Raw genomic sequence first — 60948 nt, 5'->3', positions numbered from 1 at the left:
AAGCTGAGACTCACCTGTGGTAGAAGCAGCCTTCATTCACTGGCTTGGGGCTTGCAGGTAAACTGGACAGGACGGCAAGCGCTGGCCTGGGGAGGAGACCAGAACTCACAGGGGGCTGAGACACAGAGTGGCTCAGAGGGGGTGATGGCAGCAGAAAGCAGCATAAGGGAAAGAGCTGCTTCCAGAAGGATGCAAACACGATACCCTGTGTATGAAGTCTAAAAAACATGCAAAATGATCACCACGTATTGACTGCAGATACAGATGTCTGGGGTAAAAACTTGCGCAGGAGAGATGCATACAAATGCAGAGTGTGTGACAGCATGCGCGGGGAAAGGTAAATAACTCAGTCAGGATGGGGGCTACTTCTTGGGGAAACAAAGGGAGGGGAATCCCACCGGGGAGGGCTCCGCAGTGGCTTCAGCTGTATTTGTAATGTTACGTTTCTTAAGCTGGGTGGTGGGTACACAGACTTTGATAGAGTATTCTATCCTGTGGAGATCTGAAATATTTCACGATAATGAAAATAAAAGAAGAAAGGGAGAGAATGTACTAAAGTTCTGGAATCTGTTTCAGGAAAAAGAAAAGATAAGGTCATACTTGACCCGAACAGAGGATCAGAGAAGGGGAAGGGCCCAGGGGTTTGAGACAAGAGGGCGTCATTTCTGCATTTCGTTAAGGTTTCCTGGGTGCCCCCTTGGTGGCATGAGACACCTTCTCTCACGTCCTGTGCTAACACAGCTCCGTTTCTCACACATATAGTCTACCATACGTGTACCCCCTACTCCACCACCACCGATCCCCGGGCTGACCTTGAAGGGTTTTATCTTTCTTTCCCAAAGCCCTAATTAGGTGTAATTCATGTCTGCTAAAATGAAGTACACGTCACACTCCCACAACTCCGTGTTTGGTCACCAACCAGTGTTGACATTTTAAAATGTATTATCACGTAATATTCCTTATGGCTAGAAGCACATGGTGAAATAGAAGGCAGAGGGCTCTTTGTCACCATTATTTAAACTGAAAGAGCAGGCCGAGGTAGTGTGATTTGAGGGCCTTCGAACTGGTTCCGGTTAATGTTTACGCCGTGGGAGCTGTTGTAGACTTATTGCTTTAAGACCCAAGCCTGGGTGGCTCAGTTGGTTAAGCGACTGCCTTCGGCTCAGGTCATGATCCTGGAGTCCCGGGATCGAGTCCCACATCGGGCTTCCTGCTCAGCGGGGAGTCTGCTTCTCCCTCTGACCCTCTTCCCTCTCGTGCTATCTCTCATTCTCTCTCTCTCTCAAATAAATAAATAAAATCTTTAAAAAAAAAAAAAAAAAAAAGACCCAAGCCAGAGGGACCGGTGTCCTGAGCGCCTGCTGTCGAGGCCCCACTTTGGTCCTCCTCTGGCCACGCCTCTCCCTACAGGACCGGGAGTCCCGTCCACGGGAACGAGGAGTGTGCCCCTGCTTGCCCACCCTCCAGGTCCCTGGCCCCCCCGGAACCGTCCCAAGCCCGTTGCCAGGGCCTGCGTGCTCCTCTTAGAGCTGACCTCGCGAGGGCTGACACGGCACTGCCGGTGTGCGTGCCCCCAGGCCTCAGGGGGAGGGGGTCGTGTGCCTGAAACAGGGGTGGGGCCTGGTCTAGGAGACGGGTTGGGGGGCAGCTCTTCCTACATCATCGGAGCAGGACTTAGAGGAGTCTGAGAATTCTAAATCCTTTCAGGTCATTATGAAGGTACATGTGTTGTGGAAGGAGATAAATCATTCAATAAAACAGGCTGATTTAAACATTTCAAGTATACAGCTAGATGGTATGTGGATCCCCAACTGAACACTTTTTCTGACCCCTGCAAATGTTACAAATGTTACAGGAAGTCCAGGTTCAATACCTGGTCTATCACCCCTTTCCCCTCTTTGCCCCACGTTACACTTTGTTACCTGTGCATAGTGGGGCCCCTTGCTTCTGAAAGTACTTGTTCTAATAGCCCACTTGCTGGAAGACTTGGATCTAGTCCCTAGCCCAGGCTGGAGTACAACCACCAACCACCTCACCCTCCCTCTACTCACCCCCCAACTGCAGTACCCTCCCCTCCCACTGGCCCCTTCCTTTGCTCTCCAAGTGTTTATACACAACACTTCTCTTTAATACCGCTTCTTCCCCATACAAATACCCACCTGCAGGCCGTCAGCTCGGTCAGGCGCACCTGTGTGTAGGCCCTTTGTCTTCTGCACAATCTCTTTTTTTTTTAAATTATCTTTTTTATTATTATGTTCAGTTAGCCAGCATATAGTACATCACTAGTTTTTGATGTAGTGTTCAGTGATTCATTAGTTGCGTATGACACCCAGTGCTCATCACCACACGTGCCCTCCTTAATACCCATCCCCCGGTCACCCCATCCCCCCACCCCCTCCCCTCTGAAACCGTCAGTTTGGTTCCCCGAGTCCAGAGTCTCTCAGGGTTTGTCTCCCTCACTGATTTCTTCCCCTCCAGTTTTCCCTCCCTTCCCCTGTGGTCCTCCGCACTATTATTTATGTTCCACGTATGAGTGAAACCATATGATAACTGTCTTTCTCGGCTTGACTTATTTCACTCAGCATAATCCCCCCCAGTTCCAACCATGTCGATGCGAATGGTGGGTATTCATCTCTTAACGTCTTGCTTCTCTGACAACCCTCAGGTCTGAGTTATCAATATCTTATTAGACTTCCCTCCCCATGTGACAAAGACAGACTGCAGAACAAGCTTTATTGAATTTATTTGCGTTGCATACATATAGTAAAAATCGAGAATGCCAAAAGAAGCCGAAAACTTGTCAGAATGCGCATCTAGGCATTAAAAAAACTTAACCTCTTTACTTAAAAACAGAGTTTTGTTAACTGTGGAAAAGAAATTATTAATGGAGAGCTCTCAGAATGAGAAAAAACTAATAGTGGTCCACCCTAAAGAAACGGGGGTAGGGACTAATTACCAGGGTCACCTGGGTCAAGGGCATCTACCTAAATAAACTGTTCACTATGGAAATACAAAGGAATTCAAACTCAATCAGTCAAGAACCTAGCATTATCGGAATGGTAAGGAATACAGTATCAGGAAAAATAGATGTTTTATAAAGAAAATGCAAAATCCAGCGTATGATTGTAGAATGTCACGTTATACCATCATCATCAAAACCAAGCACCAAGGACTTAAATTAGCTCTGGCACCTCACTGCCTCTATGAATTTTTTTTTGCATGAGGCAGCACCCCACTCAGAATCTAAAGGCACGGTTAGATGTTGAGGCTTACATTTCTGTGTTAACAAAGCCGCTCCGTGGTGACAGAGGCAGACACAGTGAGAGGGATAGTGAGGAGATACTTCTGGGTCTCCTAAGAAAATGAGCTAGGTACTGTCTTGACATCCAAGGGGAGCTCTCCCTTAGTGTTTGGTGTGTTTGGGAGACGGCACAGAAGGAAAGGACTTGGGGGAGTGGCTCACTGGGGACCGGGTGTGCGAGGAGCTATCCAGTCTAGTGACTTTTGAGGTGTGTGCCTCCAGGAATGAGGGCAGGGAGAAGCTGCGCTGATTTGATCGCCTAAGGCTTCCGGTTTGCAGAAAGTTAATTGTTCTATGGCTTTGGGGTTACGGTCTTGCTTTGGGCTAAAATCGTGGGAAACAGAGGCTGCTGAGGGAAAGAGACTAGAAACTGGCCTACAGGGAGGTTTCTGCCTTAAAGCTAGAGCCAGGGAAAAGCGCTCTTCAGGAGCCCAGCGTCTTAAGTGCTTAAAAAACAGGATATATATGGCATTCAGTACATGTCTCGGCAGCTAGAGAGTCACAGTGCCATTGGGACAAGAGGTCAAACACTGATGAACTAACCATCTAGGGGAGCACGATAATCCCCAAGGAATGTTCTGCCTCCTAGGGAGGTGCGCACTGATGCCAGACTGGCAATGTGGGGCATGCGCAAAGAGGGAGCTTTATATGTTGCAGGCATGGGGTGGGGGGCAGGGATACAAGGGCGGTGTCTCAAAGGGCAATGGCTAATTGGGGGACTGGCTGTGTGAAACTTTTCTTGGAGACCCAGAATTTTCACTTCCATCACCTCTTCTCAGGGCCTTTGTGAAACTGGGAGCAGCAACCAAAGAACTGAAGCATTTAACCAGGCTCATGAAACCTGAAAGCCAATCCCTGGGCCAAGTCACCGGGCCATTTCCATCCGAATGAATTTATTTGAACAAGGGAAATGACCACGACCTCTTAGTCAGTTAAGGATTCCCCAGTTCTATAGCAGTGCAAACATTCCACATTGTTTTTAGAGAGGAGATGCTGGGTTTTCAGATGTTGGTAGTGACTGTACTGAAGTTAGGCATTCGTGGCGCTTGTTACATTCAAATAATGATTAGCTTTAATTCCGCTTTTAAGGCACTTTTGCTTAATAAAAAGTGGTTACAGTAAATAAATCACTACATGGCATTAATGCAGCTATTGGCAATGATCACTTGCCATGCTGATGCCCCACCCAGGAGCTATTTATTGCATGATTTTGGCTATATGGCTCCAAGCTTCGGCTTTCTTCTTGGCCAGGGAGAACCAAACTGGCTCTTCCGGTTCTACTGGCTCACGGAGCACAGCTGGTAGAGTTGAAGACTGCCTGGTTTCTTTGGCCACGGTGGGCACTTGAGCTGTCTTCTGATCTTCAAATCCTACGAGAACCACAGCAAATAACACGCAAGCAGTAAGAAGCCCCAGAGACACTCAGGGATGTTTATGGGATACAGTAAAATTTCTCCTCCTTTCAGGTTTCCTCGGGCTTTCAAAAGTCCCAAGCACGGGCCTGCTACGGGTGGTCTCTCGAAGGGATAAAATCTACAGAGCTATGGCCACGGGGGCCTGGGCATGGGAAGGCCCAAGAGAAGATACCGGCCAAGTTTGGGTGGTTATTATCAGACTGTCTCACACTTTTGACTTGAGACCAGGGAGGAAACCGTACGATATGTTATCTATCCAGTTTCTTTACATTTCAAATCAGGTAATGTTATTTCTGTTCTGCCCATCTGTGTCACGTGAAATGACTAATAAGGATTCAGTAGATCCACCCAGTACAAGTCTGTGCTAAAGAACACTGTACACACTATTCTGACCAAGCAGACAACCTCCTCATCCCTTAGTTCTACTCCTTCCTTCATCCTGCTTTATGGCTGACGGACTCGGTGACTTTGCCTCAACCAGTGTGCGGGGTATGCTTTAGAATCACCTAGGGCTCTCTCTCTCTCTCTTTTTATTTAAGCAATCAGACATTTATTTGGTCAATTAGAATTGCAATTCAGGAGACACAGATTTGGGGTAGAGGCCTGCCTGCTGGTATACAGCTAGAGCTTTTTTCTTTTACTTTTTAAAGATTTGATTTATTTATTTGACAGAAAGAGCACAAGCAGGGGTGCAGGAGGCAGAGGGAGAAGCAGGGAGCCCGAAGTGGGGCTCGATCCCAGGACCCTGGGACCATGACCCGAGCCGAAGGCAGACGCCCAACCAACTGAGCCACCCAACCACCCAGCTAGAACTCTTTTTAAAAATACCAGTGCCCGGGGGCACCTGCGTGGCTCAGTTGGTGAAGCATCTGACTCTTGACTTCAGCTCAGGTCCTGATCTCAGGGTCGTGCGATCGAGCCCCATATCAGGCTCCATGCTCAGAGCCTGCTTAAGATTCTCTCTCCCTCCCTCTGCCCCTCCCCTCCATCTCCAAATAAATAAATCTTTAAATAAAAACACCAATGCCCGCACCATTTCCTGAACTAACAGAATTAGAATCTTTAGCAATGGAGCAGGGCCATCTGTACTTTCGTAAATGTTTCCAAAGCTCGCCAGGTAATTCTAATGTACAGAGCTGAGAACCATCTGACAGGAGTAGAATGCCCGTGAGATTATTAATAGCTATCAGCAGGTCAGGTGCCACGATTTCGTGGCCAGACCATGGCTTCCTAAGTTCCTAGTCTAATTTCTTCATGAAGAGGACAAAGGGAGAGGACAAAGAAGATTCAGTGCAAACCCAACCTCCCCCCCCACCCGCTCCTGCTGACAAGAAAATCCCTCTGGCACACACCTCTACTGTTGAGACCACATTCTATTCTATCACAGCCCGGTGTTTGCTTGGCTTTCAACACCTCCCCACCTCCCACGCCCTGCTCAGAAGGTGGAGAAGCAAGCCTTTGAAATAGTGAAAAGAAACAATTTGACACCCCTGGGCCTGTACATTGGATTTTTTAAAGTGTCCCTGGGGCTGTAGAAGGTGAGAAAGTACTGCTTTGCTATGAGCTGGAAAGGAGCCCGGTGCTCTCCTCTGGACTCGCAGCCGCGGGGACATTTTAGTGAGTGATCACAACTCTGTACCTATACCAGCTTCCTGGACAAGGTCGAAGACTGGGAGGCCCTTGGAAAGTCACCCACTGGGCTCAGAGTGGTCCTCACAATTGGATTTTCCTGAAACAAGCTAATATCTGTACCTAATGGAAGAGCCATGTGAAGCACCAGGCTGATGTGGGGTGGAGGAGGGGGTGGGGAAAGACATGTGTTGTCTGAGATGGAAATTGCAGAAGTTTCCCAACATGCTGCCAGGACTTTTTTTTTTGGGGGGGGGGCTGTTTTTACCTGCTTTGGTCCACTTAGGTAGCTTCTGTGCCATCTTCTCTGGTTTATTGACATCGGAAGTAAAAGTCTTTCTGGGTTGGTTTTCACTTGCAAGGCCAGCTCCCTTTAATACAAAAATGAAAACAAAAAGCTTGTTAAGTCCTGACATGGAGAAGAGTGAATTACTTATTCAGAAAACCAAGGGGCAAGCCCTGTCCTGGCTATTAGAGTTCCACATTAGTCAAAAGGAAAGAGAGAGAGAGAGAGAGAGAGAGAGAGAGAGAGAGAGGGAAGGAAATAGCACTGAGAGGAACTTGGCTCAGAATTTAGGTTCACAAAACCTCAGCTGGTTCAAGTCTACCACCTTTGAGATCTGGAAGAAAAGGCCATCAAATCATACAAATAGTGTAAACAGGTTAACACAATTATTTAACCTGAGAACAACCTTTTCCCTAACACACTACCAACACTTAAAAACAAGCTACCAGAATGTGGGGGTTACGAACAAATCTTATCAAGGAATTGAAGTGAGTTCCACAGGATCTCACTTACCAAAACTGTTGACCTCTGACTTGCACTCCTTCCACCAGAAAGAGACGTAGCTACAGGTCTTTCCAGAATTGTACAGTTTAAGCTTTTCAAATGCACCTCGCCACAACTGGTCTAAATTACTGAGTTTATATACCCTGGTGCATTTTCCCCTGACGAAAGCTTTAACCAAGGTGCACTTTGCCCCTGTATCTCCTGCTCCCATAAAAATACTAATGATGAAAATGAAAAAAATCTTTCAAGTAGAGTTAAGCAGATCCTAATGTTGATCCCTCGACAGTTACAGTAAGCAGCCAACAATACAGGAACTTAGACATATCTCTTGGTATGTAAATGTGATATGTTTCCTTAGGTCAGTGTTCTGCGGTTTTGACAAGAGGGGCTCTCATTCCAGCACCTCCAAAGACATCGCAAATGGGATGTTGGAAGCAAGACACCATCCCGTCAACCCTGATCCACAGGTGGGACCGTTAGTCTAGTTCATCACGTAACCTTGCTTCTCACCTGTAGGCAGGTGCCACACCAAAGCCAACCAATATGCAAAGCCCCAAATATCAAGCATTACCTTTATAAGGTCAATCGTTATGGATGGTATGAACAGGTGCCCAGAGATGAGATATCAAATGAAAAATAGTATGTATAGTTTGACTCCCCCCCCTTTTTTTAATAAAGATTTTATTTATTTATTTGACAGAGACAGAGAGAGCGAGAGCAGGAACACAAGCAGGGCAGCAGGAGTGGGAGAGGGAGAAGCAGGCTTCCCGCCGAGCAGGGAGCCCGATGTGGGGCTCGATCTCAGGACCTCGGGATCATGACCTGAGCTGAAGGCAGACGCTTAACGACTGAGCCACCCAGGCGCCCTCTAGTTTGATTCCCTTTATATCTTCTTCAATACATACGTATAGTCATAGGCATAAAATGCCTGTAAGGATAGTTACTCAATTCTCATCCCAGTGGTTACCTTTGGGGGTTTTTTCTATAACTTATTCCTCACTGCTCAACTGATATCATGGAATCCTGCTCTAGAATATTCAGGACAGGGTTTGCTTTATGGAACCTTCTCCTACTCATTACTTTCCACAAACCCTTTCAGAGCATAAAGCCGGGCACGTTATTTTCTGAGTACCAGGCACAACTCTTCCCCGGGGAAGAGTCCCCCTGCCTTGATTAGTGCACCCAAAGAGGTGGGGAGCTGCAGGCTTGGCAGAGTTCCCGACGCAAGCTTAGTCAACCAACTCTAGTGACCTTCTGGAGTGTTTTGTGGGCTGCCACAGGTTCTCCCCCATGTCTAGGCTCTTTGGCCTCAGGCTTGGCTCCAGCTTTGTTCTTGGTTTTTGCCTCTTTCTTAGGAATGTAGGCCTGGGAGCTCTTCTGCCTCTGCTTTACCATGGTTATCCAAGCTGGCTCTGAGGCGGCATAATCTGACTGTCGACCAAGAACCTTTCCTGAGAAAGGAAGGAGAGTGGTTAGAACCGAAGTGAGGCAGGCAGGGTCTCGAGCCGGGCCGGGGCCTACCCACACTAATGTACCAGATGGCATCCTTGTTAATTGCCAGATGAAAATGAACAGAGATCCCATCGAAAAGGGCCCCCTTCTTTGGTGCCATCCCCACAACCTAGCAAGGCAGGAGCTCCTTGCGTAGATCCGCGTTTGCGTACTGTCCTCTAACTGGTCCCTCGCCCTCCCTCGTCCATCCCTCTTCGTATCCCCAAATCACGGTAGGACCAGGGTGGCCAGGTGGGCTGGGAAAACTCCCACGAGGCCAGAGGCTCAGGCTACTGATGGCATTCCTCGAAGTCCAAAGAGTATCTTATAGCATTTGACGCTACACATTCCCTCGTGCAAGTGCGTGGTTTCACGGGTGTGGTTCTAGGCATGAAGACCAGGGTTGGTCAGTGTGAAGGTACAAAGGTTTTGAGAGAGATCAGTGCTCGAAAGATCACCTAGCTCTGGATTCTTAGACATTTCAGGCGTGGGAAGCAGCTTTGGAAGTATAAGCATTTACAGCAAATTAAGATTTCAAGCTGCGAGTCTGAATGTAGTGCTCTACTAATGAGCTGGCTTTTAAAAACCACGTGGCGTCGTGGGAGGGGGGGTGGGGAGCATAATACCTGTCCAAGTATTTTGAGAAAGGTATAAAATTCCATCCAAAGGGAAGGTGCACAGAAGGAATAGGCAGATGGTCGTGTGTCCATCACAGAATGTGGATGGATGGATGTCCCTGGGACAGGGAAGACTCAAAATTAACCATCTCCAGATCCACTAAGCCAGAATGGGGCACCATCCTGCTCCTAAAATCCACAAGCTGGCCCCTATCAAAGCAAATACTCAGCAGGCGAGGCTAGAGCAGACTTCCTCCATTCAAGACTTTGATCTCTAGTTCTTCCCTCCACTTGGTACCTCCTTGCTGTCTGGAAAGAGGAAGTCTCACCTGGGACCTTGTAGATGGGTTGCTTCTTGGCCATGCTTTCGGATTTGGGCCTGCTCTGTTGCTTCTCCAGCATGTCAGATGCTGTGGCGGGGTTCTCTGCAGTGCCCAGGAGCCCCTGGGAAACGCTTCTTCCGATTCGCTGTTCTTTACATGTGGAAGATGAAACCGGACCCAAGGAGAGCGAAGAAAGCTTGGTAAGGTCATCTTGTTTCTCACTCTTGTGCTTCTTCAAGGAAGGGACTTTTCTCAGGCGAACTCCAAAAAGGGTTTCAACACCAGACCCACCGGTAGATACGTTTGCATGGCTGTTACTTTGATCGCCGCTCTCGAGACCTTCCCCCTTGGAGTAAGTGCCCCCAGCAGTGGATGCCTGCCTGGTAGGAGCCGTGCTGAGCTTCACGGGTTTGGTAGAGGGAGGCAGGCTATTCTTAATGAGGTCTTCAGGGCCTTGGCGATGTTTCTTGGTCTTGCTCGGAGAAGCCAGGCCTCTTGGTGGGGCCCAGCTGCCGGGGCGGCTCTCAGACAGGGCGCCCTCAGCGGCAGCCCTCGCGGAACCTGGCCGGACCTGGGGCGGACGTTCGGGCTTGGCCGGTGCCTGGGGAGTGCGTCCAGGCTGCTGAGGCCGGCACTCCTCAGACCTGCTCCAACCTGCAGGGGCACTCACGGGGCCTGGGGAGAAAAGCTGGGGCTGCAATTCGGCCCCCTCCTTGGCCTGGGGAAGGCCTCTGGAAGGCAGCCGCTCTTTGGAGCGCTTCTGTATTTCAGGAGAGCCCTGAGAGAGCAGGGAGGAGACTTGCCGGGACGCGAGCTTCACCGGTGCCGGGGACAGGTGTCCGGGCGGCAGCAGCTCCTTGTAACTGCTCTGCTTGGGCTTCGCGGGGGCACTCTCTGAATGTGGGAGAACCGCTCTGGGGCCTTCAGGCCCCCCCGGGGGCTGTAAAGGGCGTGCTGTAGGCAGCAGCTTCGACGAGATGCCTCCCCCGGTACTGGCATTCCCTGGGCCCGAGGAAGCTGGGTACTGGACTTTAGACCTCAACAGAGCTTTGGAAAGTTGATTCGCAGATGGAGGATGGGCAGGGCCCTCAGAAAAAACTTGTTCTGCCATAAACTTCACAAACGACCGGGAAGGATGCCTGGGCACCGGCGGTTTCTCAGCCGAATCTCCTTCCGCAGCGGTATTCTCTAGACGGAAGGACATCTCCTGAACCTTGGACCTGGATGAGACCTGGGTAGGATACTTGGAAGGCACTGGCTTCCCAGACACGGCCGCCTCGGCGCGAGCACTCTCACAACTGGACGACATTTGCTGCCCTTTGCATCTCCCAGGGGACTGGGAAGGCTGCCTGGAAGGCAGCGGCTCTGCAGAAGCATCTTCCTCGGTGGCAGCCCTTTCTGGAGCTGCGGAGGCCGGAGGCTTGACCACTGCTGCGGTCAGGGCCTGAGAAGACCTTCGGAGAGAGTGCCGCTGCTCCATAGCCATGATCCTCAGGGCCTCGGCGCGCTCTAGAGCCTCGGAGACGGGCTGCTTGACTTTTGTGTTCCCCCGGGACTGGAAAGCGCATCTGGGAGGCTTCCGCGCGGCGGCGGCCGCGGGAGCGCCGGGTGCTGGAGGAGCGTCCCGTTCTGGAGGAGCGCTCGCCGACCGCCAGGAGGCTGCTCGCTCCCCTCCCTGCCTCCTGGGGTTCTGAGAAGGCTTTCTGGGAGGCAGCGGGGGCGGCGGGGGCGGCGGGGGCAGCGGCTCCAGAGAAATGCCCCACTCCAGAGCAGCGCTCTGGGCACTCACGGAGCCCTCGTGCTCGCCTGAGGAGCTCAGCCAGGACTGGTAGACGCTTCTGGGGGACGCCGGGCCCGGCGCCGGGGCGGGGCCGAGGGCGGGACTCAGGGCGGGACCCAGGGCGGGCTCGGCGGTGGCAGCCGAAGCTCCCACTGCGGCCAGCGGGCAGGGCTGCGGCTGGACTTTCGGCCTCACCGAGGGCTGGGCGGGGCCTCTGGGCGGCGGCTCCACGGACGGGCCCTCCCCGACAGCCGTCTCGGATGCTTGCGGGGCCTTGGGATTTGTCAAGGACGCAGCAGAATCTGGGGGGAGCGGCGGCTCCCCTGAAATGCCCTTCTCCGCGGCGGCGCCCTCCGGACCCGAGGACACATTCGGTTCCACTCCGGCCCTCAACGAGGCCTGGGCAAGCACTTTGAGAGGCAGAGGCTCCGCAGAAGCTGCCGGGCTTTCGGGACTGGCAGAGGCCCGTGGCGGGACCAGAGGGCGCGTCGGGGTCTGAGCATCATATCCGGGCAGCGGCGGCGGCTGCCCAGGGGCGTTCTTTTCGACCACAGCGCCTTCGGCACCCAGGCACCCCTGCTGCTCAATGACGGGTCTCACGACCGCCTGGCAGGGACGGTGGGGTGGCGGCAGCTCCGCCGAAATGCTCCCCTCCACAGCCGGGGACTCGGGGTCCTCCCGGGTCGCCTGCTCGGCGATGGGGTCCAGCGGCGGCTGAGAATGCGGTCTCCGGGGCGGCGGGGGCGGCGGCAGGTCCACGGAAGTCACCCCGACGGCGGCAGCCATTTCTGGACCTTTGCAGACGGCATGCTCAGGCCAAGGCCTGAGCAGGCGCTTAGACGAGATTCTGGGCGGCGGCGGCGGCGGCGGCGGCTCCAGAGCAATGGCCCACTGCACGGCGGCGCCCACGGGGCCCGCGGGCGCCTGCTGCTCAGCCTGAGGGCTCCGCCAGGACTGGACGGGCTGCCGGGCGGGCGCCGGCTCCGCGGGGCTGCTCCGGGGAGGGTCCGCGGGCCTCGCCGACCCTGAGGCCGCTTGCTGCTGAAGGATCGGCCTCGAAAAGGTCAGAGCGAGCCGCCCCACGGACACCCCCCACTCCTCGGGGAGGTGCTTCGCACCCGAGGCGCCGTGCTGGTGGTCTGCGGGCTGCCCCGAGGCCTGGGAAGGGGGCCTGGGAGGCACGTCCTCCTCGGAGCCGCTCCAGGCGCCAGCACTGTTGTGCTTCTTCTCCACGTGACCGTGGGGGTCTGTGCGGCCTTTGTCCTCGGGCCCCTGCAAGGCCTGCGCGGCACAGGTGGGCGTCAGCCGCTCGTCAGAACTGCCCGAGTCCCCAGAACTTTTTGAGTCTGTGGTCTCCTGGTCACCGTCAGGCTTCCCCAAGGACTGGGAGGGGTGTGTGGGAGCCGGCTGCCGCGGCGCCCCGCTCTCCTCCTCCAAAGGACTCGCTGGATCCGCGGACGCCGCTTCCGCCGCCCGCTTCCCGAAGGCCGGGGGAGAGTAGCCCGCAGCCAGCTGCAGCTCAGGGCCGCTCGCTCGCGCGGCCGAGCTTTCCGACTCGGTGAAGACTTGTCGGTCATCGGCAGGCTTCCCCAGGGCCTGGGAAGAAGGCCTGGGAAGCAGCTGCTGCCCCGAACCGCTCTCCTCCTCGGAAGCACCCTCTGGATCCGAGGACGCTTCTTCAGCCGCCCAGGCGAGGCTTCTGGAAGGCAGCCTCTCCGCAGACCTGCCTCCCTCCGCCACAGCACTTGCCGGACCTGAAATGCTCGCGGCGAAGGCCGGGAGGACGTTTCCGGGAGACTTCTCTCTGCAGACAGCGGGGATATCTTGAACTGACGCCATTTTCAAATGGCTCGCTTGCACATCAAAGCTGAAAGCTTCTTCCCCTTCAGACTGCATCTGAGAAGGATCCATGAACACTTGACCCTCAATGGCCCCTGAGAAGAGGACATCGTCCGGGGTTGGAGAAAGGCTTTCCGCCGCCGATGAACGAGCAGCTCTGGCTTCTGGCTGCTCGCCTCCGGAGGCCCCATCTTCGTGGCACGGCGACGGGCCACCGACCACGGACTCTGCCGTGTCTTCCGGTACAGCTTGGGACACCGGGCCTTTTCCGGCGTCCAAATCTGCCCCAGCCTTTCTCTTTCCGTTGTCATCTTGATCTGGAAGCAGCTCCTGAGGGGTAGCGCGTTCTGCCTGCGGAGTGGTGGGCGGCTCCCTGACTTGGCGCTCCAGAGACAGGTTCCAGAGAAGACACTCTCCGGCAGGCTTCTCGGCAGGCGGGGACCCAGCCCTCTCAGCTAGGCCAAGCCCTCGAATGGACTGCTTAAGGCTGCTTCCACTGGGCGCACACTCACTCGATCCCGAAGCACTTGATCCTTTTGGGGGGCGACGTCTTCCGTGCGCTCCTGACAATGGGGAGCTCTGACTCCCCGCAGCGTCCGCTCCTGCAGCCTGGTCTGCTGTCTCCTTATAAGAAATTTCAGTTCCCTTGCTCTGCTTCAGGCTTGAGACACCTGTACCCAACAGAAATAAGGAAAAGAAAAAAATATGCATGCTTCGGACTTCCTAAAATAAGAGGATTCTGCCCCCCGGCCCTGTGGGTACCTATTCACCACTGACTTCCTCCGTATAACGAAGCAGCTATTCAGAAGAGAGTTGGCGACTTGGTCACTATTAGCCTCTGCAGTTGGAAATGTTTAAATCCAAGTGAAATCCCAATTTTACGAACCGATTACAAGGTCGGCTCATCGACAGCAAATCGATAGTCTGGTCCACCGTTAGGCGGGAGACATGTTAAAAGGCCGTTTTGGGGGGCGCCTGGGTGGCTCAGTCGTTAAGTGTCTGCCTTCGGCTCAGGTCATGATCCCAGGGTCTTGGGATCGAGCCCCGCATCGGGCTCCCTGCTCGGCGGGAAGCCTGCTTCTCCCTCTCCCACTCCCCCTGCTTGTGTTCCCTCTCTCGCTGTGTCTCTGTGTCAAATAAATAAATAAAAAGCTTTAAAAAAAAAAAAAAGGCCATTTTTTAACCTGTAACAATATCACCCTTTAGGAAACTGACTGGGGCCGGACAGAGGGGAATTTTACTTTCTAATTAATATTTATATTTTTTACTTGATTCTATTTAATTTTCACATCGTGTGCGGGCATTGCTTTACTTTTTAGAAAGGTGTCAACGGGGGGGGGGAGGTTATCTGGGAGGTAAGATTGTGACCCCCTTTTCTTTTGCTTTTTACTCTCTTGTCTTAAATGAATCTGATGTAATATACAGGCAAAGCAATTCTTGGAAAGCCTTAACAATGACATCAGTCCATACAGCCTTCAGGTCAAATGCAAGGCAGCGGTGACACAGAGTGCCCCTCTCCTCTCTAGTACTTTTGCTGAGGGACTCAGTTTGATCACACCCCCCCTACCCTCCCCACCCCCCCATCCCCGGGAAGGATCGCTGCCTCCTCTGCCTCATCATTCAGTGCATCCCCGACCTCCATCTAGTGGTTTCCTATCCAGCGGTAGGGCACTGGGCGTAGCTGGCTGCACTCCAAACCACTCCCATTTATGGAAAACCCAAGTATCTGCCCCCACGGACACCGGATCTCTTCTATCCTCTGTGTGTAAAAGGGACAACTATTAAAAACAATAAGAGGAAACGTTTAAAAAGAAAGTAAATTTAAATTTCATTTTGTTTTCTTCTGTGTGTGTGTATGTTTCGGGACAGTTTTGTGGTTTTGTGAGTTTCCATGGAAAAATGTGTTTAGGGATATCCTTTTTTTGAACCCACATGTGAAATCCTTTGTGGCAAAAAAATATGAAATAACTGCTCAACTTAACTGTGGAACAGGAATTTTGTTTTATCAAGTATTGCTTGAAATTAGGTGGCCATCAGCTGGAACCAACATCTCCATGCACACACACACACACACACATACACACGCCCAGATTTTCATCCCAGTGGTATTTGTGGTTTGGGGGATTTGGTAGGTGTTGGTTGCCAAGGACATGTGTCCACAGCTGCCTGAGCCCACTTCGCCTATGGATATGGGAACTGGTCTCACTGTTATCACAAGACCTTTTTCTCTCTACTGGAAGAGAAGAGCGACCTTAAAAAACTAGTTTTGAGCTAATTCTGTTATTATTGTCTGGTTCTGGTGTTCAGGGGACACTGAAGGGGGACTCATTGGCCACCCTCAGATACACCTTAGCCTTAGAGAGGATTAGACAAGCTTACAAACAAGCAAGAGCTACACACCTCTCTGGTTGGAAATTCATTTCGACAAAATAGCGATCCAGGCATAATCTTTTACCTTGATCCCACACATGGGGCAATGGTATGAGTCGGGCAGTTTAGATGGAGGAAGCTGGACCCCTTTGATACACATCTTAAACTGAAAGCTCTCAGAGGGTACCAGGGACAGGCAGCAGCCTAAGTAAATCATATTCTATAGCTCCTCTCACACAGCGATTAAGCCCATCATACACGTTTCTGAATGAGGGTGGGGATGTGCCAACCTGCGCTGTCTTTTTTCAGCATCTTTTTGTCAGCTTCTTTTGGTATGGTTGTACTCTTCTCTTCTCCAGAAACCACTAGAAGGGTGGGCTCCTCTTGCTTTGCTTTCCCCTGAAAGACGGAAAAAAGAGCTTCAGAAGGAAAGTGTTTCCCACCCACCCCTGAGTGGTTGCCAAAGGAGATGACATCAGGAAAAAAAAAAAAAAAGTCCTCGATCTCCAAAGGGCTCTGCTGGGAACATAACAATATCATTAACCACAGAAATGATTTCCAATGGCATTCATCCCCTTGCTGATCATTTTACTCACTGGAAGTGATCATTATTTTACCTGTTGGGAGTGATTCACCTAGATTGGAAGCTTCTGATCTCTGGCTGGTTTGCTGCAACTCCCCGAAAACCGCAGAACCACACTACAAGGCCGTCAGTCTGAAAGTGGGCCTGTGGGGCCTGACGGCAATCCTATTTGGAACTCCCAAATTTGTTTTGCCAGATCTGGGAGCCAAACTCAAATCCCATTCGGCTTCTTTTCAGGGAATTCAGTGGAAGCATGAATTAGGTCTTTCCGGCTCCAGAGAAGAAAGAAGATTGGGGTTTTGCTGGGCAAGAAGAGAGAAGATGATGAAGGGTTCAGCCTTTACGCTGAAAGGGTTGAAGTTGGTTTACTATAAACAAGGTATACGGATGATTACGGGGCAGCTTTGGAAACGTTTGAGGGACACTGCACCGAACAGCGGCGGGAAGCTGCTCTGTGTGAGCCTCTGTGACACGCGTCTGAAGACAAATGTCCTACTCATTCCGCTCCCACTCAATGTGCCCGTGCAAACACATTCAGCACAAAGGAATTTATTTTTGAGTGAATGAGGTGAGACCGGCCTGGGTTCAAATCTGCTCCAGCATTTACTCACCGTGTGAGCTTGACCGGGTTGTTCTCTACATCTCTATGCCCACATCGATCTCTACATCTCTAGGCCCACACCTCTAAATCAGGGGTGAGGGGGGACCTAAGAAACTCCAAAGCAAGGAGCAAGTGCCAGCAGCCTTTGTGTCAGACATGGTCCTGGACCCTTTCATATTCACCCATGTGTCGGAGAGAGTCACATGGAAGAAAATGTCCTGACCTTCTGAGAGAGTGATGCCCAGGCCTCTTCTTCTTCTTCTTCTTCTTTTTTAAGATTGTTATTTATTCATTTGAGACAGAGAGCTACAGAGAGATAGCATGAGCCAGGGGAGGGACAGAGGGAGAGGGAGAAGCAGGTTACCTGCGGAGCAGGGAGTCCGATGTGGGGCTCGATCCCAGGACCCTGAGATCATGACCTGAGCCGAAGGCAGACGCTTTGCCGACTGAGCCACCCAGGCGCCCTGCCCAGGCCTTTTCTTAATTAGGCTATGCAGAAGGAAGAGAGTCAGAGGCTCATACTACTTTTCCCTTAGCCAACATTCCCCATCTCCCAGGTTTGTGGTGAGGCGTCCAGGTGATTGCATATATAAGGTTTAGTGCATACTAACGGGTCACCTTCTGCTTGACAACGGACCAAGGCGATCCTCTCAGGGCCACCAGAGGGCCCCCTCCTGGACGTGTTGTCCTGCTGACTGTTCTTTTCAACTCGTATTTTGTTCTTTCTTTTTTGTTTTTTTTAGAGAGAGAGAAAGAAAGCACAGAGTAGGGGAGGGGCAGGGGGAGAGGGAGAGAACCCCAAGCAAACGTCCTGCTGAGTGCAGAGCCCGATGCGAGGCTCGATTTCACGACACTGAGATCTGAACGTGAGCCAAAATCAAGAGTCGGACGCCTAACCGACTGAGGCACCAAGGCGCCCCTCGTTGTCTTTTCAAAGCTAAACTGAGGTGTCTGAGCTCGATGCAACATGGTGGGGTGAAAAGAGTGGGGGGTTGGAAGTCAAGACTGGATTCTGGCCCCAGCTCTGCTACCATCAGGGTGTGTGACCTTAGGCAACTATTTGTACTTTAATGTCCTTCCCTATAAAATGGTTGTAAGTCCTTCAAGAGGCCTGGGAATAAACTCCCATGTAATAAAATCTTTTAGTGTCTTCCAGTTCTGACTACAACCCTTACTTATAGCCCAGAGGCACTGAGGGATTGGCTGTTTGACCAAAGTGAGATCTTCCAGCTAACTGACACATCTTTTTAAACACCAACATCTTTTAGTAAATCAAAATTAAACACCAACGTCTTTTACTTTTTAGTAAAAATCTTTCCCAAAGGCTTTACTTCCCTATCTTCTTAAGCGGATATCAGGAAACACAGGTAAACTTTTCTTGATGGCTTGGATAAATAATAAACACGATCTATTATACTGGACCGTGATAAGGTGTGGCCCTGAGGGATTTACTGAGGTGGGCAAGGTTCTGTATCCCTCTACTAAATGGTCTCAGATCATTTCTGCCATCTTTCTCTGCTATCAATGGTCACGTCTCTTTGTTGCCAGATCTCCCAGTCTGGTGGCCATGTTTTTAACATAACTGGCCTGCCTCAATGTAGCTCTGCTAGAAAATCACATGACACAACCTTGGGATATCTATGAGACACTGAGAGATCTCTGGGGGTATTAATAGCTGAGTTCTGAATGCTTGGAGTTGCTGGAAGCCTGGCCTCCAAAGGAGGTGAACAGTGCTACAATTTGTAGCTCACGGGTCTTACCTCATTAATAATTAAAAGAAACCTGATCTGGGCCACAGTTGAATGTGCTCTACAAAGAGTGCTGAGTGAATTCCCAGATGCCAAGCCAAGAAGCAGTTCCTGGGGTTTAGGTCACTGTTTCTGCTCTCTTCAGTCCCTTTTGTGTAAATTCCAGGTGGATAGGATATCCCACCCACTAGATGCAAGTTTGCTCACCTCTCTGGGGGGGGTGGTGGTGGTGGTGGTTGGTGTCAAGCTTGGGACAGTGCCCTTGACTTTACCATCCTTACTTAGGGCATAGATCCCTCAAACCATACCACTCCCCTAGGAGCAGTTTGTGAAGGTTGGAACTCATCTCTTATTACATGGGAGTTTATTCCCAGGCCTCTTGAAGGACTTACAGTGGTTTGAGGGTTCTTTTTCTTCTTTTGTTTCTGGGGGTTTAAAGCCATCTTGTGTCGAGCAGCTGAGGAATCCAAACAGTCCTTAGTGGTGGCTGGGGTGTTGAAACTCATGGGCAGCTGAGTGCTGCCGGGAGAGGCAATCATGGCAAAAGGGGTCAAGGACTGTGAGTGGATGGGTCCAGGTGAGGGCTCAAAGGAGCTCTGGAGAGAGGGGGAGAAAAGGAATGGGTCAACCCCTTATGCTGTCACTGGTCCTAAAAGCTGGAAGCTTCTCTGGCTGAAGCACTCCTAAAAAAGCAATCCTTGGGACCCCTGGGTGGCTCAGTCAGTTAAGCATCTGCCTTCGGCTCAGGTCATGATTCCGGGGTCCTGGGATCGAGCCCCGCATCGGGCTCCTCGCTCAGCGGGGAGTCTGCTTCTCCCTCTGCCTGCCGCTCTCCCTGCTTGTGCTCTCTCGCTCTCTGGCAAATGAACAAATAAGAATGTTTTAAAAAATTAAATGAAGAAGAGATCCTTCATGAACTCCTGTCCCTTGTCCTCCAGCAATATTGACCCTTCTGGTCAATAGGCTCCTTAGAGGCAAGGTGCACACTTCCACTGGGTTCCTTGTAGGTGAAAATGAGAAAGAGGAAATCCAGGTTGCTCCCCTGCTTAGAAAAGATTCAGGGGCTCCCCTTTGCCCTCAGGACAGGAACCCAACCATTTAATGGAGTTTACAAGGACAGAGGATTTGCATTTTCTCTTGTCCCTTACCCCCTTTTAATTAACATGAGGGGTCCACTGGGGTGAGAGGCACAGTCTCGGTCAGAAAAGCCCGTCAGGGCTGTGGGGTTTCTCCACAGGAGGGCCGGGTGGAGGGGAGAAAATCAGGCTGGAAGAGGGCTTGTCTGTAAGCTGCATTTGCATGTGACGAGCCCTGGGTGTGATATTGAACTCTACACCTGCAACTAATGATGTACCATATGTTGGCTAATTGAATTAAAAAAAAAAAAAAAGCTGCGTTTGCATAAACGGCACACTAACTTTATTTCCATTTACTGTTCAAGGACACCAAGCTGATGGGAGGACCCTGGGGAACTGGGTGCCCCCACCCCCAAGGAGGTGGGGATGGAGCCTGTCACCTTGTCCTCATTATGGCTGGCCTTCACCTCTCCAAACTATCTGGTCCTGGGGCTCCCAGTTCAGTTCCTCTGTGGGAGCTTCAAACTGGTTTCCTCTGGGCATCTTAACATAGCATTCTCTACACCTCAAAGACACACGCCAGAGCACCCCCCTTTCCTGAGAAGCTCCCAATATTTGTGTCAGGAGAGCCCCTCTGAAGGCCAGGTGATGAGCCACCTCTCTCCTGGACACCAATGGCGAAGGATACAGTTTAGCAGGTGGACACAATCTCCCTCTCTGTTCACTCACTAGCTCTTTCCAAACTAGCTTTCCACAGCACCAGGTATCTGTGATTCCAATGCCTGGTGCTAATGCGTCAGGCCAATGAGAGATCCAGGTGACTGTTCTGTCTGTGATTCTAGGAAAAAGGGGAAGGAAGGCTAGTTATCTTTGGTGGGGTCAGTCATGCAAAATTAGGAGTGGCCCCCAGAAGTTCTAACTTCTTGATGCAACTCTCATCCGTGAATTTATAGAACACCTTTTCCGGGCACTGTATATTTGCTTGGGTTATCTGTAGGAATGGTTCATTTAATACTCAGTGTACAGAGTAAGGTCTCTTGTTTTGTTCTTCTGAAACGTGCTCAGGCTGCAGGGCGGTCTTACGGTTCTGGTATCTGGGGACTAGGTGACAACGTCTATACTCCCGCCAACCTCACATGATCTGTCTCCCCGCGTCGCCTCTGTGACTGGCTCCTATCACTTTCTGCTCCAGGCACACTGCTGGTTTGCTGTACCTCAAACATTGCATGCGTGCCCTTCCCTTGGAGCATCTGCACTTGCTGTTCCTTCCGCCGGGCATGCTCTTCCCCCATGTTCATCTGACTGCCTCTCTCACTTCCTTCAGGTCTCCATACACAAGCCCCCTTCTCGCTGACACCTTCCCTGGCTGACCCAGTCACAATTTCATCCCTCCACCCGGGCACATCATCATCCCCTTCCGTGTGTTGTTTTCTTTCTCCTTGGCACTTTTTACCACTAATATCTTGTGTATTTTGCTTATTGATCTTGCTTATTGTCCATATCCCCCATGGCAACTATAAACTCCATGAAGAAGTGTTTTCATTTGTTTTATTTACTAGAGCATCCCTAACACCTAGAACCGAGCTGGTACATAGTGGTTGCTCAATAAATGTTTGCAGAACCGGTGAATTGATTATGTTAAAAGTTTCCACCAGATGTTGCCTTTCTGAGAAATTGCCAGCGAAAGCTCCTCGGTTCTCTGTATCATCTTAGTTACTCTTTCTGAAACCTCACTAGCTCCACCAAAAGGTAAACGGAAAGAGTCAAGGAGGCGATCCAGAAACCCTAAAGGGGCCCCATACAACTGGCTTTCTACGAAAACAAACTCGTGATGCCTAGACAACAAGCAAAGGCACAATGAATTTAAAATTTTTTTTTCACTTTGATTGGCATCCTAAACCTTGTAGTGTAAACGCTATAGGCAAAAGTGCTGTTCGGTGAAATTCACTCTATAGCAAAACAAAGAAATCAGGCTCAGCAAAATTCTGGCAAATGGCAGACTGAGTGTGGGCAGGAGAGAGCTTAGCTGCTCCCAGCCACAGCCTAAGCCAAGAGTCCATCAAACTTAACAATAGCCACTAGTCTCCCCGTGCTTGATGGACTCTCGGTAAGGAATCTCTGGGCATTAGATCTCAACACAGACCCACAGCTATCTTTGAAAGGGGGCTAAAAATAAGAGAGCAAAGCCATCAAGCATTATCGCCACACGAAACAGCCCTAAGGGGATCTCTGTTGTTGAGGTTAGAGTATGTCGTACGGGTATAGAGTGTGTGTATATTTTACAATTTCCCTTAAACTCAGAAGTGAATTAAATAAACAGTTCATTAAATAAATGATTCAAATAAACCCTCTGGAACTCTGGGCAGTGTTTCTGAAAGTATGGTCTGGGATTCCCCCACGCCTCCGAATCACCTGGAGTGTTGAAAAAAAATATATTTTAAAGGACACACCAAGACCTGATGAATAAGACTATCGGGGGAGGGGCCTGACGATAGGCTCAACAGGCTCTCCAAGTGAGTCTTCCTGGTTGTGAATCACTCCTAACTCTCTGGTGTGACAAGAAAGGCTCTCATTTTCAAGCAGAAGCACAGCAAAACCCGAAATAACCCCACCGGTTGCCTCAGAGCAGGAACCAGTAATATCTGGATTCCCTCTGGGAGGTGGGGCCCCATCTTTAGGCCCTACCTTTTCTTTCAGCCATATTGGTTAAGAGAAACCTAGAAAAGTTACCGCAGGAGCCAACCAGAGGATTTTATGAGCTACCTAGGAAAAGCAAGCCTAATCCCTTCCTGGCAGGTTTCTGAAAGAAAATCAAGTGAAGGAAATGGGGCTCCTTTCTCTACTTTTCCTTCCCCTCATGCAACCCCTTCCCTCCCTTCCTGCACTCTGAGAGCCAACACACCTCTCTCTACCCAGTGTGCATATTATTAAGGAAGGACAAGATGTTTTCATTCGTTCTCTTGTGTTTTAGAGGGGAGTTAGCACAGACAGCTTTTGATTAACAGCTAGAGTTAAATGAGCTCCTTTTGCCTCAACATCCGGGAGAGGTGCCAGGCCTGGCACCTACTAACCCAGAATCTTCCTGGGGAAGGAACCTGGCCAGAGGAAGGGATCCTTCAGCACTGGTTGGTAGTGGTGCTGGATACCCTTTTGTGTTAGTTCAGATAAGGGCTGCTCTTTGGAAAATTAAAACGCATTTTAGCTCCCCTCTTTCCCTTCTGTCAAGTTTCTAGACCCAGTGCAAAATAGTTCAGTCAATAATCCACCCTTTTGGTCATCTTTTTGATGGTTTCTTTGTTGTATGATGCTAGGGTCTCTCCCTTTTCTTTTAAGTCTTGATAAGAAACACTTGAGGGAGGCTAGAGAGCACTTTCGGTGATTCTTGGAACAAAGGAGAACCCCCACTGTTATGTCTTAAATAAGGGCATGACCTGGTGGCTATTTCAGCCCAGGTTTCATCACGCATTGGGCCCCAAAAGCTGTCCCATAGAAAGCTCTCCAGAAGGAGGAGCAGCTCTTGATGGGAACAGTGTTCCTCAGCGGACGCTTCTCTACCAAGACGTACGCACACAGGGTAGGAGACCCGATATTGGCCATTAGGATTTTCATTTCCCGGGTGTGTCATTGGGCTTCTGTGCCCATTCCTGAGAATTCCCGTACAACTGCTGCTTCACTCGGAATCTCCGTTTCATAAGAGCTGTTGTGGCCACCATTTTGCCAATCAGAAAGTTCTGGGAGGTGGACTTTCACATATTCCCTGCAGCCCGCCCCCCTTCCTCTGGCCATCTCTTCAAGTTCTTAACTAGTATGGAGAAGGAAGGACATGAACTTTGGAATTGAATAGGCCCGAATTTGAGGTCCTAGTCATGCCATTTATTAGCCGTTTGACCTGGGACAAGTTACCTGACCTCTTTGAGCCTCAGTTTCTATGTCTCTAAAACATATCTCTGTGTCTCTAAAACATTGTCTCTAAAAGGATAATAGTAATATACAATTCGGTGTGCTGTTGTAAGGGTGGAATTCAGCAATCCAGGGGAAGTGCCATTCACAGAAGAAAGTCTCAGGAAGTGTGAGCAGCTGTTGCTGTCATGGGTGTTGGTTGTACAAATTGAAAGAGCTGCTGGAGTCCACATGGTTTGGTGAAAAGCCCTGTGACTTTAGGCAGGACTCCTGGGTTTGAATCCCAGCTCTGTCTCCGGTTGGCTCTGTAGCCTTGGCCAAGTCATTTCAGCTCTCTGAACCTGTTTGTTTGGTTTCTTTTCCACCTAAAACAGGAATAATGCTATCTTCCCCATCTATCATACAGAGTTCCTGAGACAATCAAATGCACCTCTACGTGCAAAATCACTTTGTAAGCTACAAATTTCTATGCAACAGTGGCGACGGGGGCATTATGCTCTCCCTTTGCAGTATCGGAGAACTAAAAATAATATCGCGGGGCTTCAGAGACCGATTTGTAAATAATAATGGTGAATTATGGAGTAGGCCATCAGGAGTAAAGCAAGAGAGACATGGCAAGGAGGCAGCCTTGCAGCCGTCTACGTGAGCTCTTCAGGAGCCAATATGATGGAACAACTGGCAACCGCTTAACCCCCACCATGTTCAATAGCGACATTTATCCTGCAGTGGGACAAAAGCCCAGGTGTTTCATCAGCTCAAATTTTAAGCACTTAAGTAGCCGATACACCCCTTTCTCAAGAGTGAAAACCGACTGGGCTGCATACGCATGGCTTCTTTTCCACACAATTCTTTTTCCCCGTGAAGAGCAATATTGAAGAAAAATATCCTACCGACTCATAAGGGAATACAGATGAAGATGGGCCGGGTTGGGAAAGTGGGAGGGTCAGTCAGGGCAGTGCTAAGTAGGAAGATCCTCTGGTCCAAGGGTGGGGGCTAAAGATGGTCCGTGGGGTGGGTGAGTCAGGCCCTGCTAAGGCAGACTGCCTGCTGAGGGAGCCCTGGGCTTGCGTCTCTCTGTTGCGGTTAGAGCTGAGGTCGAGCGGAAAGTCACAGTGGCTCACGTCACAAAGGCTCTGCAGAGATACCTGTTCATCTTCATTGCCACTCTGGCCTGTGCTCAAAGAACTGAAGCCCCTGAACTGGGACAGAGGGCTGGGAGGCCCCCAGACGAAGATCACTCAGGGAAGAAACAGCAAGTTTTGCTAAACCAAAACTCAAACGGGAAAAGCAACTCAACTCAGGGAAATGTGGAAGGAATAGGCAGAGACAGCAAGGCTTCCGGCAATCCTTCCAATCCTGCCCCCAGGAGTTTGAAGAAAAAAGCTAGCCTAGGGTAAAAGGTCTTCTGTGTCCTTTTAAAATTCTCTCTCGGGGCGCCTGGGTGGCTCAGTCGTTAAGCGTCTGCCTTTGGTTCAGGTCATGATCCTAGAGTCCTGGGATCGAGCCCCGCATCGAGCCCCCCATCAGGCTCCCTGCTCGGCGGGAGGCCTCCCTCTCCCTCTCCCACTCCCTCTGCTTGTGTTCCCTCTCTCGCTGTGCCTCTCTCTGTCAAATACATAAATAAAATCTTCAAAAAAAATTCTCCCTTTATCGCTACTTTTTGCCATTTTAATTATTACGGGTCTTGGGGTCCTTGAAAGAGAACGTGTTTCCTTCTGCCACCAGCAGGGGGCAGCAGCTTAGAGAGGAAAATAAAACAGCCCGCTTGGCAAGACACCCCCCGCCCCCACCCAGAGACTCAGCTATCTTTCAGTCTGACTTCCCTCCTTGGATGATGTGGTTTTCCGCCTAGCTCCCTAGTTGATCCTCAGCGAGAAGGCAGTTGGAGCTGGCTTTGTGGGAAAGCCTCTGGGGTTGAACTACTCGGGGGTCATAATTTATGGGAAGCTTAGAATAGCATCCAGGCCGGCACATCTGGTTGGGATGGGGATTACAGCTGCTTCTCGGGATGCCGCCGTTGCTGCAGTTGCTGCCCTCCGCGTGCTCATCACCGTGAACTAATGAACCAGGAAGCGTGGCAGAAACAGCTAAGAAACGCTCACGCCTGGGGGGTGGGAGGGGTTTGACCACACCGCCCAAGATGAGACTTTCTGCCTGGCAGCCCAACATTTAACCTATTGCAAGCAACCTGACGAGTACTTGAACTTACTAATAGAAAGTTTGTTACATTCAAGCAGGGCAAATGTTTAGACTGATGCTTGGAAATGTTGACTATAAATAATTTAGTTCTATTTATTGACCTATAAAATACATAGTTAGCCTACTCAAATTAACAGAAAGAAAAAAACCCTATGTCTTCAAATGTTACCTAATTTTTAAAATTGTACCCCCAAGATAAATACCAAGAAAAGAATTTAAAAATATAGAGAGAAGGAAATAAGAAGGGAATGAAAATGGGTACACTGGGGCACCTGGGTGGTTCAGTCGGTTAAGCATCTGCCTTCCGCTCAGGTCATGATCTCAGGGTCCTGGGATCGAGCCCCGCATCGGGCTCCTTGCTCAGTGGGGAGCCTGCTTCTCCCTCGCCCTCTGCCCCTCCCCCTGCTTGTGCTCTCTTTGCCTCTCTCTCAAATAAATAAGTAAAATCTTTAAAAAAAAAAAAAAAGAAAATGGGTACACTAAGACAAAACAATTAAATCCAAAAGAAGGTGGCAGTGGAGGAACTGAGGGGAAAAAAAAGATATAAGATAGGCAGGGAAAAAAGAGCAAAATGGCAGCAGTAAGTGCTTCCTTATTAGCGATTACTATGAATGTAAACTATGAGTGTAAATAAATTAAATTCTCGAATCAAAAGGTAAAAATTGGCAAGATGGATTTAAGAAATATGATCTCTTTATATGCTGTATACAAAAGACTCCCTTTAAATCCAAAGACACAAATAAGTCAAAAGCGAAAGGATGATAAAAGATATTCAAAGCAAATAGCAACCAAAAGAGCCAGGTGGCTACACCAATATCAGATAAAATAGACCTTAGCTCAAAATTGTTATAGAAGATCAATATTGACCTAATACACTGATAAAAGGGTCAATCTATCAGAAAGAAAGAACAACCATAAGCATATACACCCCAAACAGTCCCCTCCAAATACATGAAGAAAAATGGACAGAATTGAAAAGAGAAATAGTCCTACAATAGTAGTTACAGACTTCAATATCCCATTTGCAAAGAGAAATAGTCCTACAATAGTAGTTACAGACTTCAATATCCCATTTGCAAAGTAAATAAACAACTAGACAGAAGATCAATAAGGAAATAGAGGACTTGAAACAATCTATAAACCAAGTAAACCTAACAGGTGTATATATAGAGAGAGAACATTCTGTACAGCAAGAGCATAACACATATTCTTCTGAAGTACACATAGAACATTCTTCTGGATCGACCATATGTGAGGCCACAAAATAAGTCTTAATAAATTTTAAAAGATGGAAATCATACAAAGCATCTTCTCTAACTACAATGGATTGAAACCAGCAATCAATAACAGAAGGAAAGCTGGAAAATTCACAAATAGGTGGAAATTAAACAACACAGCTGTAAGCAAACAATGGATCAAAGAAGAAATCAAAAGGAAAGTTAGAAAATACTTTGACATGAATAAAAACTGAAACACAACAAAATGTATGTGATACAGTAAAAGCAGTCCTTGGAAATGTATAGATATACATTGCCTATGTTAACAAAGAAGAAAGATCACAAATTAATAACCTAACTCTCCACTGTAAGGAACCAGAGGGAGAAGACTAAGCCCAAAGCTAGCAAAAGGAAGGAAATAATAAAGATTAAGGCAGAGATAACAAAATATGGAATAGAGAAACAACAGAGAAAATCAATAAAACCAAAGTGGAATCCTTGAAAAGTAAAACAAAATTGACCAATCTTTAGCCGGATTTACTAAGGCAAAAAGAGAGAAGACACAAATTACTAAAATCAGAAGTGAAAGGGGACAATCACTACTGACCTTAAATAAAAAGAATTATAAGACAATACTATACATTTGTATATCAACAAATTAGATAGCCTAGAGGAAAGGGATACATTCCTAGACACACCCAAATTATCAAAATTGACCCAAGAAGAAATAGAAAATCTGAATTCACCTATAACAAGTAAAGAGATTGAATCAGTAATCAAAACTTCCCAACAAAAACAACAAAAAAGACCAGGACCAGATGGCCTCACTGATGAATTCTACCAAACTTTTAAGGAATAATCCACACCAATCCTTAAGAAATATTTCAAAAACAATGGAAGAGAGAACACCCTGATTTTGCGAGGCCAGCATTGCCACGATTCCAAAGCCAGATAAAGGTATCATGAGAAAAGGACACCATAGACCCATATCCCTCATAAAAACACATGCAAAAATGCTAGCAAACCAAATCCAACAGCATATTAAGGCAGTTGTATAGCATGACGACTTTGGTTTTACCCCAGGATTGCAAGGAGGTTTGCATATGAAAATCACTCAATATAATATACCATATTAATAAAATGAAGGACAAAAATAACATGATCATCCCAATTGATGCAGAAAAGCATATGACAAAATCCAATACCTTTTCATGCTAAAAACACCTAACAAACTAGGGATAGAAAGCATATGTGAAAAATCCATAGCTAACATCATATGCAATGGTGAAAGACTGAAATCTTTCCCCCTACAATCAAGAATAAGACAAGGATGTTCACTCTTAGCACTTTTATTCAACATTCTACTGGAAGTTCTAGCCAATTAGGCAAGGAAAAGAAACAAAAAGCATGCAAATTGGAAAGGAAGAAGTAAAACTATCTCTATATATAAATGACATGATCTCATATATAGAAAACTATATATATATGTGTGTGTGTGTGTGTGTGTGTGTATGTGTATATAGTTGTAGTCAATATAATTATACTGGATAGTCAGGTGGGGAATTTCAAAGAGCAATGGAAACTATAAAAAAGGAACCAAATAGAAATTCCTAAAACTGAAAATTACAATGGTTGGGGGAAAAAATTCCCAGATAGATTTTGCATTCTCATAAAAGCAAAAGAAAATATCAAGTGAATTTATACAGAGAGGTCAATAAAAAAGACATAATATGAAGAAAAGAAATTAAAAGATTAACAAAAATAAAATTCTAAAGAATCCCTATAAATCTAGGAGAGCTAATAAATGAATTAATCAAAATTGAAAGATACAGGATCAACAAACAAAAATCAGTTAAACTTCTATACACTGGGCATGAGCAATCTAAAAAGGTAATTAGGAAAACTCTTCCATTCACAATGACATCAAAAAGAATAAAATACTTAGAAATAAGTTTAACCAAAGCGGTGTGAGACTTGTACACTAGAAACTACAAAACATCACTGAAAGAAATTAAAGACCTAAAAAAAAAAAGAAAAAAGAAATTAAAGACCTAAATAAATGAAGACATCCTGTGTTCATGGAATTGGAAGACTTAATGTTAAGATGGTGATACTGCCCAAAGTGATCTAAAAATTCAATGCAATCCTTATCAAAATCCCAATGTGCTTTTTTTAAAAAAATTTTTTTAAAGATTTTACTTATTTGAGAGAGAGAGAGTGTGCATGAGCTGGGGGAGTGGCAGAGGGAGAAGCAGATTCCCCACTGAGCAGTGAACCCAACGTGGGGCTCAATCCCAGGACCCTGAGATCATGACCTGAGCTGAAGTCAGACGCTTAACCATCTGAGCCACCCAGGCGCCGCTCCCAATGTGCTCTTTAGACGATATGGAAAAACTTATTGTAAAACTGATATGGAATTGCAAGGGACCCCAAAAAGCCTAAACGATCTTAAAGAAAAAAAGGAACAGAATAGGAGGATTCTCACTTCCTGATTTTGAAACTTACTACAAAGCTACAGTAATCAAGAGAGTTGGTACTGACATAAGCAGAGACATACAGATCAATGGAATAGAATTGAAAGTCCAAAAATAAATCCATTCATCTGTGGTTAACTGATTTGCAACAAACGTGCCAAGAACATTAAATGGAGGAAACAATAGTCTTTTCAACAAATGGTGCTGGGACAACTGGATAGCCACGTGCAAGAGAGTGAAGTTAGACCCTATCTCACAGCATATATAAAAAAGAACTCAAAATGGATCAAAGACCTAAACATAAGAGCTAAAACTTTTAGAAGAAAACATAGGGGTAAATTTTCATGATCTTAGAGTGGGCAATGGTCTCTTTGATATGACACCAAAAGTACAAGTACCAAAAGGAAAAAATATCAATAAATTGGATTTCATCAAAATTAAAATATTTTTTTAAATGTTATTCTTTTGAAAGAATTAAAAGGCAACTCACAGAATGGGTGAAGTATTTGCAAATCATATATCTGAAAAGGGTCAAGTATCCAGAATATATAAAGAACTCATAACTCAACAACAAAAAAACAAACAACACAATTAAAAATGGGCAAAGTACTTGAATAGAACTTTCTCCAAAGAAAGATAAACAAATGGCCAATAAGCATATGAAAAGATGCTTAACAGCGTTAGCCACTAGGGAAATGCAAACCAAGACCACAATGAGATACCACTTCCCAGCCACTAGAATGACTATTTTTTTAAAAATATGGAAAGTAACAAGTGTTGGCTAGCATTTGGAGATAATCAGAACACTTATACCTAAGCAGGGGGGAATGTAAAGTGGGGTAGCTGCTGGGGAAAACAGTTTGGTGGTTCCTCAAAAAGTTAAATATAGAATTACCATGTGCTCCAGCAATTCTGCTCTTAGGTATGCATGCAAAAGACTTGAAAACAAGTGTTCAAACAAAAACTGTATATGAATGTTCAGAGGAGCATTATGCACAATAGCGAATAGGTAGATAGGACCCAAATGTCCATCAGTGGATGAATAGCTAAACAAAATTCGGTATATCCATACAATGGAGTATTATTCAGCCACAAAAAGGATTGAAATACTACAACATGGATGAACCTCAAAAAAAACTGTACTAAGTGAAAGAAGCCATATGCAAAAGGCCATATGCTGTATGATTACGTTTATATGAAGTATCCAGAATGGGCAAATCCAGAGGCAGAGAGCAGATTGGTGGTTGCCAGGGGCTGAGAGGAGGGAGGAATGATGAGTGACTGCCTGATAAATGTGGGGCTTCTGTTCGGGAACCAAAACTATTCGGGAACTAGATAGTGGTGATGGTTGCATTGCATTGTGAATGAACTTAATGCCACTGAATTGTACACTGTAACATGATAAATTTTGTCATGTGTATTTTATCACAGTAAAAATATTATCTAATTCAATCCTTCTACCAATTCAGACTAATTTGTCTGATTTAGTGGTATTCTGCAGAAAATACATATAGTCTAAATCCATAACTCAGTGAGCATCCATATCCACCTACCACCTGCCTGTGCTTTAAGTTTGTCCTAACTTGATTGCTTTTTTTGTTGTTGTTGACTCATCTAACTGAAGGCTGCTTCCCTCCATAGGATCTTTTAACATCAAAACAGTTTTGTGCTGACTCGCCAATTATCTTCATTATCAATTACCTTTCTGTTTACTTTTTAGTTCCCAAGGTTAATTGTTCTAAACTCTACTTCACTTTAAAAGTCCTTTCAAGTTTGGGGTGCCGGGGGGGGCTCAGCTGGTTGAGCATCTGACTTCAGGTTTCAGCTCGGGTGGGATCGAGCCCCGGGTTGGGCTCAGCATAGAGTCTGTTTGTCCTGCTCCCTCCCCCTCTGCGCCTCTGCTCTCTCTCATAAATAAGTAGATGGATAGATAGATAAATAGATAACTAAAACCTTTAAAAGTCCTTTCAAGTTCAACAACAACCAATTAAATTAACCACACATTAGGTTGAGAATGGAAGTATTGATATGGGCACAATCTACTCATTTTTCACTTGTTGATGGATATTATTTGATTGACAAACCTAGATGTCCGAAATGCACATGCATGCCCTCTCATGTGTCAAATGATTTTTCGTATGGGTGTGTGTCTACCAAACAATACTACGTGCCCTAACCTTTGAGATTTTGGCTTTCGAAAACATAGAGGCTTTACTTCCATAAAAATCTCCATTGTTTTCTTCCCCAAATAACTGAAAACATCTGCAAACTCTTATTGTTTTCTGAAATACTGTCTTCCATAGCTTATAAACTAAAGTGCTAATTATTTGGTTTGTAGAATTGGACAGAAAATGTAAACCACCATGCAAATCAAAAGTCAAAAATGGCTGCTTCTTCCCCAAATGGCCCCCTAGTGTTAAGCTACAGCAGAAGGAGAGTGCAAGAGATTATGCCTCTGACCTGTGTCCCCCAACCAAACTTACCACTTCGGATGGGGCTAACACTCACCTTCAATGTCACGACCTTGAGTGGTAAAGTTTTCTTATGTGGGGACTCCTCGTCAACAGAGATTTCTTCAAAGTCGGCAGAAATTGTGTCAGACCGGAGAAGAGGGGGGCTGTAGCTGGAGTGGCGTGGGCACAGTGAGGGGAGCTGCCAAGGAGGAGAGTAGAAGGAAAAAAGTTAAAACTTGTGTGCTTTCCTCCAAATTACTGGCGTTCTCTTCTTGCTTCATGGTTGAAAGACTAAGACCCCAAAATGAAAAAACAAGCCAAGAAAAGATCTCCTTCCTCCCTGTCTTCGCTTCTGGTACCTATGCAAACCAAAGACCAATAGCCTTGGGCCACGCTCTGGGTTGTGGCACACTTTTGCCAAAGACAAAGACAGAAACTTTGAACTGCTTGTTTGATCAAAACCAGAATTCTGGTGTTCTCTCTCTACTGATGCTAACTATAAATCTTCTTTGAGTCTGATCTTTGTTTTGATTTTGGCCTTGTCTTTGGAAGTCTGGTTCTTGTGGAGGTTGAATTTTGGGGTTAAGGTCTAGGCTTGGCATCCAAACTATAATCCTTGCTCCTATCATTTCAGGAATTGTCTGGATCAGATCTTGACTGATAACAACCAACAGGTTGTTTATCTTAATCCTGTCAAGATTGATCTTCGGGAATTATTAGAAAATCTACAGAACTAGCCCTGATTAGAACTGCTTTCCTAGAATTCCTAAGGAGATAAAATTGATCATTTGGGTTTTCCCTGGGCTTCAGCACACAATTTAGTTCATTCCAATTTGAACCTCATGGCACACTTGAATCTGAGGAACTGGTCTCTGCCATGGTCATTTGGATGCGGATCAGAATCTCTGATTTGATCTTTAACAAATACTGGTTAAACACCTACAGTGTGCCACACCCCATTCTAAGCATTGGGCCTATGGTAATGAACAAGACAAAATCTTTGCTGACCTGGAGCTGACATGCTTTCTTCTGTCTCCTGTTCAGGACAGATGGCCTTCAAACTCTCAAAACCAAAGACAAGGGGCCCCGAGGAGGATTTGTCCAAGGTTCTGCCCCTGGAGAACTCCTGGCTAGTGTCTAAGGTGCCCCCTTATTACTAGCAGGCCCCATTGGAGGCTCTTGAGAAGAAGTCTCAGAACTTCACCAGCCCCAAGCCCGATTCTAATAACAATAATGACAACTAACTTTTACTGAGGGCTTTACTCTGCTTTAATCTGCATTATTTCCTTCCTTTTGCTAGCTTTGGGTTTAGTTTGCTCTTCTCTTTCTAGTTCCTTCAGATGAAGGGTTAGGTAGTTAGGTTATTGATTTGAGATCTTTCTCCCTGCCAGGCCGGGAGTGTTCTTCATAGATGCGTTTCACTCGAAACTTGCAACAATTCTTTGAAGCACCTGCTCTTTCCCGATGGGGAAAACCAGGTCTGAGAGATGACGTGACTGGCCCTCATTCTCACGGTGGCCGAACAAGCGTTTGAAAGGTCTGCTTGCCTTTAGAGCCCATGTTCTTAACCACTGTGCACTCCTGTCTCCTAACTGTAAGAGCCAGGAAGAGGGGATGTCCCATACTCAAGTTCAGGGAGTTTAAAGGCAACAACCAGAAGAGAGGGTGTGCCTCCTTCCTTAAGAGGGTGTGCCTCCTTCCTTAAGAAGGGCCTCCTTCCTTAAGAAGGGCCTCCTTCCTTAAGAAGAGTCAGGTCTGGGGCGCCTGGGTGGCTCAGTTGGTTAAGCAACTGCCTTCGGCTCAGGTCATGATCCTGGAGTCCCAGGATCGAGTCCCGCATCGGGCTCCCTGCTCAGCGGGGAGTCTGCTCCTCCCTCTGACCCTCTTCCCTCTCGTGTTTTCTATCTCTCATTCTCTCTCTCTCAAATAAATAAATAAAATCTTTAAAAAAAAAAAGAAGAGTCAGGTCTGTGAGCAGTAAGAAAACTGCTTTGCAGCCTTTGCAGTTTCTTAAATTACCTAATTCAATTTGTTTCCACAAGAAGATGTTCACAATCTGCCAGTACCTCTTATCTATTTGTCCTCAAACAAAAAGGACATGAAATGTCTTGGAGAGTAATCTGGGCACCCACACTCTTAACACTTCAGATAAGACAGCAGGTGAAAATCTGGCAGAGAATAAAACACCGGTTCAGTCTTGGTATTTCTAAAAGAACGATACACCGGAGGTTCCTCTCCCACAATCTCCCAGTTGCTCTGAATGTCACATGATCCATTACGGATCCTGCCCCTTCAAGGAACCCAGCCATTGGCCATTTCCCTACTTGCTCAGCATCTATGTAGCCCGGGGGGGGGGGGCGGTCAGGACCCTCGACTTGATGCTATCAACCACCCTGTCATTTAGGGTTGTGACCCTGGCACTTAAGGGAAGTCTCCCATGCAAAGATCGATCTGATGGTTGATGGCTCAGGTTTGGTTAACACCCCACCCTGTCTTCAGCCCTGTTTCTCAGAAGAGGGACCAGAGGAGCAGGCCAAAGATGTGAGGAGTGGGCCCAAACCAGCCATTTAAGAAAACTTGTCTTTGGGCTGTCGTGGTTTTCCCTATCCACCCCTTTCACTGCGAGAGGAAATGCCCCTAGAATCTTTACTTTTAATTTTCAACCCCCTCTCCCCCCAAATCATCCTTCTAGAGCAATGGCATGCCTGCTCTGAGAGTCTCTCTGTTGCTAGGACTAAGAGAAGAGGGAGAGAGGGAGACTTCCAGGACCCAGGTTTCCCCTTCCTTCCTTTCTTTTTTTTAAATAGTGTTTTATTTTTTATTAACATATAATGTATTATTTGTTTCAGAAGTACAGGTCTGTGATTCATCAGTCTTACACAATTCACAGTGCTCACCATAGCACATACCCTCCCCATGTCCATCACCCAGACACCCCATCGCTCCCACCCAGGTTTCCCCTTTCTGCATGTGAGAAATCACCCTGTAGCACTTGGTCATGTACATCTGGATTTTTGCCACTGGGTGGCAAGGGAGTGTCGCTGTGGAGACAAGCAAAAGCTCGTGTTGGTGTTCAAAACTGAGGATTAGAAGTGACTTTTCCTGCTGTGGTGCAAGAGGGCAAGAGTCCGCTGACCTAGGGCCTGCTTTATAACTATAAGATCAGCCCCACTTCTGACAAACTCAGCGTTTGCTTGTCTGCCCTCGACCGTTAATGTAGACAGCAGAACTTTCACACACGGTACAGAAACCAGAGTGAGAGATATGGGGTCTTAAACAGACGTGTCACCAGTAAGCCCCAGTGACCTTTTGCCAAATGCAAAATCATCAGCTCTTCAGTGGAAAAGGGTCTCCCCCTCGTGTGGCCTTCTCAGTTACCCAGGGATCCTTGGGTATCATCCTGCCCACAGGCTGAGAGGAGGAATGCAGCTGCTTAGGGTGATCTCCCTGACAATATTTCCAGTTCGCCCCTGGAACATTTCTAGATCAGAGCTCCAGAAGAGTCTAACTGAGCAATGGTTAGGGTTATCTGGAGGTAAAAGACTGCTCTATGCATGTGCATAGACTAAAGGTATACCCTTCTCCCTGTTGAGGCAGGCACAAAGAAATTGAATATCTTAAAGCCTGGGATGTTGGAAAGACCGTGGGTTTTGAGGTCAGTGCATCTGGGTCAGGTTTCCAGGTCTACCATTTACTATCTGGGTGAGACTGAGCAATTTCTTTAACCTCTCTGAGTATTCTATCCTCACAAGCAATTGTTTGAGGTAGAGATTAATATTATACCCACTGTAGATGAGGAAAGGAAGGCTCAGAGAGGTCAAGCAATCAGCCCAAGATCACAGAGCCAGTAAGTAGCAGAGCGAGAATTCAAGCATAGGTCTGTCTGTCTGACTCAGCTGCCATACTTGGCCCAATTCCCCTCTATTACCTCAGTGATCTTGGAGTCCCCAGTCCACATTCCACTTCTGGGCACATGAAGGGGCACAGCTCCAAACGTAAGTCCAGAAACAGCTCCATGCACGTTACTAGTCCCAGATCTAGGCAGAGTTCTGGAGACTTGAGATCTCTGTAGAAGAACGAAAGAACATGGTGGTTGGAATGCCTGCACATTAACCAACAGTGGAATGTCACCATCCTAAGACTTAACGCATTCTTGGGGTGTGTCAAGTGAATATGGTAATGCTAGCCAACACTGTGTGCTGGGCACTAGGTCAGCGCATCGTGTATTTCTACACTCTCCCTTCTTTACAATAGCCCTGTGGGGTAGAATCAGGTGAGGAGCAAGGCCATATTCCCCCCTCCTTGTTTTTTGGCAGATTGGGATGGGGGTGGGGGGGAAGAATGAAAGAGGAGGAGTCTAATTAGGCACTGATGCGAGTTCACTCTTACCTGTAGAGGTCTGCCTCTCTGGGGCTCTGGAGAGGGGCAGATTCTACTTACTGATATTTCAGGCTCAGAATCCAACATGAAGATGCTGTCATGGGACAGGGCTTTGCTGCCCATGCTGCTCCTGGCCCTGAACAGGAAGGAAAAGGTCTTGTAAGAGCAGCCCAAGGGCTGTAGGAACTGAAGACACGTGTATATCCACAGCATGACATATCACAGACACCTCAGAAAGGGGGCAAGGATGCACAGGTGCTGACAGAGAAGGTTTTCCATGAGATATGAAGTGAAAAAATAAAGAATAGTATGCTCTCATTTAATATATATACCCAAGGGCACCTGGGTGGCTCAGTGGGTGAAACGTCTGCCTTCGACTTGGGTTATGATCCCCGGGTCCTGAAATTGAGTCCCGCATCCGGCTCCCTGCTCAGCGGGGTGTCTGCTTCTCCTTCTGCCCGCCCCCATTTGTGCTCTCTCTCTCAAATAAATAAATAAATAATATATATATACCTATATTACATACACATACAGTTTATGTTCATAGAAAAAATCAAGAAGGATATCCACCAAATAATTAGTGGCAGCTCCCTCTGGGGAATGGCATTGGGGGCAGGGGGAAGGAACCTTAATTTCCTACTTTATGTACTTCTGTATAATTTTGATTTTTTAAATTATCAACACATATCTTTTTTATATAATGGTTTTGAGATATGGTTTACATACCATACCATTCACTCATTTAAAGTGTACAAGAGCAGCAATGCTGTGGAATGGGAGGGAAGACCCTAAGTCTTTCTATTATTAAGGTAAGAGTTATAAAAGATCTTTCACACCCAAATTTCTCTCTAGTGTTTTTGTTTTGATTTAAAATACCAAACATCTGCCCAGATACTGGAGACCCTCATTCACTAGATCTTTTCCTCTTTCACACAAGGGCTCTGGGATACATCTGTCTGATTTTCAAAGCCATCTTATGCACCCACCCCCAGCTTGTTAACCCAGATGGAAATACCTTCTGATTGGGAATAAAACCAGGTTGACAACAATTAAGCATTAGGGCAAATCAGGGGAAAGTTAGAAACAAATGAAGGGCTAACGGCACAAAAGACTCCTTTTGGAATGTTGGGAATATATTTTACCTGTGAAAAATTTCAACCAAAGACATCACAAGAAAAGAAGACTACAGACTAATATCTCTTATGAAATAGATGTAAGAATCTTCAATAAAATACTAGTAATCTGAATCTAGCAACATAAAGAATTATACACTATTACCAAGTAGAACTTGCAAGAAATGTGAGGTTATCTTAATATATGAAAATCAACGTAATACGCCATATCAACAGAATAAAAACAAAAACTGTGGGGTCATTTCAATAAATACAGAAAAAGCATTTGTAAAATCCAAATACATAATAGATACACTCATGATAAATACTCTCAACCTTGACAGAGGACATCTGTGAGAAACTCTCAGCTAATGTCACACTTAATGATGAAAGACTGAATGTTTTCTCCCTCAGATCAGGGACAAGACAAGGATGTCTGCTGTTGCCACTTCGATTCAACTTTGTCCCGGGGGTTCTAGCCAAGGCAATTAGGTAAGAAAATTAAATAAAAGGCATCCATATTGGACAGGAAAACGTGAAATTATCTCCAATCATAGATGACACAATCTTGTGTATAAAACTCCTAAGGAATCCAATAAAAACTACTAGAACTAATACATGAGTTCAGCAAGGCTACAGGATAAAAGACCAATATGTAACGATTGATTGTATTTCTATATACTTGCAATGAACAACCCAGAAATGAAATGACAAAAACACTTCCAATTTTCAACATTTACAATAACATCAATAAGATTAAAACATGTAGGAATAAATTTAATGAAAAGTGTGTCAAAATTATACTCTGAGCACTCTAAAACACTGATGAAAGAAGTTAAAGAAGAAAACCTAAGCAAATGAAAAAGCAACCTGTGCTCAGGGCCCTGGAAGCCTTAATCTTGTCAAGATGGCAATAGTCCGCAAATTGATCTACAGATTTGATGTGATCACTATTGAAATTCCAGTTGCCTTTTTTCTTTTCTTTGGCAGAAGTGGGCAAGATAATCTTCAAATTCATCGTGAAATGTAAGGGGCCACAAACTGATAAAACAATCTTGAAAAAGAAGAACAAAGTTGGAGAACTCACACTTGCCAATTTCAAAACTTACTACCAAGCTACCGTAATCAAGACAGTATAGTACTGCCATGAGGATAGACATATAGATCAATGGAATAGAATTGAGAGTCCAGAAATCAACTCATCCATCTATGGTTAATCGATTTGCAAAAAGGGTGCCAAGACCGTTCAATGGGGAAAGAATAGTTTTTTCAACAAATGATGCAGAGACAACTGGAAAGATACATACAGAAGGGAGAAGTTAGACCCTATCTCATACCATATATAAACATGAACTCAAAATGGATCAAAGACCTAAATATAAGAGCTAAAACTCTTAGAAGAAAACACTGGGGGGTATATCTTCATGACCTGGATTTGGCAATGGATTCTTAGAATATGATTCCAAAAGCTTAAGCAACTGAAGAAAAAAATAAATGGATTTGATCAGAATTAAGCTTCGAAGGATACTAGCAAGAAAGTGAAATGACAACCCACATAAAGGGGGGGGGGATATTTGCAGATTGCATATCTTTTTTTAAAAGTTTATTTATTTATTTATTTATTTGAGAGAGAGAAAGCAGAGCAAGCGAGAGAGAACACGAGTGGGGGGGAGGGGCCGAGGGAAAGGGAGGAGCAGACGCCCCCCCCCCCCCCCGCCCCGAGCAGGGAGCTTGATGTGGGGCTTGATACCAGGACCCTGGGATCATGACCAGAGCCAAAGGCAGACGTTTAACCGACTGAGCCACCCAGGTGCCCCTGCAGATTGTATATTTGATAAGGGATTCGTATCTGGAATACATGAGGAACTCTTACAATTCAATAATAAAAAGATAAATAACCCAATTTTTTAAATGCAAAGGATCTCAATAGATATTTCTCCAAAGAAGATATACAGAGAGCCAACAAGCACATGAAAAGATGCTCAGCCTTTCACTAGCCAGTCAGGAAATATAAATCCAAACCATAATGAGATAGCTACCACTTCAGACCCAATAGAATGGCTAGAAACAAAAACTCAGAGAGTAACAAGTGTTGGCAAGGTTGCGGAGAAGTTGGAACCCCCACGCGCTGCTCGTGGGAATGTAAAATGGTGCAGGCAGGCATTTTGGAAAACAGTCTGGTGGTTTCTCAAAAACATGAACATTAAATTACCATATGACCCAGTATCCTCCTAGGCATATACCCAAGAGAAATAAAAACATACATTCATCCAAAAACTTGTACACAAATGTTCACAGCAGCATTCTCCATAATAGCCAAAAGATGGAAACACCCAAATATCTGTCATCTGATGAACAGATAAAATGTGGTTATTCATACACTGGAATACTACTCAGTAGGATGAAGGAATTAAGTATTGGATTCATGCTACCACATGGATGACCCTGGAAAACAAAGACATGCTAAGGGAAACAAGCCAGTCACAAAAGGCCACATACCATATGATGCCATTTATAGGAAGTATCCAGAATAAGCAAATTGATAGAGACAGAAAGTAGGTAAGTGATCACTTTGGGCTGGAGTGGGGAGGGACTGGGGATTGACTGCTAATAGGTACAGAATTTCTTTTAGGGAAGGGTAGAAATTTTAAATTAGATAAAATAATTGTTTAAAATTTTATGTACTTTTTTTGCACTTATTACCTTTATTACAAAACATTTACTGTCATACATGTAGGTTGACACTTTAAAAAACATTTTTTTCCCTAAGTAGGGCTCCACGCCCAATGTGGCACTTGAACTCGTGACCCTGAGATCAAGAATTGCATGTTCTACTGAGCCAGCCAGGCACCCCTAAAAAACAATGTTTTGTTTTTTGTTTTTTTTTGAGAAAGAGAGTGAGAGTGAGCGGGGGGAGGGGAGGAGCAGAGGGAGAGAGAATCTTAAGCAGGCTCCACACCCAATGCAGAGCCCATTGAGGGGCTCGATCTCACAACCCTGAGATCATGACTTGAGCTGAAATCAAGAGTCTAACACTCAACCGACTGAGGCACCCAGGCACCCCCCTAAAAAACAATCTTTAAATGGTACCCAGAGTAGCAGCTCGGGCACTGTAGGACCAGCCTCCGCCCCATCATTGTGAGCCTGTCTGACTGTGGGACATGCACATGGGCAGATCTGATAACCACATGCTCCGAGGACAATCTGGTGTTAGGGGATTAAAATGGCACCCATACTAAGGTAGCTTGGGACCAGCAAGAGGAGAGGAGGCAGATGCCTTCGTACTACCCACTTCTTCCTCTGCCCCCACTCCCTCCTGTCCTCCCCCCACCCCGCAAGCCCTGTGCGCACTTGCCTTCTTAGTGTGGAGAATGCATCAGAACCAATGCACCATGTTGGAGGCAGAGGGACAAGTCGGAAGGGGGAAATGCAGAACTTTAGGAGAGATGGCCCTCGCTGATTTGTAGAGACGAGGCAGAGTAGACCCAAACTCCCCTCTCCCCTCCCCCACCCTCTGGTTTATAGCAGTGCTTGCGTAGGCTCACTGGGAGCTATTGGGTTGTAGTCTATATCACGGCATGATTTATGAGGTATGAAACAAACCCCTCTGTCCAGAACCATCTCCCCCCACCACCAGCAAAGCTATCCGAAATTCCTCACACTCAATGCACTCATGAAGGGCCTCCTGAAGGAGACCGAGGCACCGTCAGGTTTGCTGACTGTCCCATTTCCAGCAAGCAGAGCCTCGGGGGAAGGGGTCACGGCACAGGTGAGCTCTGTGGGCAGTGCAGATAAAAGTCTGGAATGTTCAGGCCAGGGCAACAGGCCCAAGTGGACCTGCACAGAGGGGGAGCTGACGGAGCCAGGAAACAGCCAGGGGTACCGGATGGTCAGATACGGAAGTGGGGGCATCACAGATGAAAACTGGAACAGGGGTGGCTTAAGAACCAGTCTTCCCCATTCTGGGACCAGTTGCAGCATCTCCCTCCGCCCCCCCTCCCGGCCCCGTCTTCTGGGATGTTGCCTGCTCCTTTTCTTTGCTTGTTTTTACATTAACACAAGTGATTTCTCGCCTTGGCCTCCACCCAGCTCGACCTGGCTTCAGCATCTGAGATATTAATCACACATTAAGAGATGGAGCCTCCCCCACGAGGTAAGCACAGGTCTATTAGTCTGACGGCCAGGCAGGCTAACCAGGCCCGGCTGCCCGCATGAGGCAGGCTGTCTTTACGTTACGGAACAGAGGCCTCCAGCGCCTCACTAGGGGTGGGTCGCATGGGTCACACAGCTGTGACAGGGGAGGGCCGCCCTGGTCTGTCTGTACCCAGCGCTCTCGGGGTCAGGGATGTGCAGCGGCCAACCTACTGAGCTCCGCACCCCAACAATAAGCATCGCTGTGAGCACGGAGAAGGGCCCCCAGGCCACGGCCGCCCACTGGAACTTACCTGGCCTCAGTGCGCTGACCTTCCCGAACCGGCTTCAGAGAAGAGATGTTAATACTGCCGCTGGACAAGCTTGGCTTTAGCCTCCTCCCTCCCGGGGCATCTTCCAGCTCTTTTTTCTTCCTCTTGCCAAAAAGGTTCTTGAAAGCTTTGAATTTGGATTTCTTCTTTCCTGGAAGTTAAGGAAGGAGAGTGAGGCAGAGTGTGACAGTGGAAGGGGAGGAAATGGGGCCTTTGTGACAGGAACAAGGACTGTGATCCCAGGTGCCCTGCAGACTTGGCCCTCGCCACCCTTCCCCACCCCGGGGCCCACGACACCACAACACCATGCACGTGGCCTGCTCCCTTCTTCCTAACTCCGTAGAACAAAGTGTCTGAGTTCTGGGGAGAGCAGAAGCTCGGGCCCCAGCTTGTGGTCTTTGAGCAGGCCTCTCTTCAGGCCCAACTCACCAGGCATCCACTTGCCTGGCCACCGCAACCATGAACACACACCTCGTTCCTGACCCAAGAAGCTCATTCCTCTGCAGCAATTACTGAGCCCACACAAGCGCGGGGTGCCCCCCCGACTTCACACTGGCGTCTGGAGTCACCGCCACCCAGCTGGGGAAGCGAGCTTCCACATGTGAGAAAGCCCCTCAGGACCCCTGGAGTTGCAGGTGGGAGCTGGGACTGGCCAGCTTGTGTGCTGAAAGGATGCAGATCCACGGGGCGAGTGCAATCGGGGCAGTGCAGTCAGGGAAGCTGTCCTGGAGGAGGGAATTTAGGAGCGAGGGAGAGGGCTTGGAATTGGGAAGAAAGGGCCACTGGGCAAAGAAGCTGCCTGTGCAAAAGGCATGACAGAATCAGATACCAAAGGGTTTTGCAGGGAGTGTGTGTATGCATATGTGTGTGCGTGCATGTGTGTGAGCATGTGAGTGCGTGTGTGAGTGCATGCATGTGTGCGTGCTTGAGTGCGTGCGTACGTGTGTCTGCGTGCGTGAGTGCACTATGTGCACTGTGTGTGTTCTTCCATTTTTGCCGGTTGGTTTGGATTATCTAGGGGGCTACTGCCCTCTGCACCTGCAAATAATTGCAAGTTTGCGCTATCTACATTAACCACCAGGGCAGAGGCAAAGCATTGGAGCTTTAAATGCTCCTAAGGCTTTGTTAGGGCTTTTTTTAGTTTCCTAACAAGCCCATGTATCTTTACTGGGGCTCAGCAGAAGAAGGATGAGGAGAGGGGAGTGCGTGCTGCATTCTCCAGAGGGAAAGAATCAGCTCTTACTGCTTTCACACGCCATAATTTACCAGCATAGGTGTCTCATCCCAATTCCCAACAGTCTGGTCTCTGGAAGGCCTCTTGCCAGCCCAGCAATGTTGCCCTGGCAGGGGAGGGCCCAAGCAAGGGAGTTGCCAATGGGGCTGCCATTAGAAAGGCTTAGTGGTGTAACGGAGAGTGCCACCCAAGAGTCAGAACAGCCTGGAATCCTCGACTTGGCTCTGCTATCAATTAGCTCTGTGACTTTGGGTAAGTCACTCAACCTCTCTGGAACTCAGCAGGAAAATGAAGGGATCACACCAGTCAGCATCTCCCAAAGTGCGTTCAGAGGGCTATCATTGGTCTATTGCATGAGAAAGGGATCTGCGGGCCAGTCATTCTGAGAAACGCTGGATTCGGCGAAGTTTAAGGCTCTGCTTTCCAACAAGACTTTTCTGGAACTTCAACATGCCTATGTGAACAGAGAAGCTTTAAGATACTGGGCAGCAATGTTGTCTCCCAAATGCATGTAAGCAGAATGTCTGGCAAAACACACTATGGGAAATGCTGAACTAAGATTCCTTCTAGCTCTGGAATCCTATGGCCTATGAGAAGGGTTTCTAAACTTCAAGAATTGAAGGGACACTGGCATTCAGTCCAGTGTCCCACCAGTCACAACAATCAACCCTTCTCTCTGTATGCCTAAAACTTGACTGTTGGCCTTCCAAGTTTTACACCTGAATGCCCTCTAGTCTGCCTATCCATCCATGCATCCATCCATCCATCCATCCATCCACCCATCCACCCATCCAACAAATATTTAAGACCAAGCACTTACTATGTTTTGGGTATCAATGAGAAAGGAATAAGATACAGTTCTGTGTCTTAGCTACTGTTCCCCACATCAAGGCTGTAGGCAGGCCCTCTTTTGCATCCCCTTCAGCAACCAGCACTGTGAAAGGCATGCAGTAGCTCCCAAGGGACAACTGAGTCCATTGAGGGATGCAGAATACCAACACAGCTGTCACTTTCCTTAAATTAAGGTCGCCAAGCAGAATCATCCTTAAGCATCCTATAATTTAAACACTGGCCCTTGTCAGGGTTGATATAAGTTGTAAAAAGTGGAGGTAAAGAGCTTAGCATAGGGTCTGGTATGGTGCAAGTGCTAATAACTGTGAGCTAGTACTAGGGAATCAATAATTACTTGTTTCCTTTAAAAAAAAATTTTTTTTTTACATAAACTCTACACCCAACGTGAGGCTTGAACTCACGACCCTGAGATCAATGAGTTGCAGGCTCTACCCACAGAGTCAACCAGGTGCCCCGATAATTACTTGTTTATTAAGACCAGATTCAATTCTATCTGTAGAATTGGTCTATCAGTTCTATTTATCTATAGATAAGATGAAGCAGCCCCATATCTATCAATCAATAGTGATCTGTACAGTATAATGATTAGAAGCAGAAGCCAGCGTGGGGTGGGGCAATGCAAGAAGACAGAGGACTATATGCTTGATAATCCCTATTTAAGTAACTCCTGTTTGGAATGGCTTGGGCCATTTCTCATCTACTAGGATGTACCTAAATAGGGTCATGATGGGGACCAACTTGGCGATTCTACCTACGGATAGAAAGAATAAAACACGAAGATACAGCAGGAAACATATTTTTTTCAAGTTTCCTTCTATAATTTTTTTTTCAGGAAGAGTTCAACTAATTTCTATAATGATAAATTATTTATTTATTTATTCATTTTTTTAAAGATTTTATTTATTTATTTGAGAGAGAATGAGAGATAGAGAGCACGAGAGGGAAGAGGGTCAGAGGGAGAAGCAGACTCCCTGCTGAGCAGGGAGCCCGATGTGGGACTCGATCCCGGGACTCCAGGATCATGACCTGAGCCGAAGGCAGTCGCTTAACCAACTGAGCCACCCAGGCGCCCTAATGATACATTATTTAGAACGATGCTTGGGGGTGGCTTGAAAATGGTCGAGGATTACTATACTATACTAATTGCTATGATCAGTTCTTTGCTGGAAAAGATTTATCAACTGGATCTCTTGGGGGAAATGCCCTTATTTGTAGTATTTGCCTATTTCTCCGGTGTAAAAGTCCCTGCCAGTTTTCACCCAGAACAAATAAGATTTATTGATTCTTGGTGGGTGGTCTCCTTCCGGTCTTCTAAAAGAGGAACAACTTTATGCTCAGAGTGTTTAGAAACATAGTGATCATTGCCCCTCTTGCTTCAAAATCCCCGACTAGAAGGGAGGAGGGCAAACCTGCTCCTCACAAACCAGCAAAAAGACAGAGATGAGAGAATCAGTGGCTAGTAGCTGCACTTGTAACGCAATCTATAAACATTTAATAATTGAATAAAAACACTTCCAATAAACATTCGGGCTCCAAAGCTGAACGTACCAAGCATAATCATCGTATGGGCAGACAAAATTAGGCACTAACACTTTTTTATGTCCCTAAATCAGCAAAATGACTGGTGACTTTAGAACCATAACAGGGCCTAACATTTAATGATGCATGTATTTCAATTTCCGTGCCCCCCCCGCAGTTTTCCATTTTTGCTGGCCAAAAACAACAACCTATTTTCCCATGAGGATCCAAAATACCTTAAGTAACATGTGTCTCTTTCAACTACGGGCACTAGAAGGAAAATAATGTTTCCATTCGTCCCTGTGGGCTAGCTCTGAGTATGTGGGCATGGGGGGATAGAGCTCTGTTGGTAGAGCTGGGGGTGCACCAGGATATGGTAACCACCATGGTGGGTTGGTGGCTCACTGACCTCAGGCAGTGACTAGGAAGCTAGACACGGCCTTACCGAGCAACCCATTGCCACACATCCAATATCAACTGCAAGAGTCCAAGTCTTTGGCCTGTTTTGGCTTAGGAGACCTCCCGAGCCCCATCCACATCAGACCCCATATGTGGAGATTGGCCCTGAAAAATAGATACAAGTCTGGGAACAGTCCACAAGCTACGTATTCTGAAACCCCACTGAAATCTGAGAGAGTTGCCCTATATTCAAGTGTATGAAATGGCCTTTCAAGCTCTCTTTTGTAAAGGGGTGCCTTCAAATTACCAGCAGCTGAGCCCTGCCCAGGCTGGTTTTCAAAAGAAGCTGAAGTGCCAAAGGCTAGATAGACCTAGGCAGCGAGTCGTGGTCGCAACCCACGTTTGTATCCAGCAATGTTTATGTAGGCCACCTCCACACTGGGTAACAAGTGCCCCTGCCAGGTACCGCAGTGGTGGGCAGTGAGCTGCCGGCCGCCAGCTTCTGGACTTCTCCTATAACAAAGCCACTGATTTCCCTGTCCGAGCCCAAGGACTACGTATTCCCAGACAGGAGCTCTCAACAACCTCATCCAATGAAGGTCATGTGTCACATGCCAGAAAACAGCCCACTAAAAGCAGTTTTCCCCCCAGAGAGGAAAACACCGTTAACTCCAATGAAGAAATCATTGCTTCTGGGTTGTATATTTGCTTATCTGCCGTGCACACAGGCAGCCCGCCTGGGTTGAACTTAATGGGGCTTTAAAAATGCATCGCATGACATTGACCTTTTTCTCTTGCATCGCTGCTTAGAAAGAAAACATTTCTATCTAGCCTTTCTCTCCATCAACCTCCAAACAGCCACGCTATTCTCTCGCTAGCAACAACTAGCTCTAAAAACGTACCCAACCGTCTGATCTTTTAAAACAACGAAATCTTGTGAACAGAGAAAAGGCATTTCCTTACCTTCACTCTTCATCAAGATGCACCGCATTGCCACCTTCTTTTGGAGGCATCTGTCTAGCTCATATCCAAAAAGATAGGTCAGTTGGTTTTGTAGGGGGCTGCCTTGGTGAAGAGGCCTATCATTCATTTTTTTATCCATTCATTGATTGAATATTTGCGGGATCTAAGGACTCTCTCTCTGAGACCCAATACTAAACAATGGTGACACCAAAACGAAGCCCCAAGCCCTGCCCTCAAGGATCCGTGCACCAGGTTCAGCATTCCCTGCCCCACATCAGCCCCATATCAGCAGTAAAAACAGGCCTCTAGGAAGCCACAAGAAGGTTCCATTCTGTTCTTCCGGATCAAGTCTTCCACATCATATGCCACTTCAACAAAAATTGGAGAACAACCCAGTGAACTGTTGCATTTAGTCCTATCTTTAAATTCAACGTCTTATTTTATGTCTGATGGGTCCTTTGCAGTGGAGGGATGTCGATGAGGCTTATCACTATCTAGTGACTTTTGCCTCCCTGAACTGATACTCACTCGCGGTTACATATCGCTCCTAGGTGGCCCCACAATTTAGGGAATGGACACACATCTGAGTAAGTTCTGCAAAAAGAACTTTTGTAAATTGAGTCCCACTTACAGAAGCCTGTGGTGGCATCTTTGGTTTGTATTCCCCCTTTATTCCTCAAATTACAAAAAAATCTGAATTACTCTCTACAGTAAAACCTCAGTTGAATCTCTCAGGTCATGGTCTGCTACAAATTTTTTTTTTCTAATTAAGCAGAAACATCTCTCCTGCCTTAGTAAGTAGAAACCAGTAACCATCCCCAAAGAAGACTGCAGGGCCTCAGACAAACCTTGTGATATCAGAGTTGGACCCCGCAAAAAAGAGGCAAAAAAACCCTGCAAAGTAAATGCAGACTGAGTCTAATGTTATTAGAAATTTGATATGAACTCGTTTGCTTGTGGCTTCATTTTTTCCTAGGGTTAAAAACAGTAAACGAATCTAGTTCTAGTTGGCAAGATTCCACTGGGCTACTTACCCTCATCACCGGCCTCCAGAACTTCCAGACTTCCAGAACCTTCACTTAGTGATTCAGCCATAGTAGGATCACTAAAGTAAAATATTGAGTGAAAAAGCAAAAGATCATCATTTGATATCCAGGGCCTAACACACTCATTTTACCTTACCCTTTATCCTTCCATTAGATTCTTAAACCATTCAAGGAAAACCAAAAAATTGCCATGAGAGCGAATTACCCTTCCTTTAAAAAAAGCTCATGAGGGGCGCCCAGGTGGCTCAGTCGTTAAGCGTCTGCCTTCGGCTCAGGTCTCGATCCCAGGATCCTGGGATCGAGCCCCGCATCGGGCTCCCTGCTCGGCGGGAAGCCTGCTTCTCCCTCTCTCGCTCCCCCTGCTCGTGTTCCCTCTCTCGCTGTGTCTCTCTCTGTCAGATAAATAAATAAAATCTTAAAAAAAAAAAAAAAGCTCATGACTTCATTTATATGAAATGCCTAGAACAGGAAAATACACAGAAATATACATGCAAAAATGTTTATCATTGCATTGTTTTAAATAGCCAAAAATGGGAAGCAATCCAAGCGACCATTAAAAGGCTAATTCTCCCATGACTCTGATTCTATGTCATGGGAGAATCATCTGTCCTTACGCTTTTCTCCATCAGTACAGATAATCAATTGAGCATCAACTGTAAATTTCCCATTCAATATAGCCTTCTAGCAAAAGCTAGGGCTGACAGGTCTAGGGAAACATGTCTGTGGATAACCAGATCTTTAAAAATCAATGCTGACATTTTTGATGGGAGTTTGTGTGGGTTGGGAAGGGGCCTCTGACCAGCAAGCACCCTAACCCAGAGAAAGGATGCTATATTCATACACAGCTGGGAAGCTGTAGAGAGGCCTGCAGAGCTGGGCCTCATAAGAGCTCCCCCTAGGGTCTTGATCCGACCAGTTGAAGGACAATCAAGTGGGGGTTAAGTAGGTTCTGGAGCCCCCTTTCCCACCCTAGATCTGCTCAGCTCCCAGACATAGTCAAACTGCCACTGCTGTTTCGTGGACGGATTCCAGGCCAGTCCTGTCTTGCCCTCCAGCCATACGCCCCGATACATCTCCGGAAGTAGAGAGGGACGCCCATAGGCTCTGAGGTTAAGGCGGACTTGAGAGGTCACCAGCAAGAGTGACTGAGGCCTTGGAAAGTGAACGCTTCCAAACCACAGTGAGGGCTGACAGGGCCCTGGTGTCGAGGTGGCTTCAGACCCTCTCACTTTGAAGTCCTATGATTTCCCATGGTGTGAGTTCTTTCTTACTGTGATGAGTGATAAACCCAACTCGCTCGATGACAGGTGTGCCCTGGCTGGCCTTGGCTGAAAAGTACTGACACTATGTTCAAGTCACTCAAACTCTATTAGCCAATATCACAATTCCGCCTGAAGATGACTTAATCCCAAGCCCATACAATGCTCCCTAATTCTCACACACAACACGTTCCACCTGGAGATTTGGGAGGAACAAAGGGATGGAGAAGGTCAGAAGTCCCTCAGAAATCCTGAGGGAGGACAGCAGCACCCCTGCCCCGACACTAAGGAAGGCTTTTTACACGCTGGGGAAAAAAAACTCTCTCTGAGCTTTGGAGAAGTCCATAGAAAAGGAGCCTGTTGTCCAAAATAGCAGGCCGCAGTAGGCTAATATTGTCCTTAACCCACCACTGGCAGGGGTAGAAGACAGCAAAGCAATAACCAAAGAGGAAAATAGGGAGGCCAAGAGGGAGAACAATGAAAGAGGACACCTTGGTGGCATCTGAATCCCTTAGAGCCGTGAATAGAATCACTCGATTTGACTAACTCTCGAGTGCAGACTGTCTCCGATCCTTCCTCGCACACTTGCCGCATCCTCTTAAGCGAATCCCAAGGACCCTGAAGACAGCACCACCATCAGCTGAGCTGTCTCCCTGTCTCAACCAACCACCCACCCACCCAACACAGCGAAACACACACGGCTCCCCTTGATTTGAAATTCTCTTCCCGTTACCACCCCCTTTCTTACCACCCCAAAACTTTAAAGGGTTATGTCATCTATACTTACTAGCCTTATGTCTTCACTTCTCAGTCTCCCGGGCTCTCTCTCTGAATTGAGGCTTCCGACCCGAACTCCTTCCAAAGCACTCCACCAAAATGGCTCTTAGAAATGCCACTGCAAGTCCCCTGACTTCCCAGCAACATCTGACACGCCCTCCTTTTTGCATAATTTTATCACTTCGCCTCACTGACCATCACACTCCCTTAATTTTCCTCCAACCTCATTGGCTGATTCTTCCTCAAGCTCCTTTGCTTGATCTTCCTCCTCTCCCTAGATCTAAAATGTTGTAGCCCCTAAAGCCTCTGTCCTTGGCCCTCTTTATCTATGACTGTTTCCTAAATCAGTGCCATTCAGTAGGAACATGAACGTGAGCCACCACTGCAAGCCACAAGTGTTGTTGCAAAATTCCTAGTAGACGTATTTAAAAAAGCCAAAAGAAAACAGGTGGGGTTATTTTGACCTCAGTAGAGCCCAAACATTACCATATTTTATTTAACTCAACAGAACCAAAACATTTTACGTTCTTTTTTTTTTTCCCCCGTGCTAGGTCTTTGAAATTCGGTTCGCATTTCACTCAGGCGGCACATCTCAATCGGAGCTGGCCAATTTCGAGTGCTCGAAGGGCACACGTGGCTAGGGGCTACCACATCCTAAATGATCTCGTTCAGACTTGAAGTACCATCTCTACACTGGACTCCAAAGTGTCTCTCTCTAGACTGGATGTCTCCTCTGTACCCCATGGCCCTATAACCAACTGCCTAGCCAACAGCTCCAACTAACAGTGTGTGGAACTCTTGCTTCCCCTCATACCCACTCCTTCCCCCACCCCAGTTCCCCCCCACCCCGCTCCAAAAAATGCCACTAACCAAATGCTCAGACTGAAATTTAGGAGCTCTTGATTCCTCTCTTTCCATCGTATGCCACATCGAATCCGACAGTAAATCCTGCGAGTCCTCCTTGCGTGTGTTTCTGGAATCTGACCCTCTCTGGCCCCGTCTAAGACACCATTATCTTGTTGCTGCATCACTACAATGACCTAACCAGTCCCCCTGCTTCCTCGTTTGCCTCCTTATTCTCCACACAGTGGCCACATCAGTCCCACCAGCCCCCTGCTCGAAACCCCCCAGTGACTTGCCATCACGCTCAAAGTCCCAGCTCCTTACTCCCCCACCCAGGCCTTATGTGATCTGGCCCCACGCTCGTGCCCCCCTGACCGCCGATCCTGTTACCCTCCTCCTTCCTCTCTCTGCTGCAGCCTCACTGGCCTTCTCACCACCACCCAACACACCCAGCCCCTTTTGATCTCAGGACCTTGGCACTTGCGGTTCCCTTTGCCCGGAGGGCTCTTCCCCGGCTAGTTGCACAACTGACTCCTTTGTAGCTTTCAAGTCAGCTCAGATGTTCCCTCCCAGAGAAGACCTCCATGACCATCCTGGTTAGAGCCTCCAGTCTCTCTCCATCACATGACCCTTTATGAACATCCTTATAGCACTCAGTACTACCTAAAACCATATTCTGTAGTAATTTACTTGTCTCTTGTCTGTCTTCTCTCCCGGAATGTAAATTCCATAAGGTCAGGGGCTTTGCGTATTCTGTCCATCACTGGATCTCCTAGCCCCTAGAATGGTACCTAGCACACAGCAGGCCCTCAATAAATGTTTGGTGCACGAATGCCTAAATTCAATAAAAAAAAAAAAGGGGAAGTAACATAGGAGCCGTCTTCGCGGTCAGAAATTTCCTAGAAGTAGAGGTATGCTGTAGGAGCGCTTGTCCTGGGGGGGACCCCCTTGTTTTCCCAGCTTTGCAGGGCCTTCCTTCCCTCCTAGTGAGGTGGGCCCCACTCCTAGGCTGTTCATCTATGCAGAACCAAGCACGCTCGGGCCCCTCCTGCCCGTGGTGTAGTGAATCTACTCCTACACGTCCCAGGCACGAGAACCCTGGGTGGGGAGCCCCACTCGGCTGGCCTAGGCCCGGAACCTCACAGAGGAAGCTTCAGGAACAGATACCCTGTTACAGCCCTCCACCTCTGGCAAAACTCCTTTCCTGTTGGCCTTGGCTGACCTTAGTAACCAGAGCTTTGCTTCCCAAGTACCTCCTCACAGAGGCGTATTGTATTTCTTTCACGTCTCTCGTGATGGCTAATCTAAATCTAAAGTGAATTGGTTCCCTCGTTAGACCAGGCCTCTTTAAAAATGGCCTTTGGGCCATGTCCTCTGGTCTATACTTTTGTGTATGAATGATACTTAGCAAAAACTGCTGTCACCTCATTGGTATCTCAAAAAAGTCACAATGTTTGGTCTTGATTGTGAGCCTCCCCAGCTTCAACTAGTTCATCAACTTCCTGCTGCCGGCAGGGTAAGAGCCAAGTCCTTGACTCTCGAGGCCTTCCGCAATCTGGTGTTCCCTGCCCCTCTCCGTTGTACCAGAAATCCACCCCCCACTCATGCCCTCACGCCCAGAATTCCCCGTCATTCCCCAGACGCACCAGGTGCTCTCACATTCGGTGCTCTGTCCACTTGGCCTAGAACGTCAACTCCCTCATCCCCACATCCTTACAATCTTACCTGTTCCTCTAGACCCAGCTCAAAGGTCACCACCCGCACCCCATGCTCTTGGCCCTTTGCGCATGCTTCCGTCGCGGCTGATATAGCCTTGAAGACAGGGACCGTGTCTTGCCCACCCAGACGTCACCAACACCTAGAACGAGGCCAGGCGCACAGAAGGCGCTCGCTGCGTGTTTTTCCGGATGGACGAACACAGGAGCAGGGAGTAGGGGTGCTGCCGCGACAAACAGGAAATCGGTAGGGAAAGCGGTCCCCTTTTTTAAACACATGGGGACAATATGAGACACACTTTCAGTAAAAATCCCCTATGCACAAAATCCATGAAGAAGTTGGCAAGCCGAGTAGGGAAGGAGGAAAGAATGTATGTTTTTATCCAGTAAATGAGAGGTCTTCAGAACCGCTTCCAAGGAGCATGAACTCATGTCATAACGGGCATCAGGAAACCCCGCCCAGCAGGGATCTAAAGTTTCATTATCGGTCATCGTTTAAATGCTTGCTTGCTCTCGGCCGACCCTAGATGCTTAGGCCTCGCGGCTGCCTTTTGCTTCTCAGCCTGTCTGACTTGAGGGCTGAACACGGGCTCTGTGGGGGGGGGGGGGGGGAGAGAAGCAACAAGGGAATAACGCCTGTCTTCCAAGGCTGTTGCAATTTTTTAACCACAGCCTGGTTCAGGTTCAAGAACTCAAGACTCTGCTTGACAGCTTTGCCGGCTTTCCAGAGTGGGGAAGGCTAACAGAAAGCAGCTGGCGTCGTTTTGTAGCAAATAATCTGGCAGGCTGAAATGCTTTTCGTGGAGTCTGTGGTAGTCAGAACTCTAAGCGTGTGTGCCCTGTAAATCCCCTCCCCTGGAGTCTGGGTGGGCCTGACCTAATCAGGCAAGCTCTTTTTAAAAGCATGTCCAGAGGTCAGAGAAGTCAGAGAGATGTGAAGCCACGGCAGACACTCTCCTGTCGGGCTTGAAGGGCCAAACCGCTATGTCGTGGGGAGTGAGGACCACGTGGCAGGGCCTGGCAGGTGGCCTCCGGCCACTGAGAACAAGCCTTGGCTGACAGCCAGCCAGAAAGTGGGGGACCTCAACCCTACCATCTCAAAAGCCTGAATTCTGCCACCCACCAGCTCGTCTGGAAAAGAAGCTCCGACCTCGGATGGGTCCTCAGCCATGGCTGATCCTCTCAGTGCTGCCTCGCGAACCCTTGACGTACACAGTGCCGGGGCTCCGGACTCGCAGACACTGCGAGGTGGCACATTTGCGTCATGTGAGACACTTGTTACACAGCAATAGGACACGAATACAAGTCCTACGGGAACCAGCTCTAGCTGAGGAAGAAGGCAGAAGCAGGGTAGGTTTGGAGCCACGGAAGATGAAACACAGAACTCAGTAAGCAGCCCTTGGGATTCTTTGCTCCCTTCCCCCAGCCCAGTTAGCTCTAGAACTTCTGCTTGCATATGCTCCCGGGAGCAGATGTGAGCCCCCTCGCGCTATCCTGGGTCAAGGGAAACAATCCTGCTAGTCATTTAGCCTGGCTCGGAGAGCCCTTGGCAGAAAGTGCTGCATGGCTTTGGGGGCACCTTAGGTGATGTGACATCTTCAATGACTTCCGCAAAGCCCCGCCTCCAAGTGCCCATGGGCGCCAGGAGGAAGACATATGAGGGATAGAGGGTCACTTCTCTACACCCCACACCCTCACCTACAGGTGTCTGACCACCACAACCATCGAGCAGATGGCTAAGCACACTCTAGGGGACTCCTGCCGCAGACACCTGCTCTAGAGAAATTGTCACCCAGGCCTTTCTCCCACTCCAGGAGGCCAGAGAAAAATGCAAGCCTGCCACCCTCCATGTCCCCACCATAGATAGGGAAGCCCATTTCAGGAAGACCTCTTAGCACCCTGCTTGTGAGCCAGGAAGCGTGGAGACTTGTCCCAGAGACTGGAGGCGGCCTCAAAAGAACATGTGTCTCGGCGGGAAGACCGCTTTAAAATTTCTGTGGAGAGACGTCCCTCTGCCAGAAGAGAGCAAGAGGAAAGATTCCCCCCCCCCTTATCTTAAGGGGGCAGCTGCAAGAGCTGCACTGGATTGCAGCTTCTCCTCCTCCTCCTCCTCCTCCTCCTCTTCTTCTTCTTCCTTCTTCTTCTTCTTTGTGCCTTTTCCTCCTCCTGTGCTTCCATTTCAAAGGTCTTTAGCTTGCCTCCAGGTCTGCCTTTCCTTCCTCCCCATTGCACCTCAACCCCCCAGAGTAAACCAGCAGAAGCTCAGAAAGACCCAACTCAGGCCACCCCTAACACCTTAGATCCTCAAGAGGTCAAAAATGCAAAGAACTTGGCCGAGAAGTTTCTTTCTGCCATCTCTCCAGTGGCCTCAAAGCCTAGCTGATGGGGAGTCTCATTCTGTCTCGTCAGTCCACATATCCTACGATTCAAGGCTCTGTCCTTGCTGTCAGGGACAATTAATATTACACAGTGAACACAATGAACGAAATTGCAGAGCCCTGCTCCGTGCCAGGCAAGCACTGTGAAAGCTGTTTCTTCGTGTGTTCTTTACTGAAGCCTCACAAGAGCCCTATGAGGTGGGCATTGGTGTGTCCATCCCTGTTTCCCAGGTGGGGAAACTGAGTCTCGCTGACATGAGGTCATCTGTGCAGAAGTAATAGAGCTAGGACTCAAATCCAGTTCTGGAGGATTTCGGAGACCGTGGTTCGACCACCACACTCTCCTTCCTCCTAACTTGGCAAAATCTGGTAAGCATTAAATGCCCACCCTCTCCTGCCCCCAAAGAATCTCACATGCTGGTCTATGACAGGACCTGAAAATAGGACAACTAGGAAGGTCACTCGCAGCCCCTAACGTCTTTGCCAAGATTCACTGGCCAGTTTAACAATGAAGAATCCTGCCCCAAATGGCTCACTGGCCACACATATTACAATGAGCCATCACACAGTATTAAAGGGGACACGTCTGTCGCATGGGCCCCTTGGGTGGCCAGGCTGAAGTAGGGTCCCAGCCAGGGGAGCAGGAAGCATGGGGACCCTGGACAACTCAAGGGAGAGCCAGAATTGAGTCAAGGGGCCCTGAGGATGGACTTCACAGCTTTAAGGGTGTGTCAGGTGCCCAGAGCTCTGGACTCAACCTCTCTGCCAGTGCTCAAGACCATCCCAAGCGGAGTGTGCCAGTGGTTTTTTGGTTTATGAGGTATTTGTTGTGGTTGCTGTTATTACAGCTCCTGGCGGTCAATAATCCATCAGTTTTGGGGAGGGGGGTGTGAAAAATTTCCAAGGAGGGGGAGAAAGGCAAAAGGAGAAAGGGGGTGGCAGTGCTGGCGTGGGGCGTGAGCTCTTCGTGGCTGGTTGGAGTCTGCGGGCTATGGCCCGGATGCTTCCTGGCCTTTGAATTCCAAAGGCCCCTAGAAAATGAGACACGGGTAGTCATTTTCTGCAGGGGGTGGGGGAGGAGGTAGGGGAGATAAAGGAAGGAGAAAACCCGGCCCCAGGAATGTGCCGCCATGCCAAGCTGCGCTATCTGTACCTTTTATGAAGGCAACTTGTAGCTTTTTGGTTTCATCTTCAGGCCCTTTAAGCCCACGGGGTGGGGGCTGGGGAAGGCAATCTCAGCTTTGCCTCATGGTTATGATAACTAGCTCTTGGCCTCCCAGTTCTGAAGGGCGGGGCACAGAGGTCTCGGAATGCACTGTGCCTTAACGGGGAAGGGGTGGGTATGGGGAAGGGGGAGGCCGCTGTCCACAAAGGGCACATGCCCCCTGAAATACACACCCAAGAATCTGAGAGCCCTGGCCATTCCCGGTTAAGGTGATATCTGAGAGCCCGAGGCCCCAGATTTCCTTAGCCCTTAACCCCACCCAGAGCCCTGCAGCCAGGCAGAGGCAGCTGCGGATTTGGAGTCGCAGGAAGGGCTACGAAAAGGTTCCCTGATCCCCAAATCTCTCCCTTTCCCCTAGCCATGGCATTGACCTCTCTTTCCACATGGCCTCGGATCCCCACCATTGGAATCACTCCCTCTGAACCAGGCCACAAAGTCAGAACCATCTTTCCCAAGCCCCCTCTCTTTGCTATCCCAAAGTCTTTATGCAGACCTACTACGGGCTCAGAGCTGCAATGACGAAACACAGCAGTTAGCGCTTACTGGATACTTAATACGGGCACGCGTCATCTCATTCGATCCTCGGAACGATCCCATGAGGCAGTACTATTTATTCTCGATCCTCCCCATTCTGCAAATGAGGGAACCCAAAAGGCTAAGTAACTGCCCAGGGTCACGGGCAAGTCCATGGGCAAGGCGAGGTCATCTGACTCCAGGGCCCATGCGTGCTACATAAAACGACCCACTCTCTGCTGACGAGAAACAAGCACATGTGAAAGATTTGGGAACCGTATCTGATTAGGAATCAGAAGGCCTGGGTCCTGATTCTGCCCTTCCAACAGATTATCTTTGTGGCCCTGCCACAAAGCCACACCTCCTCCAAACTGGGCCTCAGTTCCCACATTTGTACCATGAGGAGGTGAGACTAAATTACCACGTGCTCTCTTATGGTATTTTATGACAAGGACCCAAAGGCTAAACTCTAGGATACTGACTAATAGGGGAGGGGTCTGTAGGCCCCAAGAGTCCGTGCGTTGCCAAGGCGGGCGGGGAGCAGCAAAGCCAAGCCAGAGAGCTAAGATCTCGAAGTCAAAGAACAAGGGAAGGTGAGAGGGAAGGGAAAGAGCAGATGGAAGAATCGGGGAATGGAAGGCGTGTGGCCACAGAAAGTTCTAGAGGGTGATTTTGCGGGCGCCTCCGTTTAAAGCAGCACAAGGCTGGAGGAATCACAAAAGGCCTGAGAGATGAGCCCCACCTTAAGACGGGCCATCTCCTGGGCAGAAAAGTTTGTCCACTTAAACGCTGAGGCACCCACTTGAAAGTCAGCATAGACGAGTTGGGGTGGGGGCGGGGGCACAGAGGGCTGGTGGCAGCCACAGACTCCGGGCCACCGGGAAGAGCCTGAGAACCCTGGCCCAGGATGATGTGCTCAGGGCAGTGAGGCGCGGGTGATGCCCGCCTCCCTTACATCCCTTCTGCCCGGGGTCAGGTCTGCTCTCACACCTCTCCGGTCCAGTCTCTGGAAAAGAAGCCAGAAGCTCCTGGACCAATACCAACAGGCCACAGGAAGGAAGCTCTAGCACCGGGGATGCCAGGCGGCAACCGATTGGAAAATGGAGCGGCCCAGAGCCTGGCGCTAGGCCAGACACCAGGAGGGCAGAGAAGGAGGGACCCCCCTGAAGGACGGCCCGGAGCCAGGCCAGGCTAGAAGGCCGCTAGTCGGGGAGGAGAGAAAGGCCCAGATGGCCAAGGGCAGAGCAAAGATTCCTGGTTCCCTTCTCCTGTGTCCACCTCCGGCCGCAGAAGCAGAGAGGAACCCAAAGCACAGAGTTTTCTCAAGGCCTCCTCTCGCCCGTTCATCCCCTCACTCTGCCCGCGCCGTTCCCGGCAGGGAGAGGAACAGGGTCGCCACTTGGAAGAAGTCAGCAGGGTGCGCACAGCTCTTTCCAGTAGGGCCACCACCTCAGGGGAAAGGAGAGCGGCAGGGAGAACCTGGAGAGCAGAAATCTCCCGAGCTTCCTTAAACTTGAAGAATCTCGGGTCAGAATGGCCTAGGAGAAGAAGAAGGTGCACTGAGGGGAGCGCCCGGGAGGAGCGCTTCAGTGGGGGTGGGAGACACCTGGACCCTCCCCCGCCATGGACATCGCTCTGTTGGCCTGGCCCCTTCCCCCCCATGGACACTGCTCTGTTGGCCTGGCCCCTTCCCCCTCATGGACACCGCTCTGTTGCCCACTTGAGAGTGACAGGGAAGGACCCAGCCAGCATCTGAGGAATGAAGAAGATAGTGCATGAAAAAGAGCACCGTGCCCAGTACAAAGGAAGTGCTCACTGAACAGTAGGGTTTGTTTTATTTTAAAGATTTTATTTATTTATTTGACAGAGAGAGACACAGAGAGAGCAGGAACACAAGCAGGGGGAGTGGGAGAGGGAGAAGCAGACTCCCTGCTCTGCGGGGCTCGATCCCAGGACCCTGGGATCATGACCTGAGCAGAAGGCAGATGTTTAATGACTGAGCCACCCAAGCGCCCCTGAACAGTAGGGTTTTTTAAACAACTACAACAGATAGGGGACATGGGTGTGAGAAATGGGTTCAAGTCTACATCCTGTCTGACAAACATGGATGCATGGGCCCTCAGCCCTAGGGATTCTAATTCCTCATTGGCGGCGGGCCCAGAGATCTGCTTGCTTTATAAGCTCCCAGGCAATCCTGAGGTAAAGGGTCTAGGCGCCGCCCCCCCCCCCCCCGTCCCCCATCCCCCCGCTCCCCGCGGAAAGAAACCCTGCTGTGAATCACATTAGATACTGCGCATGACTGGGACAGAAAAGCTGAAGTGGGAAGTCATAAGGTATGGATGGCAGGGGCAGGATGGTGAAGAAAAAAGCAACTTGAATGATGTCTAGAGAGGACAGTGACCACAAAGGAAAGTATTTTGTTTTTCTAATAAATATCTCTAAAACTTGACCCTCCAAAGAGGCCCATAGCAACTTTTGGAGAGTTGATGTCCCAGCTCTGCTATTAATTAGCCGTGAGGCCTTGGCACGCCAAGTCCTTTCCCTGGGCCTGTTTCCTCACCTGAGAACTAAGGAATTCAATCAGACTTGGAGTCTAGGATTCCTTTTAGCCCGGGCATTCTAGGATTTTATGATCCATTGAGATAATCTATCAAAATTCCCAGTTCATCTCCAGAAAGGCTGGAGAGGCCCACTCTAAGCCCTACTTGAGTTGGCCAAGAGAGGATCTGCCTTCAGAGCAGACCTTTCAGAAGCCTGTCATATTTTCAGAAAACTCTCCTACTTTCAGATCGTTTAGAGGCAATTTTTAGAAAGTGATTTTTTTCTTTTGTTTTTCTTTTTTTAAAGATTATTTATTTATCTGAGAGAGAGAGAGCGAGAAGCAGACTCCCCGCTGAGCAGGGAGCCCAGTGTGGGACCCGATCCCAGGACCCCGCGATCATGACCTGAGCTGAAGGTGGATGCCTAACCGACTGAGCCACCCAGGCGCCCCCAAGCTATTTTTTTCCATTTTAAAAATGCAGAGGCTGTGGAAAACAGTATGGAGTTTCCTTAAAAAAAATCAAAATAGCATTACCATATGATCTAGTATTTCCACTACTGGATATTTACCCAAATAGAATGAAGACACTAATTTGAAAAGGTAGCTGCACCCCTATGTTTATTGCAGCATTATTCACAATAGCCAAGATATGAAAGCAGCCAAGTGTCCATCAACAGATGAATGGATAAAGAAGATGGGATTATATATGTATATATCACATCTATACATATACATACACACACACACACACACACACACACACACACACACACACACACAGCCAAGGAAATATTACTCAGCCGTAAAAAACGGAATCTTGCCATTTGCAAGAACACGGATGGACCTAGAGGGTATAATGTCAAATGAAGTAAGTCAGTCAGAGAAAGCCAAATACCATATGACTTCACTCACATGTGGAATTTAAGGAACAAAGCAAATGAATAAACAAAGAAAAAAATGAGACCAAAAAAAATCAGGCTCTTAAATACAGAGAACAAACTGTTGGTTGCCAGAGCGGAGGTGGGTAAGGAAATAAAGGGGATTCGGAGCACACTCATCACCATGAGCCCTGAGTAACTTACAGAACTGTTGAATCACTATATTGTACACCTGAAACTAATATAATGCTGTATGTTAATTACACTCAATTTTTAAAAACAGCAAAATAATTGCATAAGGTTGCAGATTTGACTTAAACTTCCCCATTCGTTCTTTCTGCCCCTTCAAAAAAAATTATTTTTAAAATCTTTTCAAATCAGGAACCCATCCGTATGGGGGAGCCAACCACCTCATCCCAGAGAGCTTCCTGCTTCCTCCGAGTCTGAAAGAGCAAACACAGGCCATGTGTGCCTGAAATAAGGTCTTGCATCTTTGACATTTGGCTTCTAGAGCCATAGGCAAAGAAGAAACAGACATTCCTCACATGTCAAAGTAAAACTCTCTTCTTCAAAAACAGGTGATGGAGGTTTAGTGGGGATTCCCCCCCCCCCCACTTCATTCCCTTAGAAGGCTTCTGGAGACATCCTGTAAGTAGCACATGTGAATAGTGAACTAACACCAAAAGCTCTGTCCACGTGCTTTATGCAAACTCACAGGAGCAGACTCTCCGCCTTCTCTTCTGGGCTCTGCTTGACGTGTGGGTAGGCAGACATGCCCTGGGCTCCCAGGACGCTTTCCTTTCCCCAAGCCCCACTGACATCAGAGGAGTCTCCCTTTGACTTACTTTTCTCTCCATTCTTCCAGAACGCTTGAGTTTAGAGAAAGGGGAGAGCTGAAGCAGCGAGATCTGATGCAGGGTAAGGAACTGACATGACCCATAGCTTACAGGATGGGCTGGTCCTTGGCCTCTGCGGTCCGCAGGACAGAAAATAAAAGATAATGACCCTATTGATGGAAAAAATGCAACATGACTTTAGCAATCTT

General features: G+C 47.9%; 1 protein-coding gene across 1 annotated transcript; it reads right to left on the bottom strand.

Moving 5' to 3' along the window:
* Positions 1-2726: 2726 nt before the first annotated feature.
* On the bottom strand, positions 2727-50052 carry KIAA1210 (KIAA1210 ortholog). Its single transcript, XM_027609498.2, has 11 exons — positions 49820-50052; positions 47762-47832; positions 41744-41912; positions 36247-36322; positions 35735-35872; positions 31862-32005; positions 15846-15954; positions 9573-13856; positions 8387-8586; positions 6614-6716; positions 2727-4671 (listed from the first exon to the last, which is right to left on the bottom strand). Exons 2-11 carry the CDS (start codon positions 47820-47822, stop codon positions 4499-4501), a joined length of 5457 nt encoding a protein of 1818 aa, XP_027465299.1. The 5' UTR covers positions 47823-47832; positions 49820-50052; the 3' UTR covers positions 2727-4498.
* Positions 50053-60948: the final 10896 nt, after the last annotated feature.

This window comes from Zalophus californianus, chromosome X, assembly GCF_009762305.2.
Source record: "Zalophus californianus isolate mZalCal1 chromosome X, mZalCal1.pri.v2, whole genome shotgun sequence".
NCBI lineage: Eukaryota > Metazoa > Chordata > Mammalia > Carnivora > Otariidae > Zalophus > Zalophus californianus.
Note: the sequence above shows the minus strand (reverse complement) of the source record. Positions and strands in the feature narration are given on the sequence as shown.

Coding starts and splice junctions, on each gene's coding strand:
- KIAA1210 (XM_027609498.2), bottom strand. CDS start 47,822: ATGGCTGAATCACTAAGTGAAGGTTCTGGAAGTCTGGAAGTTCTGGAG. Junction 41,913..47,761: donor TCTGGAGGCCGGTGATGAGG/GTAAGTAGCCCA, acceptor CTTAACTTCCAG/GAAAGAAGAAATCCAAATTC. Junction 35,873..36,246: donor ATTCTGAGCCTGAAATATCA/GTAAGTAGAATC, acceptor GTTCTTCTACAG/AGATCTCAAGTCTCCAGAAC.